Below are 72,089 nucleotides of genomic sequence, written 5' to 3'. Positions count from 1 at the left end.
ATATGTATTGCATATGCTCTGGTTATATATATGTATATTCCTTAACTTGTCTATGGCCTCATTAGTAGAGGTAAATAGTCAATAAGACTTTGCTAAATTAGCAATCTGATATTGAATGCTGTAGATACATTCAATTATAAAGGTACATATACTGTGCTCTGGGGCACAGAGTGGAGACAGATTTCATATTGGGTAATTTGTGGATATGGTGGTTCTTGCACCAGGCCTTATAAGGTAAAAAGGACTTTGGAAGGAGAAGATGCTGAGTGACGGGGAAGCAGGACCAGGGACTAGCATGAGCAGGAGGTAGTCAGTGAAGGTGGAGAGGGAAGACCTGGCCTGCATCACAGGGGCTCTTGACCTGATTGTTATTCTGTGGATGACATGAATTTTTTGAAGTTCTCAGATAATGTATCAGAGATACATAGGTTGAAATGGAGAAGGAAACCTTTGGGTTTAGGAAGATTAATCTGGATCTTCTACCAGTTCTTGACTCGAATAGTGTGAATTTAAATAGGGTGATAACCTTACATATTATTTAAGTGCTCAGATTTTGGAATATTGTAACCCACTTTCTTCATTTTTGGGGCATGATTGATTTTACTCATCCATATATTTATTTTTATGTAAAAGAATGTAATAAGGACTATGAATACCAAACCCAAACTAGAAAAAATGGTCCCCCCAAACACCTGGTACCCCCACTTTCCCTCCATTTCTCTGTTAGTCATTTCTTTCTTTCCTTTTTATATGGTTTTGTTGCATTTGTATGTATCCCTTAAAAAGCATTTTAAAGTTGTTTTTATTTAAAAAATTTTATTTTTTATTAAAGCATAGTTGATTTACAATGTTGTTGCAATTTCTTCTGTACAGCATAGTGACCCAATCATACATATATATACATTCTTTTTCTCAGTTTTTCTTCTATCATGTTCTATCTCAAGAGATTGGATATAGTTCCCTGTGCTATACAGTAGGACCTCATTGCTTATCCATTCTAAATGTAATATTTTGCATCTACTAACCCTAAACTCCTCATCCTTACTACTCCCTCCCTCCTCCCCCTTAGCAACCATAAGCCTGTTCTCCATGTCTATATGCCTGTTTCTGTTCTGTAGATATGTTCATCTGTGCCATTCTTTAGAGTCCCCATATAAGTGATATAATTTGGTATTTGTCTTTCTCTTTCTGACTTACTTCACTTAATATGAGAATCTCTAGTTGCATCCATGTTGCTGCAAATGGCATTATTTTGTTCTTTTTTATGGCTGAGTACTATTCCATTGCATATATGTGCCATATCTTCTCAATCCATTCATCTGTCGATGGACATTTAGGTTGTTTCCATGTCTTGGCTATTGCTAAAAGTGCTGCAATGAACATGCATGTATCTTTTTTTGTTTGTTTGTTTGTTTTTGTTTTTTTGCCATTTCTCAGTCCGCTCCCGTGGCATATGGAGGTTCCCAGGCTAGGGGTCCAATCGGAGCTGTAGCAGCCAGCCTACACTAGAGCCACAGCAACGCAGGATCTGAACCACATCTGCGACCTACACCACAGCTCACGGCAATGCCGGATCGTTAACCCACTGAGCAAGGGCTGGGATTGAACCCACAACCTCATGATTCCTAGTCGGATTCGTTAACCACTGCGCCACGATGGGAACTCCAGCATGTATCTTTTTGAATGAAATTTTTTACAGATATATGCCTAGGAGTAGGATTCTGGACCATGTGGTAGTTCTATATTTAGTTTTCTGAGGAACCTCCATACTATTTTTCATAGTGGTTGTACCAATTTACAATCCCACCAACAGTGAAGGAGGATTCCCTGTTCTCCACATCCTCTTCAGCATTTGCTATTTGTAGAGTTGCTAATGATGGCCATTCTGACTGGTATGAGGTGGTACTTCACTGTAGTTTTGATTCGCTTTCTTCTAATAATTAGAGATGTTGAGCATCTTTTCATGTGCCTATTGGCTCTCTGTATGTCTTCTTTGGAGAAATGCCTATTTAGGTATTCTGCCCATGTATCAATTGGGCATTTTTTTGTTTTGTTTTGTTGTTGTTGAGTTATATGAGTTGTTTTTATATTTTGGAGATTAGACCCTTGTCGGTTGCATCATTTGTAAAGATTTCCTCCCATACTGTAGGTTGTCTTTTCATTTTTAAAATGGTTTCCTTTGCTGTGCAAAAGCTTTTGAATTTGATTAGGTCCTATTGGTTTATTTTAACTTTCTAGAAGGATATTATGCTGTATGTAATAATTTGGGATAATGTCTCTCATTAAATATTATTTTGCTAAGATTTATGAGTATTTAAAAAATGCAATTTCTTTTTTGCCCCTTTAATTATTTTTGTTCTAGTTGTGATGAATGTGATAATGATTCAGCTGTTTAAATTAATTAATTTGCCTTATTTAATTTATTGTAATTGTGACACATTTGTGAAAGGGCTAGTTCTAAACTTAGCTTTATTTGTCATGGCCATGAAATAGTGAAATTCACTCTTAAATACAACTTTAACTTAATCAAAATGTCTTTGCTACCACCCAGTTAATATCCTAGTAAAATATGAACATAGCCTTTTTGGCTATATACAGTAGGACATTTACTCAGATGTGAGACAATTTTGGCCAAACATCGTAGATTTCATGAATTTGTAGTTAACATCCATTAATCAAAAGGCTTATTAAATATGCATTCAAGTAGTAAATATTGGATATGTTAGTTGTAGCTGCATGTAACAATAACTTTGGGTGAAGTTGTATCTCTCAGATCAAGCAAAGGTGAGTAGAGTAATTCTGTCACATTTGACCATTCAAACCTTTTTGTTTTTAGTTGTTCTCTAGCTGTAGGAAAGTATTGGTACCGAATTAAGCAGAAAAAATTATAATTAGCCAGTTTCACAAGAAAGTATACCATTTTACATGTGTTTTTATAGCATTAAATCACATCATAAAGATCTTTTCTCAGATATTTATGTCTTTCCTGGACAGTGGCTTTCTTTGACACCTGATGCTCTTACAGAATTAAGATGCCCGACTTACCCCAGTTCGCCTGTCCCTCCCTTAGTTTTAACACTGAAGTGTTTCATTTCAGTTAGGGCCATGCCTAGAAAATCTTTCTGGAGCACCTAGAATTGTGTATAGTTGGGTCACATCATGTATCAATAATATATGCTCCTCTGGTGATGAATTTTAGATAGATTAGATTCTCATTTACATTTTAATATAACATTTGTACTATTTAAAATTCATATTTTATAGTATGTATGAAAAACCTAAAGTATGAATATTTAAAATCTATCTTTTTATCTAATCTGAATTGTAGAATATTTATACAGTCATTTTATTTCTTTTAAGAATATGTAGTAATTTAGAGTAGAAAGATGTTCTCATTATGCTTTAATGAAGAAATGAGAATGATTTATCATTAACATTTCATTTGTTTGTATGCAATGCATGAAATAATTTGTTCTAGCAATGCTTAGATTGAAAGAGCATCATCTTTTAATTTTATTTGTCTAATAGGTTTAGAAAAACTTTCTCTTAGGCAAGAGAGTATAATTGTTTCAAGCATGTCTTCTGGAATCAAAACTCATGGATACAAACCCAACTTATCCATATACTGACTGTGTGATCTTGGGCAAGTTGCTTAATCTCACAAAGAAGAGTTTCTTGATCTCGATCTGTAAAATGGTATAATAATTAGTTCCTTCCCAGTCGGTTGTTATAAGATTAAGTGAAATAATGTAAGGTAGTCAATGTGTTGTAATACTTGATCTATAGGAAGTTTTCAGTATTTGGGCTGAAAGATAAGGTGGACCCAGACTTGTGCTGGAGTAACATCTGCTTTATTTATTTATTTTTCTGTAATGGGAATCAAGATTTTAAAATTATCGTGTGTGTGTGTGTGTTTGCACATGCGCAGGCATGTGTATATGTGTGTGCATGTGTCTGTTTGACTTCTTTATCTTTGGGAAGTTCCAATACATATTTGGCAGTGGAATTCTACTGTCTTTGGCCAATTGTCCTTTCATTTGAGAACCCAGGTAGAAACACAGCTAAACTGAGGGAAACTATTCCATTAGTACATTGCACTGTGCCAAATTTTTCTCAGGGGTTAAGGTCACGAATTGACTACATTGGCTCATGTTTGCGCTCTTCTTGTAGATATATATTACTAAAGTAAATGTTGAGATTTTAATTGGTTTCAAAATGATTTAATCAGACAGTGTTTATGCTCTGGTCATAAAGAACACACTGTCATAGGTTTGCCATCTGTTCGAGATAGAAACGAAATCTTTGAAGAAGGGAGCAGCTGATGTAAATATTTTAATGAAAGTTTAATGTTGGTGTATCTGTTTGAGGGGCTTATGCTGACAGTAACACGAATATTATATAACCCTAAGGGCTCAATCTTAGTCTTTCCATTGTTATTAAGTCTCTGTTGGAGGATTGCATTGTGAATTTCTGAAGTTGTATACTAAAGTATGCAAAGTGACAAAAGTGTGGATTTGGTTCCATCTAGAAATGTTATAGTGAAGTTTTCTTTTGCATCTCTGCTCACTCCTGCCTGGTTCCTGCCTTCCAGCACAACGAATCTGTTCATCGCAAAGTGATTTTCTCCTTCAGGAACCAATCTTCCTTTCAATATTGTTTTTTTTTAAAAATTATGCTTTATGGATTTTAGACAACACTGTCATCTATTTGGAATCTAAACTGTTATCCTACTACTTTAATATATAGTAGTTTCCTCACTGAAATACATTCCAACAATATTTATTTCATATTTGAATAACCTTGCTTCTCCTTCCTGATGTTTGTTTCCAAAATGTGTATGGTCTTCTGTGATCATTGTTATCTCTTTAAATTGAAGTACACAGTCCTAGCAAACTCAGTAAGAGGTCCAACCAGGGAACAATTTTCTAATTTAAGATTGTCACTGCATATCGTTTCATTTCCCCTTGGGTTTCTGATTAAGGTTGTTAACCAGGGTGTTATAAAAGAAAAAGGAAGAGGCAACTTTTTCTCCAAATGCGATATCATGAAGTATACAAACTTGACCTACAGTGTGAAAATTTAGTGTATTTTCTTCAATATAAAAATGCAACTTGGCACTGTGTATGTTTCCTGCTGTCATGTTGCTATAGAATTGTTGCCTATTTGTCAGAAGCTATTTGTCACTTTTCTCAGTGTCTGCAGGTGGCAAGTATGCTTCAGAATTAAAAGGAGGAAAATTGTGTGCTCACAAGGATTCATGCACGTGCTTGACAAAAATATGACCTTATTTCTGTATATTCGCACAAACTGTGCGTAATCAGAACGTTTGCTAGATTTCTTCCCATTGGGCACAGTTTAATCCATCTTAATACATGATGATGGTCATCATTGCAATTTAGATGTCAGAATTTTTCCAAACATATATTTTATCTTCCAATGACTATATTTTCATTCAAATCAATATAATTTACATATGAAAGAAAGCAAAAAGATTCAGATACTTTCCTCATGAGTGAAATCTGCGTCATAAAACTTTTAAAATTTTCTATCTGTGTCATAACATTTTTAAAAATCCATGGCATAGATAGTCAGAAACATGCGTCACTTAGATTTTGTAGAGAGGGTGTATTAAACGTTGCATATTTTTTCTTTTAAATAAAATTTCAGAGTGGCAACATTGCATAGTCACTAACAGCATATACTTTGGCGCCAGACTGAGTTTGAATCCTAGTTCAACTACTTACTCATTATGACACTTTGAGGAAGTTGTGCTTCTGCTTTCTCATCCACAAAATGGAGACATGGGGTTATTATGAAGATTATGTTATCGTTTGTACATTCTTCAAATGGCATCTGACACACAGTACCTAATATTTAAGTGTCAAAAATACAGATAGGAGTTTCTGTCGTGGCGCAGTGGAAACAAATGTAACTGGGAACCATGAGGTTGCAGGTTCCATCCCTGGCCTTGCTCAATGGGTTAAGGATCCAGTGTTGCTGTGAGCTGCGGTGTAGGTCACAGATGTGGCTTGGATTCTGTGTTGCTGTGGCTATGGCATAGGCCAGTGGCTACAGCTCCAATTTGACCCCTAGCCTGGGAACCTCCATATGCCGTGAGTGCAGCTTTAAAAAGCAAAAAAAAAAAAAAAAAAGAAAAAAATACAGATAGACACGTATACACTTGTATACATGGTATACGCTTTTGTGTATTACATATATTTCAAAATTAGATATAAATTAAAATATTTTCAGTTAAAATTCATTCATTCTCCAAATACAGCATTCCGTTGGCCTGTAATATATTTTATTTTTTCACTTGTGCATGTGTCCATAGAAGCAATGATTCAATATGTTTTTAATGAACAACTATATTGTAGTATTCTTTTTAGATATGAGCTTATTAAGAGTAGCAATAATTTCTTAACAGGAAGATAATGTACCACTGTGTGATGCTGATGGTATGAAGTCATCACTAATGTTCTGCATGGAACAGTGTGTATTTGCAAATTTGTTGTCAACATTAACATGGGTAGACAAATGAGTTGTAGCTGGCAAAATTAGTGTCCAAAGGAACAAAATTAGTGACTAAAGGAACGAAGTGACCAAAGGACTAAAGGGACACGTATGCACTTCTACTGGGATATGATTTATATACCCTGTGTCATAAGGAGTTAAACGTGAAGCTCTTTTGATGATCATCCTGGTGCGGACATGAAATAAGGCTGCAGAGAGGTGGAGAGTCATGGGAAAGTGAGAGAGATGTATTATACTCACAGGTCCTAACGTGGGAGGCAGGACTCACCACACAGAAGTGACCGTCTGGGAGAAGCTCAAGTTGGTGGACTCAACCAAGAGCAGGCGGGGAGCTGGGAGAGACCCATAGGAAGGTGCCTTTCTGGGGTCAGTGTGCAGTATTATTGGTGCATTTCAGTATCACTAGGTCACAGTTGGGGGAAGGGGAGGAAAAAAGGGGAATTTGTGGTGAGGGGCAGCCTTATCACCCTGGGGCACCTGCTCCCCTGGGAGGGGTGCTCTCAGGCTGTCTATAGGAATGATCAGGAAAATTAGAAGTTTAAAAAATTTACTGTATCTATTGCAGTATTTTTGCTATAGCTTTGAAGGATTAAAAATGGTAAGCTTTGTCTTTCAGGGCTGTAGATCTTATGGCAGAAGTAAACAACAAAGTGATCTCAAACTAAATAAAACAACTGGAAGGGTCAAGTTGCCAACAACCGAGGAAGGCCACAAGAGGGGTATGTTTAGGGGGGAAATCATGAATTTGGTTTTAGAAGTACATTTGAGTTTGAAATGCCATTACATACCCCAAAATGGGAGATTTTTGAGAAGTCAGTTAGATATGTGAGTCTTGAATTTGGAGAGTGACCTAGACTGGAAATACACATTGGGCACTTGCCAGCATATTGATGGTACTTTATGCTAAAAGATTGGGTGCGAGTCCAAGGAAGGGAGAGGAGATAGAGAAGAGACCAAAGGCTGAGCACTGAAAAATTATGAGCTCAGGAGCAAAAGAGGAGACTGGGAATTCGTAATTGGTATGGTCGAAAGAAATTCAAGCAAGTGTGGTACTCAGAAGGCAAGGATATATTCAACCACTGGCCAAAGATTTGAATGAGTTAGGTACAACTAGCTCCTTGCTGTAATGTTGTCTTGACAGATATTTCCTTTTGTATTGCCTAATAAGCTTTGTGTATAAAACCCAAGACATTCCATGGAAAGTAGGAAATGGAAAATATATCTTTTAAAGAACTGTAACAATTTCCTTTAAAATGTAACGATAATTCCAGTGCAGTATTTACTTATGTTGCACTTTGTTCTATAAATTTTTAGAAAAGAATTTGGGTCGATTTTCAGGTGTACATGAGGTATGAAGGGAGAAGTAATAAGATAATAATATAAAGCCAAAAGAAAGATTAGGGGACAAAAGCATGACAGAAATTCATTCTCACTTGTAGGAAGGGATCAAAATTTTAGCTTGGTCCTTCCAGTAGCTAGAACAAACAGAAACGTTAAAGATTGAAAGAATCGTTTTTCCTGTTAAGATAAAAGTAAGAACTTTTTCTGGTACTAAAATCATAGAGGAATTTTCCCATGGGTACTCATAAAAGGGATCCGTATGTTTTAATGGATGATGAAATCAATAACACCCTATGCAATCCAGTGGATCATGTTTTCATATTTATTGCCCCATTTCTTGGTATTCTCCTTTTGAGATCATAATATCATAGATAAATTTCTTCAGATCATTCTGTGAGGTACCACATCAGTCCAGATTGATCCAAGAGTAACATTAAATGTCTGAATTATGGTCCCAGTCTCTCCTAACTATTCCTTTTTGATTCAATTTGTATATGTCTAAAAATTGTATATGACTTGGCTGCATATTTATGTTAATTGGGGATTATGTGAATTAAAGACAACTCTTTGGATTTTTGTTTATCTTTCTTCAGGAGGAAAAGGAAAATTGGCAATGTTAAGGCAAAACATTGCTAGGAAAGGAAGTGGTGGTTTTACGTACATGTAATGCATGTAAGTCACATGCTTCCTTCTAGACTTGATGAAACCTGTAATATGCCTCCAGCTTGATTTTTCCACCAACTGCTGGACCTTATGCTGAGAATAGCAGCAATTCTTGTGCCATGTGGAAGGAAGGAGATTAAATTCTTTTAGTCACTCAGCCATTAAATTATATTCTAATGTTCAGTGATGTTTTAAAAATAAGCCTTATTATTATGATATCAGTGCATTTTAATTTGATATTATACCACTTCTCTGCATTAGTCCTACTCCTAGAATAGAGAAAGTTAAGACTCCCAGGAAAATTTTCTATAGCTTGTTTTTTTGAGGGAAACGATATTACTGAGTGTTAAAAAGCAACTTTCCAAAATACCTTTTTTTTTTTTTTCAATCTCTCCTTAACTTAAGAGTGGGTTGAGTTAAAATGGCTTGGAGAAGTAGCAGGAATGTAAGGAAAGGCATTATGTGTAATTATGACAACTATGTGAGGTTAGTTCAATTTAGACAGAACATAAAATGCTAAATAGGTGATCACCGGAAACTAAGGATTCATTTTCTAGCTGCTGGGTAGTCAGCACGTTAGTGGAGTCATGATATAATTACTGCAAAATACACATTGAATAATAATAATAATATTTCAAATCAGTACACAGATAAAATGTAAAAAATAATGCATTTTCTCTCTGATCTCTTATCACACCAAACACAGAATATACCTTCAGATGTCATCTTCAGAGGGTGAGAGAATCATTTTTTTGAGAAGTGGCATATGACTTCTAACATGAGGAAAGAGATACATGCAATTTAAAAATTCCGTTAATAATGCATTTGCTGAAATGCACATTCTAGAAGGCAAACTTCCTAAAAAGAAATAAATTAAATTTGATACCATTTTACCAAGAGTCATGACATAATGTTGAAATGTATCAGTAGGATCAACTTGTGGGCTGACCACTTGGCATTTTGTGTATCAGGTGTAGTTATGCAAACAATAACAATTTATATACTTGCAGTGATAAAGCTAATCCAGTGAGAGAGAAGATAAAAGGAGATACCCATTTAGTTATTTATGAATTATGGATTCATGTATTTAGTTCATTGACTTGATACTTTCATTCCATTGCTAGTGTATTATGTACATTTGGAAAATGAACATTTCATCAGTATTTGATGGGAGAGTATTTTATTACTCTTTGCTTAGGGTGTCCTTGTCACCTTGTTGATTCCACATTTTCCATTTGCTCTTTTTCTCTCCTCTTTGACTACCCTTGTAGAGCATTTTGTCTCACTCTTAAATAGCTCCAGTTGTTCTAATAGACTTATTCAAGCCATGTTGATCAAGCATTAAGATTGTAAAACATTGCAAATGTCTGCATGTAAAAGTAGTATTTAGATGAGAAATATTCCTGAGTAGACACTGAGAAACATTAGATTACAATAGAGCTCGAATTTCATGTGATATCTATCAGTACAGCTAAAACTGGATTTATTTTTCAAGATGTTCCTTCTCAATATCGATCCCATTGGGTTTGCAATTAAATCTCCCATTTATTATTTTTCAGGTATATTTTGGCTGTGTTTCATATCTTCCCCTCTGTAGTTATGCAATTAATTTTTTGAACATAAATATAGGACTTTGAATTCATGTTTTGAGTTTGAGATTCAATCTCTCCTGGCGAATGATATTTAATCTTGGTTTTATTACACATCTCTGCTTTCCAACTCTGTGAAATCTATGTATTTGATGAGAATAAACTTTATATTTTAATTGTAGCTAAAATAATTATATTAATTGTTAAGCATATGTGTACTAGATATATAAAGTATATTACTTAATTTTCATAGCGTGAATAATGGACAAGATCAAAGCAGCTACTCCAAGAAAAAGATAACTTTGAAATTTAAACATTGGATCATGTAAAGACAGTTGAAGTACCTATAAAATATAAGAAGTCAGGATAAAACAAGTTGGATTGAAAAAGAATTTGAGCAATATCTTTCAAAGGGGCTCAAAAGCAACCTGTAGGCGGTCCTTAATAGTCAAGAAAGGAGGCTAGCTAGAGAATCAGTGGGTCCACTTATTTAGAGTCAATATTGTTTTTTTGGGGGGGTGTTGGGAGCCTGTACCACGGCATGTGGAAGTTCCTGGGCCAGGGATCGAACCTGAACCACAGCCAGTGACAACACTGAATCCCTAACTGCTAGGTCACCAGGGAACTCCTCAGAGTCAATTTTGGATTCAGAGATGAAAAGGAGTAGATAAATAGCAGATATGCTTTTTTGTCTATGTCTATAATGAAATGTTTGAGGAAGGGAATGTTACTTCTAAAATGTCCCTGAAAATGTTTATATTAGACACTTTCTATTACACTTTAGATTAGCCACTTCACACAATAGTACTTATTTTTACAGCTACAGTGAGCATGACCTATTAATCTGAAATGTCACTCAGTAATCATTAACGTACGCAGTGAAGTTACAAAGTGGTTTCTAAAACCTTCTGATTGAAAGTAATTTTCCTTGTTTCTGAGGAAGTGATTGTTAAGACTACATGATGCATTTCCTGAGAACCAATAAAGAGCACGAAGAAACATAACATGGTAGCTTTCACTATATGAGTCTATACATTTATTTATCCTTCTATTCCAGAGACATTTATTTAGTATCTTCTCTGTTGGGGGCACCTAGTACAATCCTCAAGCATTTCAGCATCTGGTAGCATTCACATTTCTTCTGAAGCTAGAGCTGAGTGTGATCTTTTGTTCTGACCTGGCTTCATCTTTCCAGCAAATGTGTCCAGTATTCCGTTGGTCTAACTGGAAATGCCATCTTGACATATATTGTGAAAAAAGACTGTATTGAACGTTATGATGTTCCCAAAGCACCGTAAATAGGCAAATAACTGGGCAATGCAATTGTTGGGTAAACCTAGCATCTATTTTGAGAAAATAGTTATTCAATTTACCACCACTGAGGAATTATGTCATAAGAATTACACCATTTGGTCAATCTATATTTTACTAAAATCTTTCAATGACTATTAAACTCTTTGACCTAGACTACAGTGTATGGAGGGAAAGATAGTGTGTTTAAAATGTTACATTAAAATTGAGAGATAAAGTTGAATATATTATTTTGGGAAATTGCCTCTTTACTAGAAAGTCTAATTTTTATTTATTTTATATTTTTGGAATTGGAATTTAAGCATCATAAAAATAAGGATGTTTGTTGGTGTGTTCATTGCTCTATCCCCAGGGTCTGATACAGAATGGGTGCTCTCAAAAATTTTTTTTCCCAGTGATTGAAATGGAAATTAAAATGCTCTTCAGCGGGAACTAAAGCAAATCAAAGCAACTTCTCATACATATGTTAAATGATTTAGAAGTCACATAAAGATGAGGAGGGGCAAGCTACTGCAGTGAACACTTGGGCATCAAAAGGCATTCTGAATTTCTATTTTGTGAAGGATAGGGGTATTTGGAAGACAGAGAGGACATCTTTTTTCTCACTACTAATTCCAGAGTCATTGGATGCAAAAACGAGGTCCAAGTACATGAGTTAAATCTCACCATTACATTTCCCAAACATTAAGGCCATGCTTTCCGTAAACTTAAGTATGGTCACATATGCTTGAGAAGTCAACATCTATTTGTTGAATTGAGACTGTCTCTTTTCTTTTAAATTGAAGTATAGTTAATTTACAATGTTGTGTTATTTTCAAATGTACAGCAAAATGATTCATATGTGTGTGTGTATGTGTGTATATATATGTGTGTGTATATATATATATATGTAATATATATATATATATATATATATATATATATATATAAACTTTTCAGATTCTTTTATGCTATAGTAGCTATAAAATATTGAGTCTAGGAGTTCCCATGATGGCTTAGTGGTAAGGAACCTGACTAGTATCTGTGAAGATGCAGGTTTGATCCCTGGCCTCTCTCAGTGGGTTAAGTATCTGGCATTGCTGCGAGCTGTGGTGTGGGTTGTAGACATGGTTCATATCTGGTGTTGCTGTGGCTGTGGTGTAGGCCGGCAGCTGCAGCTCTGATTCTACCCCTAGCCTATGAACTTCCATATGATGCAGGTGTGGCCCTAAAAAGACAAAAATAAAATAAAATAAAATAAAATAAAATAAAATAAAATACTGAGTCTATTTCCTGTGCTACATCCTTGTTTTTTTTTTTTTCTAATCTTTTTTTCTATATAGTGGTGTGTGTATTTTAATCCCAAGGCACTGTCTTTTAAAGGCAAACCTGGAACAGGAATTTGGGTGCCTGTGATTTATTGAGGACATGCATTTTGGGGAAAACCTTTAAGGAAGGAGGTGAAGCAGGAAAGGGGGAAGAGACAGGAAGGGCAGGAGAAAGACCCCATCATGATGGGGTCTGAACTTGGTCTACTATTTCGGGGTGGGGGTTGGAGAGTGGCGAACTTTGGAGTATTAGGTGCCGCAAAGGTGAGCTGATTGCCCTTTTGAACTCCAGAATCATTCAGTCATTAACTGGGCTATGGCTGGGGAGGTGGGGGAGGACAAGGCAATTCCTGCCAGCTGAGGGCAATTTCTGCAGAAGGGGACCACTGTGAGCTCTTAACTGCCCACACTGCAGGATTGGATCCTCAGGACCAGGGTAGGGTTAAGATGAAGTACTCTGAATGAGTAATGGTCTTTTCAAATCTCAGGACCCAAAGAGTTTGCTAAAGTCTGTTAAGAAAATAGACATTATAGGAATTCTAGAAGCAGATCCTAACTTTGCCTTTCTTTTGACGCAGGTTGTATTTCCTGTAAGACAATAAAGCTACAAATGATTTAACTGGATAGAGATGGAATTTCTCTATTGATTTATATCAAAACTCATGGCACCTCATACTTTATCACCAGTTGCTTTACCTCTGATTATAGCTTCTGTCAGGCCACAGCTCATCATGTGCCTGAGGTTGGAAGCCTGGAAGTGACAGTTCTATGATAAGAACCTATTCTAAATCAAAAGCAGGATCAAGTTCAATTTTGCTGACAATGGGCTTTTGAAATACTCTGAAGAATAATAGTTGCAGGAGTTAAGGTTCTCTGGCCTTGTGGATTTTCCTCCTAGCAAGGAACACCAAATGTTCATAGAAGTCTTTTTACCACATCTGAAAGGACTTCTATTTACTTGATTGCCTTAGATGGAATATAACTAATCTCTGGGTGACTCTGTCATCCTTGATTAGCATTAAAATTGGTTCATTGGAATGAATATTTGTCACATGCAAAATTCTGATGATGCCAACAGGTAATCAACCAATGGTTACTACTCCACTTGCTTAAAAAAGGGTGGGACCAGAGAGGCGGAGCAAGATGGCAGAGGAGTAAGAGGTCGCGCATGCCTTCTCCCACAAACACATCAAAAAAACACATCTACATGTAAAACTACTTGTACAGAACATCAACTGAATGCTGGCAGAAGAACTTAAACCTCCCAAAAGGGGAAGAAACTCTTGACATAACTGGGTAGAACAAGAGAAAAAAAGAGAGAGAAAAGGAATCAGTACGGGACAAGCATTCCCAAGAGGGAGCTGTGAGGAGAAAAGGAACCCACCTCCTGGGAATCCACCTGATGAAATATCAGCCGAGTCGCTGGGACCTCAAAGTCGCTGAGAAAAGTGCAGCAGCTTGACTAAGAACAGCAAAGCAGAGTGAGAGCTGCACAGACCATCTGAACCACCGGCCTGGACACCACAGCCTGAGATGCTTGGGTGGGAGCTTGGTGCTGAGACTCAGGATCCAGAGGTCAGTCCTGGGGAGAGAACTGGGGATGGCATGAAGGGCTAAGGAGCAGTGCACCATGGGCTAAGGAGGGGAATGCCATGACAGAGGGAACACAGGAGAAGGACCAGACTGGCAGGAGAGGCAAGGCACCACTCTTGAGGAGGGGAGAGGAGGAAAGGCAGGCCACCATAGGAAACTCCCTGCTCCTGAGCGTGTGTATGTCTGTGGGCTTAGTGAGAATGCTCTTGCTCCTTTAGGGGAGATTAGGTGCTTCTTGTGCCGGCTACCAGTGGCCAGGCACCTATTGTGTGGGCCAAGGGCATAAGGGGGCTAAGTGCGATGTGATGCATCTTGCATGATCTACAGGTGGCAGGGACAGACTGCAGCAGTTGTTTCAGAAGCCAGAGGGAGGCATGGCTTGCCACCACTGGAGGTCTGTGAGTGGGGTCCACCTGCGGCCCCAGTCACCTCAGGGTTTGGCAAAAAAGGAAAAAAGATGACACTGCAACCAAGGACCATACAATGTTGCTTTCACTCCCCTGGCAACACACCCACCATGCAGCTGCCACAGACAAATGCTCTGGGCAGCAGACAGACACTTGGTCACTGTCTGTTCCCAAGATCCTCCAACTAGGAGCAGCTGGCACAGCACCTCCTGTGTGGGCTAAGTGGCTCCGTGTGTTTCTTGTGTGGTCTGTAGGTGGCAGAAGCAAACTGCGGCAATTACCCTGATTCCAGAGGTGGGTGTGGCCCACTGCCGTTGGCGATACCTGAAAAAAAAATCACTCGCAGCCCCATACCTAAAGGGCACCACAGAGGAGGGCATTGTGAAAAAACACCACCTGTTGGTGCTCTCACACTCTCAGGAACACATCCGCCCTGCTGCTGCCACTGCCAAATATTCCAGGTAATACCCACATGCTGATCCCTGTCACTTCCTAGGATCCTGCAAATAGGAGCACTCTGTACAGCACCTCATATGAGGGCTAAGTGAGATGGGTTGCTTCATGCATGGTTTATAGGTGGCAGGGGCAAAGCACCACAGTATCACTGGCTCTAGAGATGGTCATGGCCCGCTCCCAATAGGGGTCCCTAAACAGGCACCACCTGAGGTTCCAATCACCTCAGAAGAGGGCATTGCAATCAAACACATGCTGTTGTTGCTCTCACTCCCCTGGGAACTCATGCACCCTTCTGTTGCTACTGCCAAATGCTCAGGTCACCTTGAAGATCTGCCAAGAGCTTATTACCACTTCCCAGGTCCCTGCAACTAGGAGTAGCCTGTGCCACCTTCCTACAGGTCCGTGCTGCTGTTAAGAGCCCAACAACCAGGCACTGACTGCTGGGCCTACCCACTGGCTCGGCACTGACTGCTGGCCCTACCCATTGCCTCATTCTCCTTGAAAACACACTGAGCATCCTCAGAATGATAGCCACTCACACCAAAGAAAGAGATAGCAAATATTCAAACTCCCACACCAAAAATAAATAGTAACCCTCCAAAAAAATACAAAGGGTTATTCTTGCATAGAAGTAGCCTTAAAAGACTACAGTTTGGCTTCTCCAAACTCACAGAAAAAGAAAAACATAAGCAAGATGAAGAAGCACAGAAACCATTCCCAGTTAAAGGAGAATTCACCTAAAGCAGTCAACAATGAAACAGATCTCTGCAGTCTGACAGACATTGAGTTCAAAAGGGAGAGAGTGAAAATACTGAAGAAATTGAGAGGAAATGAACAGTAATGCAGATTCCTTTAGAAAGGAACTAGAAAATATAAGGAGGAGTCAAGAAAAACTAGAACATTCATTTGCAGAGATACAAACTGAGCTAAAGGCAATAAAGAGCAGAATGAGTAATGCAGAGGAACAAATTAGTGACGTGGAAGATAGAATAATGGCAATCACCCAATCAGGACAGCAGACAGAAAACCAAATGAAAAAACATGAAAGCAATATAAGAGACCTACGGGATAATATAAAGTGGGCCAATCTATGCATAATAGGAATTTCAGAAGGAGAAGAAAAAGAAAAGGGGATTGAAAATATATTTGAAGAAATTATGGCTGAAAACTTCCAAATCTAAAGGATACTGACATCAGGATACAGAAAGCACAGAGGGCCCCAAACAAGTTGAACCCAAAAAGGCCCACACCAAGACATATTACAATAAAAATGTCAAAAGTTAAAGATAAAGAGAGGATCCTAAAGGCAGCAAGAGAAAAGCAAAGCATTAATTATAAGGAACCCTTATAAGGCTGTCAGATGATTTCTCTACAGAAACACTACAGGCCAGAAGGGAGTGGCAAGATATATTTAAAGTGCTGAATGGAAAAAATTTTCAACCTAGAATACTCTATCCAGCAAGAATATCATTTAAAACAGTAGGAGAAATAAAGAATTTCTCCAACAAACAAAAGCTGAAAGAGTACAGCAATACTAAACCCATTCTAAAAGAAATCCTGAAAGGGCTTCTCTAAATCAAAAAAGAGAGAGAGAGAGAAAAGAAAAAAAGAAGAATTTGGATGGAGGAAACCACAATTGGAAAGCAGTCACTCAAAGAAGCCAGCACACAGATCTAAACATGAAGATTAAAAAAAAAAAAAAAAAAAAAAGACATCAAAATCATACAATGTGGGGAAGGAAAGTAAGAAAAAATAGATTCTTTTTTTTATTTTAATGATGTGTTTGAGTACATATGACTATCAGGCAAAAGCAAGCAGATGTAGGAAGGGCTTAACGTGCTTAAAAAACAGAGCAACAACAAATAAAAACTGAACATTATACTCACAAAAACTGAAAAGTACTCAAGCATAAGATAAATGGAAACCATCCAGCCAAAAAAGATAAGAAGAAAAGAGAAACATAGAATCAACTGGAAAACAAGGTTTAAAAGGGCAATAAATATGGATCTATCAATAATCACGTTAAATGTCAATGGACTGAATGCTCCAATCAAAACACACAGAGTGGCAGATTGGATAAAAAAAGCAAAAACCTTCAATCTGTTGTCTACAAGCGACTCACTCATCTTAGGGCAAAGTACACATGGATTGAAAGAGGGGATGGGAAAAGATATTTCATGCCAATGGACAAGACATAAAAGCAGGAGTTGCAATAATCATATCAGACAAAATAAACTTTAAAACGAAGGCCTTAAAAAAAGGCAAAGAAGGACATTATTTAATAGTTAAATGATCCATTCAAGAAGAGGATATTACAATCGTCAATATATATGCCCCTAATGTAGGAGCACCCAGATACCTACAACAAATACTAACAGATATAAAAGGAGAAATTGATGGGAATACAATCACAGTAGGAGACTTTAACACTCCACTAACATCAATGATCAGATCCTCTAGACAGAAAATCAATAAGGCAACAGAGATCCTAAAGGACCCAATAGAAAAGTTAGACTTAATCAACATTTTCAGGACATTACATCCAAAAAAATCAGAATATACCTTCTCAAGTGCACATGGAACATTCTCAAGAATTGATCACATACTGTGGCACAAAACTAACCTCAACAAATTTAAGAGTATAGAAATAATTTCAAGTATCTTCTCTGACCACAATGGCATGAATTGAGAAATCAACCGCGGGAAAAGAAATGAGAAAAAACTTCCTACATGGAGATTAAAAAACATACTACTAAAAAACCAATGGGTCAATGAGGAAATCAAGAAGCAAATTAAAAAATACCTCGATACAAATGATAATGAAGACACAACCACTCCAAATCTATGGGGTGCCACAAAAGCAATGCTCAGAGAGAAGTTCATGGCAATAGAGGTCTTCCTCAAAAAACAAGAAAAATCTCAAATCAACAACTTAACCCACCACCTAAATGAATTAGAAAAAGAAGAACAAACAAAACCTATAAAGTCAGCAGATGGAAGGAAATAATTAAGTTCAAAGAGGAAATCAATAAAATAGAGATTAAAAAAGCAATAGAAGAAATCAACAAAACCAAGATCTGGCTCTTTGAAAAGGTAAAGAAAATGGACAAACCTTGGCCAGACTCACCAAGAACATGAGAGAAAAAACCCAAATTAACAAAATCAGAAATGAAAAAGGTCACAAGGGATACTCCAGAAATACAAAAAGCCATGAGAGAATACTATCAACAATTGTAGGCCAACATATTTGACAACCTAGAAGAAATGGATAACTTTCTAGAGACTTACAGTCTGCCAAACCTGAATCAAGAAGAAATAGATCAACTGAACAGACCAATCACTAGAAATGAAATTGAATATATCATCAAAACACTTCCTACAAATAAAAGTTGAGGACCAGATGGCTTCACAGGTGAATTCTACCAAACATACAAAGAGGAACTTATACCCATTCTCTTTCAACTTTTTCAAAAGGTTGAAGAAGGAACACTTCCAAAGACATTCTATGATGCCACCATCACCCTGCTTCCAAAACCAGACAAAGATACTACCGAAAAAGAAAACTATAGGCCAATATCTTTGATGAATATAGATGTAAAAATTCTCAACAAAATTTTAGCCAACCGAATCCAACAACATATAAAAAAGATCCTACACCACGACCAGATGGGATTCATCCCAGGTTCACAAGGATGGTTCGACATATGCAAATCAATCAATGTCATACATCACATTAACAAAAGAAAAGTCAAAAACCACATGATCATCTCAATAGATGCAGAAAAATCATTTGACAAAGTCCAACATCCATTTATGATCAAAACTCTTAACAAAGTGGATATAGAGGGAACATACCTTAACATAATAAAAGCTATTTACAACAACCCACAGTAAATATAATACTCAATGGAGAAAAGCTGAAAGCCTTCCCACTAAAATCTGGAACAAGACAGGGATGCCCACTCTCACCATTGCTATTCGACATGGTATTGGAAGTCCTAGACACAGCAATCAGACAAACAAAAGAAATAAAAGTCATCCAAATATAAAGAGAAGAGGTAAAACTGTCACTGTATGCATATGGCATGATACTGTATATAGAAACCCTAAGGATTCAACTCCAAACTATTTGAACTGATCAACAAATTCAGCAAAGTAGCAGGATATAAGATTAACATTCAGAAATCAGTTGCATTTCTGTATAGTAACAATGAAATATTAGAGAAGGAATACAAAAATAAAATACCTTTTAAAATTGCATCCCAATAAATCAAATACCTGGATATATAACTGACCAATAAGATAAAGGACTTATACTCCAAGAACTATAAAGTATTAACCAAGGAAATTAAAGAAGATGTAAAGAAATGGAAAGAGATTCCATTCTCCTTGGTGGGAAAAATTAATATTATAAAAATGGCCATACTACCCATAGCAATCTACAGATTCAGTGCAATCCCTATCAAATTACCCACGACACTTTTTACAGAACTAGAACAAACAATCCAAAAATTTATGTGGAACCACAGAAGACCCAGAATTGCCAAAGCAATCCTAAGGAACAAAAACCAAGCAGGAGGCATCTCTCTCCTAGACTTCAGGCAATATTACAAAGCCACAGTCAAGACAGTGTGGTCCTGGTACCAAAACAGACATACTGACCAATGGAACAGAATAGAGAACCCAGAAATACATCCAGACACCTATGGTCAATTAATCTTTAACAAAGTAGGCAAGATCATAAAATGGGAGAAAGACAGTCTTTTCAGCAAGTATTGCTGGGAAACCTGGACAGCTGCAAGCAAATCATGGAAACTAGAACACACTCTCATACCACACACAAAAATAAACTCAAAATGGCTTAAAGACTTAAATATACGGCAGGACACCATCAAACTCCTAGAAGAGAACATAGGCAAAACATTCTCTGACATCAACCTTATGAATATTTTCTCAGGTCAGTCTCCCAAAGCAACAGAAATAAAAGCAAAAATAAACCAATGAGACCTAATCAAACTGATGAGATTTTGCACAGCAAATGAAACAAAAAAGAAAACAAAAAGACAACTTACAGAATGGGAGAAAATAGTTTCAAATGATGCAACTGACAAGGGCTTAATCTCTAGAATATACAAGCAATTTATACAACTCAACAGCAAAGAAGCCAACCACCCAATGTAAAAATGGGCAAAAGACCTGAAGAGACATTTCTACAAGGAAGATATACAAATGGCCAACAAGCATTTGAAACAATGTTCAGCATCACCGATTATTAGAGAAATGCAAATCAAAACTACCATGAGATACCACCTCACACCAGTCAGAATAGCCATTATTAGTAAGTTCAAAAATAACAAATGCTGGAGGGGTGTGGAGAAAAGAGAGCCCCCCTGCACTGTTGGTGGGACTGTAAGCTGGTACAATCACTATGGAGAACAGTATGGAGGTACCTTAGAAATCTATACATAGATCTACCACATGACCCAGCAATCCCACTCTTGGGCATATATCCAGACAAAACTTTCCTTAAAAAAGACACATGCACCCACATGTTCATTGCAGCACTATTCACAATAGCCAATACATGGAAACAACCCAAATGTCCATCGACAGATGATTGGATTAGGAAGATGTGGTATATATACACAATGGAATACTACTCAGCCATCGAAAAGAATGAAATAACGCCATTTGCAGCAACATGGATGGAACTAGAGACTCTCATACTGAGTGAAGTCAGTCAGAAAGAGAAAGTCAAATACCAAATGATATCACTTATGTCTGGAATCTAATATATGGTACAAATGAACCTTCCCACAGAAAAGAAAATCATGGACTTGGAGAATAGACTTGTGGTTGCCAAGGGGAAGGGGGAGGGAGTGGGGTGGATTGGGAGCTTGGGGTTAATAGATGCAAACTATTGCCTTTGGAATGGATTAGCAATGATATCCTGCTATGTAGCACTGGGAACTATGTCTAGTCACTTATGTTAGAGCATGATAATGTGAGAAAATAGAATGTGTATATGTGTGTGTAACTGGGTCACCACTGCTATACATTAGAAAAAAAATTGTATTAAAAATTAAAAAAATTAAAAAAAAGAAAAAAAAAATGGGTGGGACCGGAAAAAAAATGTTCATTTGGAAATTATTTCCATTTTAAGTCCTCAGTTTTAAAAATTATTTTCTTTTTAAATTTTAGTTATTTTTAAATTTTATTTATTAAAAAATTTTAATTACAGTTGATTTACAATGTTCTTTCAATTTCTGCTATACAGCAAAGTGGCCCAGTCAGATGTACTATATACATACTTTTTTCTCATGTTACCATCCATCATGTTCCATCACAAGTGACTAGATGTATTCCTTTGTGCCGTACAGCAGGACCTCATTGCTTACCCACTCCAAATGCATCTACTTACCCCAGACTCCCAGTCTCTCCCTGTTCCTCCCCCTCCCTCTTGGCAACCACAAGTCTGTTCTCCATGTCCATGAGTTTGTTTCTTTTCTGCAGATAGGTTCATTTGTTCCTATGTTAGTTTCCAGATATAAGTGATATCAACCACATCTAATTCTTTACTTAGATTTTGTTCTAAGCATGTGGGAGGTAGGCATGTCTGCTTCCTTGTGGTACCACCGACCACTATGTAGGGGAAAGAATGTGCCATTGTTCTCATTTTTTCATGTGGCTGTATGTGCTTCTGAGTATAGTCCTTGTCAAAAAGGTGGTGAGGTATTTTCTATCTGTTCTATATTTGTCCCATGCTCTTGGAATTTGTATTTTAAATTTGATGTGTTCAGAGAATTTACTGTATCTTTGGGACTTCAAGTGGCACTTTCTCAAAGACTGTGGCATGGGAATGTCATCTTGCCTTTGTGTTCAGTGTTGCTGCCTTTTCCTCTTTTATTTTTCCTTATTTCAATAGGGATTTGAGGGAGTTGGTTAGATACCAGTGCCAATGTCATAGCCCAAAAGGACCTAATCACTATTTTTAGTAGCTACATACTGTTATCAGCTGATGTCAGCATTTAAAAGTTTTCGTACACTTAAATTGAGTTTACTATTTGTTCAAACCATTTTTTTCTAGCAATTTTTAAAAAAAATCTTTTTAGGGCCACACCTGTGGCATATGGAGTTTCCCAGGCTGGGGTTCCAATCAGAGCTGTAGCCGCCAGCCTACACCACAGCCGGATCCGAGCCACGTCTGGGACCTACACCACAGCTCACGGCAACACCAGATCCTTAACCTATTGAAGGAGGCCAGGAGTCGAACCGAACCTGCATCCTCATGGAAGCTAGTCAGGTTCATTAACCGCTGAGCCACGATGGGAACTCCAAATCATTTTTTTCTAATATGTGAGATTTTAACAATTTTTTTTTCGTTGAGCTTTTTTTCTTGTAGACACCTGGTAATTGCTCGTTTCTGGTTATCATCTTAGATGGAAAATTTTTGAGAAATGAGAGTTCATGATTTCTTAGTACAGTCTTACACACTCCAAAAGACAAACTATACACACTCACACACAGCTTATCTATCTATCTGTCTGTCTGTCTGTCTATCTATCTATCTATCTACCTAAGTATCTATAAAAGGCAGTGGGTCAACTTTCTTGGACTTATAGGTGACTGGCTAGAACACTGATCACTGACCTTTTATCTGAAATGTTTGTTATCAAACAGGTAACATAGAAATTTATCTTCTCCCTCTGGTATTCAAATCTGTATGACTTTAATAGTTCCACACAAGTGAACTGCTGTGAAAAAAATACTCTGACCTCTTGTGTTCATCAAACTTACAGAAGAAGCATATAAAATATATTTTCCCTAATTCCCTTAATGTAGAAAGCCAAAATTGCCTTCTAGCAAAAAATTCTTCATTCCCCCAGGGATTTGCAGAGCCTCAGAATGCCCCTATTTTTAACCTTTTCAGGGACTTGTGCTATTGTTTCAAGCAGCTCCAAAGGCTTATGGCATCCTGTGATGCACGGTATTCTTTCTTTTGATATTACCATGTTCCTGCGGCACATGTTTTCTGGGCCCAGAATTTTGCATGTGACAAATATTCATTCATATTCATGAAAAGATGAGAAAGGATGAAAGTTTCCCTAAGTTTGCTGATATTCACATGCCGTTTGTGGTGTGTATGCAACACTAACTATGCCCATTTTCTCCCTGGAGTTGTTTTACTATTTTCATGGATTTAGTCATTCAATTGTTTGTATCATAATATGTGAGAAACCTAAAGAATGGAAATTGTGGAACCAGGAAATATTTGGAAGGAAACTGAATAATTAGACTGTTGACCAAATTCACAAAAGTGATTAGGAATTGGGTTTATGATGTAAACCTTTTCTTTTAACTGACATCTAGATCCTCTTTCTTAGACGAAGTAACGCGGTTGACAGGGTTACTGGGAAGAAGACAGTATTCTGCCTCACACATTCTAAGATTGTACTTTTGTCCTCAAATACAGAAACCATTTTGAGTAGCACCGTAAGCTCACAGAACTATGTTTTTACGAGTTCATAGAGCAGAGATCTGTCTTCTTTATAGTGCCATTTGTTGTCCCCCCAATCCTTGTTCTTTTTTTTTTTTCTCTTGCACCATTGTAAGAACTATTTATCATAATGCATTAATACCCATTGGGACCATTGTGGGAATTTTTGATGTTTCTTTCTCATCATTTTTAGGGATATCTCTTCTTGTGCATCATCTTTCTCCCTAGATTACTTTTTTTCTCTCAGAGCTGCATGCAACTGATAGGGTGAAATGAGCCTGGAGCTCTGAGACAAGAATCCTTTCTCTGCAGAAGTCAAATGTTAGTCAAGGGCAGGGCTAGAAGAAATGATAGAATGAGAACCTTGGTGAGAAAACTGTTTTTACTGATTTATCTTTTGATGCCTCTATCACCCTCAGAATATTAAGAGCTCTAAGGACAGGATCAGAGGTGAGCCTGTGGAATAATATAAATGGTAGCATACATTTACAGTGTGCTTCCAGTAATTTTACTGTGTGCAGCCAGTAATTTTTAAAACCCTTCCCTCTTAGCAAAATATTCAATATTCACAAGATTTGCCTTATTCTCCTAATAAGAAAGCTCAAATGGCAAAGGATTCCTTGACTCATCTGGCCTAGACCTCTCTCAACAATAGGAGAGAAGATAAGAATTTGGAGTCCAATAATTATTAGTAATAAGAAATGTTTTGGAGTTCTCATTGTGGTGCAACAGAAATGAATCTGACTCTTGTCCATGAGAATGTGAATTTGATCCCTGACCTCGCTCAGTGGGTCAGACATCTGGCATCCCTGTGAGCTGTGGTATAGGTTGCAGACATGGCTCAGACCCTGCGTTGCTGTGGCTGTGGTGTAGGCAAGCAGCTGTAGCTCTGATTTGACCCCTAGCCTGGGAACTTCCATATGCCACGAGTGCAGCCCTAAAAAGCAAAAAGCAAAAAAAACAAAAACAAAACAAAACAGAAGTGTTCTTCTACCGGCTACTCTCCTCCATGCATTCACTCTTTGGTACTATTGGGATGATAATGTTAGTGTGAGGAGATTTGGGGATTCAAAACATTGGCCATCTCTATCAAAAAGATGTTCCTACTATGGCAGTTGAAAATATCTGCAATTCTGAGCATATATTCATTAAGTGTTCTATATGGAGGTCTTCCTTTTCACAAGTATTGCAAAAGAAAGACCTTGATTGCAATCTTTAGTACCTGGTACCTAGAGGTGAAAGATCGTATAATCAATTTTACCATAACTCAGAAGAAGGTAGGACCTTTTTTTTTTTTTTTTTTTTTTTTCTGTAGTCAAAGGTAGAGGGAAAATTGTGTTCCCTTTCTTTTGTAAGGGCTTTCTGAATCTACTTGGTGGTTGAAGTCGCTTAATGGCAATTTCAGCATCTCAGAATCTATAATTCATTTATGCCTTGAAATTTCTCTTAAAATACTATAAATAATAGATGCTGCAAATGAATATAAATATTTGAACATTTTCTCACAGACTCTTGCCCAGACTTCAGTGAACAAACTTGATATGTAGCATTTCAAATGGCATTCACTGACAAATTTGGGATTCAGAAGGATCTTTTTCTGTGCCATTGGACCAGCTGGATTATATAGTGAGCTACAAGTTTCTACTTCAGGAGTGAGGATTTGAACAAATACATGTATCTACACACATATGATGTGTGACCTACACTTTCTTGAAATGCCATGGAAACCCTCCTTTTCTCTTGGAAGTGGTATTTGTAACCAGTGAAATGGGCTTAATTATTAGTCTAAAGATATTTAGTGTTAGTAGCTTGGTGAGATGGCAAAAAACAGGAATTTATTTTTGCGCAGGACTCTTTTTGATTATATTGACTATGCTTTAACGTTCAATGTTCACTATTACAGTAAGCATGGTTGTAGTGGCATCAGCTGATGCCCAGTTTTCCCTGTTGCCTACAGTCTAGACTAGTATTGTTTTCCAGGACTGCCATTTTTCTTTGTTTGCCTATTTTTAGAGGAACAGTTTCATCACTTACTGGATAGACTTAGAAGAATACTTTTTGGGTGATATTAAGGCAGGTCTGCAGAAATTCTAAATGATTTAACATAAATACATGCATTTTCTGTGTTCAGGAAGTATTTAGTGGGCTTCTTTCCTGGAGATGCTAGGCCTTTAAGGTACAATATGGTCAAGAAGAGGGTAGTGGGTAATGTTAAGCATCTTCCTAGCAGCAGTTATCAGAATGGTCCCAAACTGGAGACAACACGAATGCTCAGTGGAATGGGTAACTAAAGTGTTACATAGTCATATGATGAGCTCTAGTTTAATAACAATAATAAAATGCAATGACATGAATAAAGCAGACAAATGTAGTGTTAAAAAAAGGACTAGTAAATGAAAGAATGTATATACAGTTTAATTCCATTTATATATAGTTCAAAAAGCAGGTAAAACCAATTGATTCCAGTAGAACTTAAAGACCATGGTTAGCATCAGGGCCTTCCGTCTGAAAGGGGTGCTGATGATGCTGGTGTTCTGGGAAGGCTCCTATTTCTAGGTGCTGATTTCATGGATGAATTCACTTTGTAAATGTTTGGAACATTTGGTACTGTCCGTATCTGTGTGTGTGCCTGTTACCTCAGCTGTTTCACAAAGTGTACCATGTAGCTTGCTTTGTGTATATAAAAGGGAGGGTTTAGGTTTTTTTTTAAATATATTCCAAGATTATCCTTGTAATAACACAAATCTGCAATAAAAGCCATTAATGCTATTTTTTTTTTTTTGGTCTTTTTGCTATTTCTTGGGCCACTCCTGCGGCATATGGAGGTTCCCAGGCTAGGGGTCGAATCGGAGCTGTAGCCACCGGCCTACGCCAGAGCCACAGCAACGCGGGATCCGAGCTGCATCTGCAACCTACACCACAGCTCACGGCAACACCGGCTCGTTAACCCACTGAGCAGGGGCAGGGACCGAACCCGCAACCACATGGTTCCTAGTCAGATTCGCTAACCACTGCGCCAAGACGGGAACTCCTTTTAGTGCTATTTTGATGTAAAAAAAATTGAGCTGAACTTTATTATTTGTATATTTTTGTGTGTTTTATATTTCCACAAAAAGTTTTACATTAAAAAAAAAAAAGGTAGTGATGAAGAGCTGGGGACAGTGTGCCTGGTTGCCATACCATCTTTTCTGACATGTGAAGTATGGTTACTTTAACAAATATCTCCTTATTTAAATGATACAGATTTCTACTTCAGTTTAGGTGTCATATGATTGACTTGCTAGTCAGATATTCTGCAGGATGCCAATGTTTAGAATTTGTCTTTCTTCTTAAGAGGGAAGTTGAGTTAGGCCCAAATGGCATAAAGGGAACAAACAGGACTAATTTTTTAGGAGTCCATCTGTGATTAGAACTAGTGTAATAGCACGAAACTACTAGAAGATTGCCCTATCAGCCCATAGTTCCTGATAATTCTAATTTTTGATATATCTTCCTCTAGCTAAATTGTCTTTTCTGAATATAATTAAAACATGTTTTAATTGTTAGTTTGTTAGAAAGAAGAAGAAAGAATCTATATGGATAAAGAATATCAATATTCTCTTTGCAAATGACCAAGGAAGACATACTCACTTATTAATAGCTAATGTTTGTGTGTGAATGGGTTTTATGCCTGTACTTGTATTTTTTTGTCCAAATGGAGTAATTTGAGAAATTTTAGAGTGGACTTTATTCTTTGGAGCAGTTTTAAAGAAAAGTTGAGACACTAGTTCAGAAGATTCTTATATATTCCACATCTATTTTTTTCCAGTTACTAATATCTTACAGTAGTATGCTCCATTTGTTACAGTTAATGAACCAATTATTATTATTATTAAGTAATATTTGGAGTTTATTCATTTTTTAAAAGTTTTTACTGGGAGCAAGTCTTTTTTTTTTTTTTTTTTCCTGTTCCAGGATGCCATCTATGAACACATTAAATTTAGTTGTCATGTCTCTTTAGGCTCCTCTTGGCTGAGGCAAATTCTCAGGCTTCCCTTTTTTTTGATGGCCTTGAGTTGAGGAGTACTAGTCAGATATTCTGCAGGATGCCAGTTTTAGAATTTGTCTGGTGTTATTCCCATGATAAGACCAGAGTTCTGGATTATTAGAAGAAAGACCACTGAGGTGCCATTTTCATCACAGCATATCAGGGATACAAACAATCAACGTGACTGTTGATGTTGACCTTGGTTGACTGGCAGAGGTAGTGCTTGTCAAGTTTTTCCAAAGTTTTTCTCCTCCTCTCCTTGCTCTTAATAGGAAGTAAAAGACAAAATAAATTACTTTACCCTGTGTAACTATGAACTCATTTTGTTTGAAGCACAAATCTTTCTTGCTTTTAAGAAGATAGAGATGATAGGGGTGTAAATGACATGATAATCAAAGTCTCTAACATAATGTTTTTGTTTCTTTGTTCCTTTTCTCCACGGTGTTTTTGCTTCTTCTTTTTTAGATTAGTGTGGGAAATGATTAGAGCAGGTAGTACCTGTCAGATAACTGGTTCTTTGAGAATGTGTAATTGACTTCTCTGTCAATGAATCTATTTGGATATGACTTTGAATCATTCACAAAACCTAATGTATAAATCTCTAAAAATAGTTGGTGGCACTAATATCTTGATGTCAGGTTATTGCATTTTATACAACAATAGGAAAAATGTATTACCTTTACAGGAGGACTTACAATTTTTGTGTAATATTAGGAGTTACATTTTGGGGTGATTTAACTAAAAAAGAGAGGACTGTTGTGCTAAGACAGAGAAAGCTCACTCACTCTCTGCTGAGTGTGAGGGGAACTTCTCTCCATGTTCCATATTCTTGGTAAAATTAGAATACTTGGGGAAAAAATTTCAAGTGTCATAAACTGCTGATGTGGAAAAACAGAAGTAATTATAGGTTTTCTCAGAAAAAAACTGATTATAAGATTTCCAGAGTCAAGCCAGAGGATTTCGAGTAAAACTTTATGAATCTTAGCCTTAGACAACAAAGCATCACTTTTTCATAGTAAGTTCTCAATAATTTCCAGTCTTGTGATTTAGTTTATGACACAAAAGATTTCTTGGTGCTAAATCTTTTAATTCCTTTAGAATAAATACTTTCCATTGCATTTAGAAATGTATGAAATATAGCTACATAATAAAGCAATTCTTTCAAAAATTATGTTTATTCAAAAAAGTCTATAAATGAAATTTATTCAGGCAAGATTAATGGATCGATCGATCCAATTGTGCAAAATAAAACTATGTAACAGAAGAATAAAATATCTAAGAAATAATGAATTGATTGATAATGAACAGGGTTAAAAATGAAACAATCTCCACTTTACACTAATGGTATATAATAAAATCATATTATTTCTGATAATGCTGATTTTAGCTGAGTTGACACTGCCTGAGTTAAATGCAGTACATTAAAGTCTGATGTAGTCAAGTTGCCGAGTTTAGTTATACTCTAATTTTCACCAGTAGAGTTAAGGGCACTTTATTCAGAGGTAGTAGCCTTACTTGCATAAGTCAAGTTGGCAGAGTTATGCATGCCCTACTTGCAGTTACCAAATTTAAAAGCCTTCAAGGTGATAGAGTGTTGGTTAAATGAGCCGCTGTCAAATTTCCGATTCTGGCTGCCTCCATCGAAGTTGACTGAACTTGTGGCCAGTGATGCCTCGGGCCTCCTTGCAACTGAAGAAAATTTAGTATCGGAAGAAAACATTCAGAAATAAGGATACTACAGTATAAGTAGGAGAAAGTAATGTTGAAAGGAAAGACAAAAACCAAATATATACATGGACACATATATATTATGTATATTTGTACACACAAAGTGGAATAAAGGATGATATAATCAAATGAAGATCTGAGGTTTGAAGTAAGCACACACATAGAATATCTATTTGCTTCTTGTTTTCCAGACTTAAAATAAGTCATTCCCTTGACTGAGATTCATTAACATTTATAACATTGAGAACTGAAAGAAAAAAAAAAGCAGTATTTTTACACCCCTGAAAGCACAAAATGGTATATTGGAAAGTATTCTAGATTTAGGAAAACCTGTATTTATTTCAGATTTTTTACTCTTAGCTCTTGTGCCATGAGTAAGTCATTCAAATCTTTAGAGTGTCAATTTGTTTATTAAAAAAAGAAAAATAGTTTTGGACTAGATCATAAGTCCTCTGTAAGTGCTTGGTATTATGTGTTCATATTCATTTAAAAAATGGCATATGTTGCCAAAGTTTGCCTCATAAGAATTCTGTGAGATGGGCTTCTATGTTAGGGCCCAGAGTAGGCCACCCCCAAATGTGTCTCAATGACATATTGATTATTTTGAATAAAAGTTTCTTAAGAAATGACCAATGCAAAAGGGACACTGATTCTCCTTTCTGTCTCCCTGAAAGCAGGAAATAATCTCTCATGTGACAGATGCCCTCCGTGTATCTGGAGGCAGAAAGGCACTTATCAATAAAGATGGGAATTCAGGCTCAGAAGCCTATATAAACAAACTGTGTCACCTCTTTAATTGACCACCCCAAGCCTAAACTCTATTTAGATTCTTCACTAACTGAGCACTCCAAACCTAGGTTTCTTTGTCCTGTCAATTCCTCACAAATTTATTTTTTAAAAAGTATAGAAGCTCCCTGCTTTGGTCACATCTTAGGTCCCCAGTCCTGTGAAACCTCCTTGTGCATGAATTTAAAATGTGTTTCTTTTTCTCCGGTTAATCTGTCTTGTGTCAATTTGATGATTAGTTCAGTCACAAGAAATCAAGTAGGTTGGGGGGAAATTTCCCCTTCCTGACATCTGCAGATGGTAAAATGAGGCTGAACAAGCCTGAGGCCTTTACTCAAGGTCACGTGGACAAACGCAGGTGAGAGTAGAGGTCTGTCTTCCGAAACTGTGCTCTTTACGGTAAGGATAGCCTTCCATCTGCCAGGTACCATTTTGGGCCTGAGGGTACAGCAGAAAATAAGAGAGTCAAAGATCCCATCTCCACAGGAGGCATCAGCTAGCAAGGGCTTCCCGCACTGCTGAGGAAGGTGCTCCAGAAACAATCATCAAGTTAGTGGCCCACGGGAAAGAGCAACTTTTTGAGGAAAGAACAGCGACATCTGTCGGACCCCAGGGGAACTACTCTTTGGAGCCGATTACTCTGTTCCTGGAACTCTATAGGTATTTCTTTTGCGAGTGAGGGTGATGTAACTGGATAAGCTGGAACACTTCTGTTTTGGTGGTTTTTGGTAAAGGGGGTGAGGATGAGGGGTCTAGGATACTGAGACATGTATATCAAAGAAAAGACACTTTCAAGCTGTGCTATTCCATAATAAATTAACATTGTGATGTGATTGAGCATGAGATATGTTTAAGGGAGTCTAGCGGATGAAGTCTCTCAGTCATTTAAGAGTAAGAGAGAGAGAGTGAGAGAGCGAGCGAGCTGGGTCTTGCTGAGCCAGAAGGACATGCTGGAGAGTTTTATCCTGAGCGCAGTAGGAAACCCAACTTCCTTCCAGCTCCGTAATTCTGTCAGTCGGCGTTATTTGTCATAATTATTCTAGTTCATATATAAAATGTAAATCCCAAATGTCTAGGTTTGTGTTTTCATGACTATCTGTACACTTAAAGTATGTTATTCCCAGTCTTTCTATGTTCTCAGCCACAGATTATATAAAATAATAGATTGATACTCAGTGAAACATCTGCAGATGTTCTAGTTCTTCTGATTTGAGTGGGGCTGAACTAAGGAAAGTAAGTGGATTGTTGTTATTTCACTTGAATGCAAAGTTAGCCAGTTTAGGGGGGGAACTATGTAACTAATGAAAGACTGTGTTGTTGATTAAATTGTGTCCCCCCAAAAGATATGAAGGAGTCTTAAACCTTCATATCTGTGTATGTGACCTTATTTGGAAATAATGGTTTTTGCAGCAAGTTCCTGTGTGGTTCTGCTGGGTGAGGGTGAGCTCTAGATCCTGTGACTGGTATTTTTGTTTGTTTGTTTGTTTGTTTAATAAGAAACAATGTGAAGTCACAGAGAAGCACACAAGGAGAATGCCCTGTGAAGATGAAGGCAAAGTTTGCAGTGATGCATCTGCAAGTCAAGAAACATGGAGAGCGGCCAGGAACTGCCGAAAGTTTGGAGAGGCATGGAACAAGTTCTGCTTCAGAACCTCTAGAAGAAGGCTTAATTGCCGATGCCTTAATTTTGGACTTCTGGCTTCTAGAACTATGAGAGATTAAATTTCTGTTGTCTTAAAACACCCAGTTTGTGGCACTTTGTGACTGCAACCCTACCTAGGACACAAACAAAGAAGGTTTAAATTTTATTTTAAGTTATATACTTATTACTTTGCAAAGGCTAGATTATTATCTGTGGGAAGACAAAAATGTTTTCAGGCTATTGACTCCTTTTCTTCAAATATATCATTACTTGGATGTTAGAATTTCAGAAAGTTGATTTTTGGATGTTGGTGAACATTCTTACAGATTATGATGATTAAGAAGAAACCAAATCTGTTCGAAGTTGTGTCTGATAAGCCCCCTAATCTGCCTTAAGTTTGTAGAATATTAGAGAATAGACTCTAGTCATTCTCTTCTAAGTGATATCTGCCTGTTGTATCAGGTCAGATTTTAATTCTGTTATCTGAAAAGTTTCTTATTAAGTGTCCCATTGTTTTAGAAATTTGATGAGTTAATTTGTTTTTTGTTTGTTTGGTTTTGATAGTTAAGTACAGAGAAAATGAATATGTTTCAACTATCCTTACTCTGAGGTAAGATAAATGATATCCCTCTCTAGATGCCTTGTAAGTGTTAATTAAGTAAAATAAAATAGTGGCTTTTCAGTCTGTTGGGTAGTATAGTCTCTGAGGGAAATTGATATTTCTTAATGTACTCATAGAAAATACTGTTTTCAGCTGAAGGTATAGGAAAAACAGTTCATTTAAAACAAGACAGCAATAACACCAGAAATGGCACTTTAAAACACTGTCAAATCTGACATAAGGCAGAGTTAATGACACCGTAAGCCACATCAAAGTTCAGTTTGATAATAAGGCGGCAGTGACACGTAACAATTTGAAGTTTTCAGACTATTTTTTGCTGTGTCACATCAGAATCACCTGTGAATTTTTTATACTGTAAATAAATGCCTGAGCCTACCTCTGAGATGCCTGAGCCTACCTCTGAGATTTTTTATACTGTAAATAAATGCCTGAGCCTTCAAAAGTGTTGGGTGAGCCCTGGGTACGGGAAATTTTTAAAAGTGCTATGTATGATTCTGAGGTGCAGCCAAGGTCAAGAAGCAGGGATGCAATGGAGATGAGTACTGTTAATTAAAAAGAGGAATTTGTTTGTTTTTTTTTTTTTTTTTTTTTTTTGCTTTTTAGGGCTGCACCCATGGCATATGGAGGTTCCCAGGCCAGGGGTCCAATTGGAGCCATAGCTGCCGGCCTACGCCACAGCTCACAGCAATGCCGGATCCTTAACCCAATGAGCGAGGCCAGGGATCGCGCCCACAACCTCATGGATCCTAGTCAGATTTGTTTCCACTGCACCATGAGGGGAACTCCAAAAAGAGGTATTTTAAAAGAAAAAAATAAATGAAACAAAACAAAAAATAAAAAGAGGTATTTTGAGTGTGGCTATGCATGTAGCATAAGGTTCAGCAGCCAAAAATTATTTTAGTTTTGTAGTAGAATTTTTCACACTTATTCATTCTGAGTGTTCTTATTTAACCGGAGGTTAGAGGCCAGGTTTCGAAGTTAATTTTTTAACCCAAACTAGTTATCTTTTCAATAGACCATGAGGATTTATGTCCTTTAAGTTAAATGATCGACTCATAAAATGTAACATCTAGAGAACCATGGTAAGGAACTGTGACAAGCCTACTGTTAATACAAGCAGGGCTTGGGCCACCAGTCTCTTTCCAATTTTGAGAGGAATTGCATATATCTCACTCTTTAAAATATATCCATATCACAAAATCTATATAATTTATGCACGACTAATCATTGACTTGCAGCTCAAGGGATGACAATGTTATGTCTGTAGAAATTATATAACTATTTTTTTTAGTTTTAATTATTTTCATGTTTCAATTTTTTTCTGGATAATATTTTTTTTCAACTACCGTGCAACTAGTAGTTGGTAATCCTAGGCCAGTAGGGCGTCATGGCAAGATGATTCTCGGCTCATCAAAACCATCTCTGGGATGTGGTCTAAGATGTTTCCTGTCTTGTAAAACCACGTTAAAACTCCTCACTCAATCTGTGTAAAATGAAATTAGCTTTCAGTCAAACTCTAAATAGAATATAAAGAATATATAAAGACTTCTGAGAACCTGAAGCTGTGGCACTTGAAGAAATGGTCTTGCGACACCAAAAGCTTGAGAAATAACTGTATTTTGGGTTCCTTGCCATTAAAGAGAAGTCACAGGCATTTGCACAGATGACTAGTCATAGTGACGAGAAATGGCTGTATGCAGTGACTAAGTCAAGAGCATCACAGGTTATGATAGCTGGATTGTCATTGTTAGACCAACCAGCAGCAGGTGTGCACATGCATGCACACACACACACACATACACAGCTTTACGGAGACCTGTCACTTTGGATATGTCACTCTGTGAGTCTGAAAGAGCATTTATTTCACTTGAACAAATGTCATTTATGTAAGTGCAATTGTTTCATTGCTCTGGTACATTTGATGTTTTTTGAGAATCATAAAAGCTGCTTGTGGTGCAGCTGAATGATTTTATGGACACTTCACTGAATATCCTATCTTTTTATTCTGTATTGTGCTCCTATATCTGAAATACTGGGCCATGCACGGAAAATGTGCTATTAGTACAATAACAAACAGATCCATTGAAAGGACACCCTTTGCCTAGAGCATCTTTGCAGGTGTGTATGTGAAGTTGGATGATGAATTGAAGAAGATACCTCAAAGGAGAGATACACAGCATCTCAGCACACACACACAGTCTTATTAATGTACATCGTGATGTTATAGAGTACCTATGACTCAAGGTGATAAAGTGTGATATTATTGTTCTTGCCACTGACCAACTGTGTCAATTCCGAATCTCATATTCCCTCTGTCATTCCCTTTATTGGATTCTGGCCGAGTTATCTAAAGTACCACACAGCAGATCCCCTAAAAGTATAAACACTAAAAACTCTCTCTGATGTTACCAATATGTAAGCTATTTATTTTCTTTAGCTCTAATAAGGAAGGATGAACTTTCTTTTGTTAGAGAAGGCTGAGTTGTCGAAAACTGAAGAGTGATTCTGCCATTGTTCTTGATGAGATAAGTCAGCGGGGGATCATGGACAAATGTGCAGACACTTGGGCAGAATTATCTCAGACTGAGTCTCAAGATGCCATTTCTGACTGCTGAGCAAACCTAGGCAAGTATGTAAAGTCTCTGTGCTTCAGATTCCTCACCCAAGCAGTGACGCTAATCATCATATCTATTTCAGAGGGTAGAATGAGGACTCAATAGGCTCACGACTACTAAGCTTTTAGAGGAGTAACAGGCACAATCAGGAATGAAAACTTTCGTTCTCCTGTAATTGCTTAAAATATACCTTCCTCACCGATTAAAACAATCTTTTGCTTTAACTTTCTTCCGCATGATTCAGTTGGTAAAATCAAAATTTTAAGCTACTGACTTATTTCATTTATTATAAAAATTAATATAAATGTAAAAAATTAACTTCAGGTTATTTGAACTCAAAGAGAAGATAATGAGTAGGCTGCCATGCATGTGGGCAGCATTTTGGACTGAATTAAAAAAAACTTTATCAACCAAAGGAAGCTTAGGGTGAGTAAGCATATTTTCTTTAACATAAAACTCATTTTTCAAATATTTATAGTGATATTGAGTTAAAAACTTGTTCAGTAAAAAGAGAGGTGTGACAAAATAGTAACAACCAAGAAGCTATTAGAGATCAGTTATGATTTGAGAGTATGAAGACTCCACTTCCTGACCATCTGCTGAGTTTTAAAGTTTTACATTTTGGGGAAAATAGTAATCTTTTAAAAATTTTTATTAGAGTATAGTTTATTTACAATGTTATACCAATTTCTCCTGTACAGCAAAGTGATCCCATCACACATGTATATACATCCCCTTTCTTATATTATCTTTCCTCATGATCTATTTTAGGAGACTGGCTATCATTCCCTGTGTTATGCAATAGGACCTTATTGCTTATCCATTCTAAATGTAATAGTTTGTATCTACTAACCCCAGATTCTCCATCCATCCCACTTCCTTTCCCTCCCCTTGGCAACCACATATCTGCTCTCCATGTCTGTGAGTCTGTTTCGGTTTTGCAGATAGGTTCATTTGTGTCATATTTTAGATTTCCACATATAAATGATGTCATGTGGTTTTTGTCTTTCCCTTTCTTTTTTCTTTTTTTTTTTTTGTCTTTTTGCTATTTCTTTGGGCCGCTCCTGCGGCATATGGAGGTTCCCAGGCTAGGGGTCGAATCAGAGCTGTAGCCACTGGCCTACACCAGAACCACAGCAATGCAGGATCTGAGCCGCGTCTGCAACCTACACCACAGCTCACGGCAACGCCGGATCCTTAACCCACTGAGCAAGGGCAGGGACCGAACCCGCCACCTCATGGTTCCTAGTCGGATTCGTTAACCACTGCACCACGACGGGAACTCCTCGTCTTTCTCTTTCTAACTTACATTACTTAGAGCAATAATCCAGTTGCGTCTGTGTTGCTGGAAAGGGCATTACTTTGTTCTTTTTTTATGGCTGAATAATATTCCATGGTATATAGGTACCACATCATCTTAATCCATTCATCTGTCAATGGACATTTGAAAATAGTAATCTTAATCTTAATTTTGAATTTATCATTGATTTTCTGATTTTTAAATTAAAAAAATGTACCTTGTGGAAAACAAGGAAATGCAAGACATATTATGAAGAATAAATTGCCTTATGGTTTTATCACTCTGGGATAAATACTGTTAAAGTTTTGAAATCTTTTCAAGTAAAATGTAAGAATTTTTAAATTTTTATTTAGGGAGTTTCTCTAGAGAAGTTTGTCAAATATTCTACATAAAAATTACTTTTAACAACTGATTACTATTCTAATATTTTTCTCTGTTATAATTGTTTTTTATTATTTCTCTTTTGATGGACATTTAGACATTTTTATTTTTGCCATTGTAAATACAATTACAGTGAGCATTTTTTTATAAAAATATTTTTTCTTATTTATTGTTGTTGCCTTTTGATTTCTAGAAATGGAATTGCTGCAAAAAAAAAAAAAAAAAGACTGCGTATGTTAACACATTAGAGAGAGATGACCAGCCTCCTTTTCTATAGCATGTTCTAGTTTACACACCTTACCAACAATTTGTGGGAATGCACATCTCACTGAAATCATGAAGACAGCAGGTATGATCATTTTTAGACTGTTGATATCTAATCCCCATTGTAATGGTGTTTGAAGAGCCTCTGGGAGGTAATGAGGTTATGAAGGCGGAGCCCTTATGAGTGGGACTAGTGCCCTTACAATAGGAGTCCAGAGAGCTCACTTGCTCTTTTACCCAGGTGAGGTGTGTCTGCAATTCTGAAAAGGGTCCTCATCAGAATTCCGGATCATGGCACACTTCCAGCCTCCAGAATAGTGAGACATCATTTCTGCTGTTTATTAAACAACCCAGTCTATGGTTTGTTGCTATAGCAGCCTGGGCTAAGGCTTACCTGGTTAGTGTTTCAATTTTCATTTCTTGGATTAGAGGTAGGTTTAATTTTTGAATGTCTTTTGATAACTTTTCTTTCTCCTTTTTAGAAATTTTTGCTTATATCTGCCAATTTTTTAGGGGAGATTCATCATTTTTATTACTTATATGTACTTATATATGTACATATATATATATGTAATACAAAGTACTAGTTTTTGCTCACTCTCAATTCACCTCTTTTCCTAAATAAAAAGCTTTTTGACTTGGCGTAGCTAAGGATTATGTTTTCTAGCCTCCCATATAGCTAGGTGTAATCATGTGGCTAAACTGACCAGTGAGGTCTGAATGAAATTGAGATAAGAAATTTGGGATTCAGCTTTACAGGGGAGTAATATTGCCTTTTCTTCCTTTCCCAGGGTGGAAACTCTTACTTGGGTTACTTTTATTTTTAGTTAATTCTCTTGGGTTTTAGTTTAAAAATGCATATGCAAATAAGAACACTATTCTCTTTGCTTCCAAAATTAGTGGAATTTAAGACAATGGCCACTGTGCTTGCCTCAGCAGTTGTGGTGATAACTGGAGGCCCTATCAGTTACTTGCATAAGAAAAGAACCAAAGTGTTAAATCACTAATTGCATTTTCACATAAAGTGGTTGATGTAAACGAAATAGGCAAAAATTTAATTATCTGTGTCTATCTTGTTTCATTGAATAATCTAGAAAATTCAGGCAATGTGAAAGATTTTGATAATGGACAAATCTCTCTTATCCTTGAAAATATGCTGCTTTTTCAGTTTACTTTCTCTCTAGTTTGTTTAAAAAATTTTGTGTGTCATGTTATGGATGTGTGTTTTTATTATATTTCAGTTTTATTGTACATTACTTAAGTAATCAGGTATATTTGTTGAATTATGACAAATGTCTCTTCAGCATCTTGCATTCCTTGGTAAGCAATTCTTTTATGTCCTTTGTCATAGCCCCTCAGGAAAGGAGGAAACCCTCATTAACATCATGGTGGTTTTTACCTTGCTTATTGTAAATTCCTTTCCTTGGATGCTCCCAGCTTTCTGAAATAGAGGATGTTGGAGTCTTATCCTAGGGTTTTCTGACACAGGATTGGGTAGGACCCTTGGGTGGTTAGCTGTCTTATTGTCTCATTCATTCCTACCCTGTATGAGCTCTCTGTAGCAATAACTCTTCAAAATTTGTGAGCACATAAGAACCTTGCTGGTTTTCAGTGCTGATGCAGATTTTACTTATTTTTATATTTGCTGTTACTTTTCATTATACATCAGTGTTGGTGGTGAGGAGTTGATACTGTAGCCAGATGTTTGGTGAAGAGTGTTAGATGCTTTGCCTACCTAACCAATTTTATTAGAATTTCTACATGTAACTTTTCAAAACAATTCAATTTTGGGATATAGAGTCAAATTCAATGATTTCCAAGCACAATTTTTTTTCCAGCACAACTTCCTCAGTAATCTGATACATTTTGAACTGGGTGGTTATGCTTCTTATATCAATTACTAATTTAATATATCATAGGTTCCATTCAGAATTTTTTTCCATTCAGAATTTTTCCCCATATGAGTTAGTTTGGTACCCAGTATGTAATAACTTTATAAGATTTTACATTGCATTTTCATCTGATTTTAAATGACAGACTTTTCTGCATTTTTATAACACTTTTTATCCTGTCTGGTTCTCAACATGGTTCTCTCCATTAGACTGTTAAGCCCCTGGATGGTTTATTCAGTCTAGACTTCCCTGTGCCTTTTAGGTCACGGTGCAGTGACAGTCAGTTGTATGTGTCAACTTGGCAAGGCTATAGTGCCCAGCTATTCTATGAAACGCTTGTTTCTGTGAAGGTATGTGGTTAGCATCTACGATCAGTTGACTTTTAGTAAAGATGCTCCTTGACAATCTGGCTGATATAAGCAATTGAAAGGCTTTAAGAGGAAAACCAAAGCTTCCATCAGGGGTCCCCAGTGGTGTGTACTGCCCTCAGCTCCAGCTAGAGGTGTCTAATCTACCCTACCTGGCAGCCCCACAAACAAGTAAGCCAATTCCTTCATCTTCCTCCCCTCTTTTACTGGTAGAATGCTGCCTCATCTAGGTGCCTGTAAATCTTATTTTTTTTCAGTGACAGAGAAAGTTTTCTCCCTAAACATTTTAAATCTCAGTGGTGTAATCTACTGCATAAAATTCCAAGTACTGTTCTTCTATCATCTTATGTATTGTGAAAATAACTTTTTTTTTACATATAATGATTTTTATTTTTTTCCATTATAGCTGGATTACAGTGTTCTGTCAATTTTCTACTGTACGGCATGGTGACCCAGTTACACAATAGTACTAGTCCTAGGATTTAAGCAGGGGGAAAAAGGTATTTTTTCCCCCACTCACTGTGATGCTAAGTTAACACATCAACACTTCTCTGCCAGCCAACATCAGGACAAAAAGTGCATTATGTCCTCCCGAAGCGAGATGACAATCATCCAAAAAATAAATGAAAGGGAAGAGTTTATTTTATATAACTTCTATTGAGATTGTGCTACAAGTGCAAATGCTCTCTTACAATAGTGGATTGCTGAATAAAAAAGGGTGATAGTCACTTTAGCATAAATTCCTCTCCAGTGGTGTCATCTCTCACTAGCCAGCCGGGAAACTCAGAGAAGAGTGGTGTTTACATCTTTTATGATGAGAAGATAAAGTGTATGCTTTACTGATTCATAGCAATAGATTCCCAAAAATGATTTTCATTACTTTCTAGGGAACACAATTTTATGTGAGAAACAGTTCTCAGAATTGAGATACCATTTGCTTCTCTTTTTAGATTAAACACCAGGCTCCCATGGATGTGCTGTGTTTGCTCTTCCAGCATAGATTCACATTGACGCACATCCATTCTGAAAGGCATTGGTACAGCCTTCTTTGTAACTAAGAAACTATTCCAGCCATGCTGCAAAGCAAATGACTGCTCTATAAATGTAGGCACATTATCAGAAATTGTTACCGCTAGTACTACACAAATGGGTACACAGAGCATTAAACTTGTTCTCGCTGTTTTCCTGGGGTTCTAATGACATTCTGAAATACTGCGTGAGAGATGATTATTAGAGGATAAAATCAATATCTCTACGTTTTTCTCAATCCTCAAAAGAAATCAGTGAAAGAGTAAGGAAAGAGTTATTAGCTATACTCTGCATTTTTTTCCAAGCTTGACAGTAAAGTATCTTGCTTCAGGAAAAAAATACATTAGCATCAGCCCAGTTAGTGACTCCACGATGACACATTTCTTTAACTACATGGATGCAGTTTACTGTTTGTCTTTGTAATGAATCTTTTTACCTTCTGCTTGTAGATTTTTTTTGGGGGGGTGTTTTTGAAACTTGCTGTATACTAAATGTTCTGTTAATTGAATATAGCATGTAAAAATAATGCATTAGTCCTTAATTTGAAAAGATAGGTTTCTTTTTTCTTCCTTTGCAAGTTATTTTCTTTCTTTCTTTTTTTTTTGGCTTTTACATTTTTAAATTTGCTTTTTAATTGTTATTTCCCCAATGCAATTTTCTTTCTGCTGTATAGCATGATGACCCAGTTACACATACAGGTACACATTCTATTTTCTCACATTATTATGCTCCATCAAAAGTGACTAGACATAGTTCCCTGGGCTACACAGCAGGATTTCATTGCTAATCCATTCCAAAGGCAATAGTTTGCATCTATTAACCCCAAGCTCCCAATCCACCCTACTCCCTCCTCCTCCCCCTTGGCAACCACAAGTCTATTCTCCAAGTCCATGAGTTTCTTTTTGTGGAAAGGTTCCTTTGTGCCATATATTAGATTCCAGATATGTGATATCATTTGGTATTTGTCTTTCTCTTTATGACTTCACTCAGTATGAGAGTTTCTAGTTCTATCCATGTTGCTGCAAATGGCATTATTTTGTTCTTTTTTATGGCTGTGTAGTATTCCATTGTGTATATATACCACATCTTCCTAATCCAATCATCTGTTGATGGACATTTGGGTTGTTTCCATGTCTTGGCTATTGTGAATAGTGCTGCAATGAACATGTGGATGTATGTGTCTTTTTCAAGGAAAGTTTTGTCTGGATATATGTGCAAGAGTGGGATTGCGGGGTCATATGGTATTTCTATGTATAGATTTCTAAGGTACCATCATACTGTTCTCCATAGTGGTTGTACTAGTTTATATTCCCTGTAAATCTTTACTCTGTGTTATTCCTATATAGAGTAATTAGACTTGATAAAGATGGAAGAATTTAAAGGTGTGTGTGTATGTGTATGTGTGTGTGCGTGTGTGTGTGTGTGTGCGTGTGGGTATTTTTTGGAGAAAATTTGTAAAACACACAGAGTATTAATTATATTGTAAATGTTACATTGTGGAGATTTTATTGGTCAGATGCTCTGCGTTTTTAATGTCGTTTTGGAAATGCCTCAAGGGTAAGAGGGTCATTTTATTTTGTCTAATTTTCAATAATGATCAAAGATGACATCATCCTTTGGAAGCCTGAAATACCAAAATACCAGATTTACATTTGATCAGACATACCCACACTACAGAAACATGTTTAGGCATACATGCACACAATCACCCTGCTGTTCAGTCAAGATTCAAAAAATTTAATTTTATTCATTTCTTAGCTTTGGTAATCCTTCAGTTTTGTCTCCAATGAGCTTTGCTTCCATGCTTCACCCAGAAACATTTCCTTGAATGATACAATAATTCCAGAATTTCCTCTTTAATAAGTCCAATAATTAATATTAAGGTCTCAGTGTATTGCATTTGTCAATAACATTTGACAGTCAATTATTCTCCCCTTTTTAATCATCTGGCTTCCAGAACAACTCTTGCTCATAATTTCTCCCTACTCATTGATTACTCCCTCTATTATCATTGTGCTGCTACATAACAAATTCCCACAAATTTAATAGCTTAAAATAACACCTACTTATTATGTTACAATTTGTGTAGATTAGAAATCTTGCTCAGGGTCCCACAGGCTGAAACACATGCTGGTTAGGCTGCATTCTCATCTGGAGGTTTGACTAGGGAAGAACCCATTCCATGCTGATTTATGTTGTCAGGACTCATGCCTTGGGGCCATGCGACTGAGGTCCTTGTTCTCTTGCTGGCCATCCGTGTGGGATTACTACATTCCTAGGGTTTTTTCAGGTCCTTGCAGTCTGGCGCTCTCACAAACTTTCTCCAGAAATGAAAGGAATCCACAGGAATAATTGTGGATTCCTTCCAAGCCAACAAGAGACTCATACTTTGAATCTCTCCTTCATGAACTTCCTTCAGAGTTGGCCTGGACCCCAAAGTAAAGCCCTTCGTTGATTAGGTTGGACCCACAAGAGATAGTCTCCCTTTTGACTACTGCTCAGTCTACTGATCAGACCATAATTACACCTATAAAATCGTTTTGCCTTTGCCTTATGATGTAACCTAACTATGGGAGTGAAATTTCATCACATCCAAAGGTCTCACCCCTAGTCAAAGCTGTATACAGGGCATTTGGGGCCCCCTCTTAGAATTCCACATACCATACTCCTTTTTTTTTTTAAATGTCTTTTTAGGGCAGTACCTGCAGCATATGGAAGTTCCCAGGCTAAATGAAAATTGGAACTGTAGCCACTGGCCTATGCCACAGCCACAGCAACACTAGATCTTTAACTCACTGAGCAAGGCCAGGGATTGAACCCACATCCTCATTGATACTAGTCAGGTTCATTACCACTGAGCCACAACAGGAACTCCTGTACTTCTTCTAAGTCTCCTCCCCTGAGTCTTTCTCATCCCTCCAAATTCTTGGTGCTCCAGGACTCCAGGGTTCAGCCTTTGGCTATCTTTGTTCACTCTCTAAATGATCACAGCATTCTGATATATTTTAATACCATTTAGTGCTGATGAATCCAAATTTATACCCAAGCCCTGACTACTTCCTAGAAGTCAGACTTAGGTACCCCCAAAATGTATTTGATGTGGATGTATGCTAGACATCTCAATATCAGCCAATCCCAAATTGGCCTTTATCCTCCCTCACAAAGCTGCTTGTTTCATGGTTTACCTTCTGTCTTTATAAAAACAGCATTCTCTGCATCTCCTTTCTCATATTACTTTCCTACATCTGCCTTTCTGGCTTGCAACCTGAGCCAAATCTTTTCATCTCTCTGTCTTACCATTTACCTCAGGGACTGAGCAGTGAGAATGCACATCACTGATCTGCATTGCTTATGCCGTTTTGTGGTGTCACAAATAAAAGGTCTCAAACTTCAAGGGGCGCTGTGCTTCTGAGAAATAAGTTCACCTGACTATGATAAGTCCTTCTCTCTTGCTGATATAAATTCTTTTAAACCTTTATCATAAAAACATTTCTGTGCATCACTGCAAGTCCCCCACACAGGAGGTGCCTCTGCTTCTCACCTCATATCTCATGCCCCCTGCACGTGTGCATCTCCTCATGAGCACTCTTTCCTCTCTCCTCAAGGTCTCAGATAAGTAATCTTTCAGTTTTCCCCTATTTCCTTTATACTTTCAATGTTTTCCTCACCAGCAACACTTTCCCTTATCTGATAGACGTGTGCAAATCTATTGCATCTTAAAAAAAAAGCCAAAGAGCACACCTTCTTGTCCTTGAGTTCCTTTCTGCTTGCTGCCTTGATTTTCTTATTCACTACACAATCAATCATCTTGAAAGAGTGGTTTTATTTACCCTTTTTATTTTCTGACCTTCCCTTTATTGCATGACTCTCTAAACTCAGCCTTCTGCTCCCACAATGCCATTTAATGATTCACTTTCTGAAGTCACTAAGAACGGTTAAATTATAAAACCTAATGGCCATTTTTCAGATCTCTCCTACTCCCATCTGACTTCATTAGTTACTTCTCTTCTCAAAGCAGTGTAATTCCTTGGCTGTAGTTCTACTTTTACTTCTCTGATTACTTTTCATATTTTCAGAAATTTATTTCATTTTGTGTCTCAGTTTTTCATTTCTTTATTATTACATCTGGTTGTTTCCTCATCTAGTTCCATAGTTTTAACTGTGTCAAATAGGTGATGATTCCAGTATCTGAATTTGCTTTTTAGATCTGTCTTATTAATTCTAGATGCTTATTCCAAATCTAGATATTAGATAGACCCCTCCAAATTCAGACCCCTGTGTAACTCCTTGTTCTTTTTATTTTTTCCCACAGCATATTTGTCCTTCTATAATGCTGATCATAGCTTATCTGCTCAGTCACAAAGCTCCAAACTTGCTGGGTAGCTCTGCTTTTCTTTTTTTCAGTTTTTTTTTTCATTTTAAAAAATTTAATTGAAGTTGATTTACAAGGTTGTGATAATTTCTGATGTACAACAGAATGATTCAGTTATAAATATACATATATGCATCCTTTTTCAGATTCTTTTCCCTCATAGATTATCATAGAATATTGGGTAGAGTTCTCTTGCTATACTGCAGGTCTCTGTTGGCTAATCATTCTATATACCTCAGTGTGCATATGCCAGTCCCCAACCCTCAGCCCCAATCTATCCCTCCTCCCACTACCCTTTGGTAACCATACGTTTTTCAAAGTCTGTGAGTTGGCTTCTCTTTTGCAAATAAGTTCATTTGTATCCTTTTTTTTCTTCAGATTTCACATATAAATGATATCGTATGGTATTTGTCTTTGTCTTACTTACTTCACTTAGTATGATATTTTCTAGGTCCATCCATGTTGCTGCAAATGGCATTATTTCATTCTTTTTTATGGCCGAGAAATATTCCATTATATATATGTACCACATCTTTATTATCCAGTCCTCTGTCGATGGACGTTTAGGTTGCTTCCATGTCTTAACTATTTTAAGCAGTGCTGCATTGAACATTGGGGTGCATGCGTCTTTTTGAATTATGGTTTTCCCTGGATAGATGCCCAGGATTAGGATTGCTGGATCAAATGGTAGTTCTATTTTTAGTTTTTTTTGCTATTTCTTGGGCCGCTCCCGCGGCATATGGAGTTTCCCAGGCTAGGGGTCTAATCAGAGCTGTAGCTGCCAGCCTATGCCAGAGCCACAGCAACGCAGGATCCGAGCCGCGTCTGCAACCTACACCACAGCTCACGGCAACGCCGGATCCTTAACCCACTGAGCAAGGGCAGGGACCAAACCCGCAACCCCATGGTTCCTAGTCGGATTCGTTAACCACTGCGCCACGACGGGAACTCCCTATTTTTAGTTTTTTGAGGAACTTTCCTACTATTTTCCATAGTGCTTGCACCAATTTACATTCCCACAAACAGTGTACGAATGTTCCCTTTTCTCATTTTTTAAATTTATTAATTCATCAAACAAATGTTTACGAGTATATATCCTAGGTATGTACTAAGTGCTGGCGGTACACTAATGAGTCAAAGAGATGGAGATTATATTCTAGAGGGAGAGACCAAAACAGGTAAACATGCAAGCCAGTAATTACAGCTTTGGTAACAATTCTAAAGGAAATAACACTAGGTTGTCAGAGGATAATAGTGAAAAGACTACTCTCGACCTGAGTGATGAGGAAAGGCCTTTCTGGGAAGATGAAAGTGAGACGTATGATAAAGTCCTTCTCAGCAGATAGGACAGCACATGCAAAGGCCCAGGGCATGAAACTTCTTGGCCTGTTTCAAGACCTGACAGGTCCTAAGAAGTAGACTGTATTTAGTCTATCCAGGAGATTACCCAGCCAAACTCCAGCCTGCCTTTCATGCTTATGTAAATTAAATCTTAAAGGAAGCTTAAGATTCCTTCCTCCCCCCATCCCACATCACCCTGAAGTTCATCCCTATGTTTCTCATCAAATCTCCCTCAGTGCCCTAATCTCTCAAATTCTTACCTGTGCTTCTGAAACTCAAGATTAGTAATTAGCCAAACACCGTGTATCTTAAACCTCTTCTCCCAGTATTTCTTATACCTTCTTGCTCAAATTGGAACTGAGTCATATTCTGATTCTTACATTCCCCCCACCCCTGAGGCCTTAAAAATGATGGCTCTTTTCCTCTAACATCTTGAGTACAGAAAAGGATGGAGGTGGTGTGTGGTGTTGAGCCTAATCCTCACACTTCTTTCCAGTGTTTCTATCTTTTCCTAACCACAATACTGGCCCCTTTGAAAATCATACAATGAGCCTGCATAGCTCTTGATTCTTTTTGGCTTGAGTTATTTCTACACTGTTGGAACACACTTTTCCAAATTATCAGTCTCTGGGCTATCCCACCTCCCATTGTCCTAGCCATATTGGTGGGGTCATAGATCTGGCTTGAACCACCTTGCAAGAGTGGATTGTCACATTTTCAGGAATTTTGTAAGCTGCTTTCTAAAAGAGGCACTGTTAAAACATAAATTGGATACATTTAAAAATAAAGTTGTATTAGAAACAAATGAAATAGATATTTAAGATTTTTAAAAACTCATCATGTCTTATCATTTTACTATTACCTATCCTTTTGAGGTTACTTCTGTTTGTTGTGCCTAGATGTTGGCAATACTCCATAAAGGTCGGCATATCTTCCTGATATCTCTTCCTAGCACTGCATTCAGTGGGGACACATTGGTAGCTTAAAATTGGCCTAGAGAAAGTATGCCCATGACAGAAATTGGCAAGCTGTAAAAATCAAGACTTGGTTTATTTTGCTGATTGATTAGATGTAGGTAATTGATAGAGTAAATGTTAATAATGAAATTCAAAGCTGAGAGTGTGTTGGGTTATAGCTGTTGCATTGTGAGTTGTATTGAAAATGAGGAAATGTTCTTTTGGTGTTCAAAGACCCTTATCTGATTCAACAATGAGTGTGCTTACATCATTGATTAATGACTAACTGGCAACATATATGTCTTTATTTCTATCGTGCACATTAACATAAATAAAAATGACAACTGAAATTCATATAAGGAATACACTTATTTATCAATTACAACCACAGTTTGGTGTTAGATACAAGAGTTTAGCAAAAATCATCAAAAGCATTGTATGGAATCAATTGGGTCGAATAAGATTATAATACAGTATTATACTTTGTGTTATTATTTAGTATCTGGATGCTACAATCTCTTATATTAGTAAAATTTATGATAAAATAATATATATAGGCATATATATGCATATTTTTTTCTCCAGAGAGCCGATTGTTAAAAATTTACTCATACACCATTGCTATGTCATTACTATTTTTACTATCCTACACATTGCATTAATTTCAAGCTTTCCATTTTCTAAAAATCATCTCCTATTTTTGAGCTCATTCACTCATCTATTTAACTCTAGTATTTTGGGGATCTCTCCTGTATATTCTGCAGTTTAACCCTACTGATTTCTCATTTTCCATCACAATTTTGCATTCTCATTCTACTTATTATCTAGTTTATATTTTTCTGTTCCATCATTCTAACTATTCTTCTTTATATGGCCTTTGCTACTAGCTCCTCTCTCCATTTATTTCATTTGCCATAAAAACCTCTTTTCTGTTAAAATTCTGCTCTCCACTATCTTGATGCCAGTACCTAACCAGCTGCACATAAATAGAGATTTTCAAATGTCCAACCAGCCTTTTATACCTGGCATAAATCCCACATTTTGGGGTGTATAATTCTTTTTATATATTGTTGGATTTGAGATTTACTAATGTTTATTTAGACTTACTAATGTTGAGAATTTTGCATCTATTTTCATGAGAGATTTGTCTGTGCTTCTTGTCATCTCTTTTTCTGCTTTTGGCATTAGGATAATACTGGCTTCATAGAATAATTTAGGAATTATTCCTTCTGCTACTATCATTTGAAAGATATTATAGAAGATGGATATAATTTCTTCCTTAAACGTTTGGTAGAATTCACCAGTGAAGCCATTTGGGCTGAGTACTTTCTCTTTTGGAAGGTTATTTAATTATTGATTCAATTTTTAAAATAGATACAGTCTTACTCAGGTTGTTTGCTTTTTCTTGTGTGAGTTTTGGTAAATTGTGTCTTCTAAGGAACTGGTCCTTTTGATCTAGGTTATTAAATCTGTGGGCCTGGAGTCTGTCTTAGTCAACTTGGGCTATTATGACAAATACCATAAACTGGGTGGCTTATAATCAGATACCATCACCTTACAGAGTAGGGTTTCAACAAATATATTTTGGGAAGGACACAAATAATATTCTACCCCTAACCCCACAAAATTCATGTCCTTCTCACATGCAAAATAGATTCATTCTATACCAATAGCCACAAAAGTCTTAACTTGTTCTAGCATCAACTTTGTGAAATCTAAATTCCAAAGTCTTATCTAATACCATAATTCGGGTATGAGTGAGACTTGAGATGTGATACACTTTGGGAGAAAATTCCTTTCCAACTGTGAATCTGTGAAACCAAATAGTTATGTGCTTCCAAAATACAGGTTGAGGACAAGTATAGTCCCAAAGGGAGAAATTAGAAAGAAAGAAAGGATGATAGATCCCAAGCAAGTTCAAAGTCTAGCAGGGTAAACCACATTTGATGCTTGAGATTCAAAAATATTCCTCCTTGGTTTGATTCTCTTTGTCTTCTGGACTGATGGGGTGATGGTGCTATCTTACAGAGCCATTGTGGAGGTTGCCTGGCTTATTGAAGGGAAAGTACTGGTCCTGGCTTTGGAAGCTGAGAAGTCAGCCTTCAATAACCTTGGAGGTCTTTCTTCCTCCTTTTGAAGAATAGCACACATAGGCAGCAGGATTGTTCTATGGTCCTTTTCTGTAACATACAAAAAGTCTAACAGACATCCTTCATACCTCCCTATCTCCTTCCTCTTCTGTTTTAACTGTTAATTTTTCTGCTGGGGTGGATAATTCAATCCATGGTTCACACCGATTCTAATTTCTTTATTAAACTGGTTGCTCAGCCATGGAAAAGCTGAGAATGTTCCAAATATCTAATTTCTGTTTCCTTTTTGCTTAACAAGTTTATCTTTAAGCCGTATTTGTTTTATTGCATTTGATTATGAGCTGTCAGGAGGAGCCAAGCTGCACTTTGAACACTTTGCCTAGAAATAGCTTCAGTTAAAATTTAATTTCATCACTCACAAGTTCTACCATTTCCAAAACACTGAAACACAGGTAAAATTCAGCCAAGTTCTTTGTTGCTTTATAACAAGCATCACTTTTCTTCCAGTTTTCAATAACATGCAAAGAGGAACAGGAGGTTAGAAATGCAAGTTCTAATGTGTAGCCCCAGAACTGACCTTAAAAATCATTAGAGTAATTGAATGTTCCATTGGCCTGATTAAATTAAAATTTCTAAGGAATTTCAGAAAACACTAAATATGGGCAGCTCTGTTAAAGATGGTATGGTCTTTTGAACTGGGAGGCCAAGAGATCCTTTCAGAGTACCTAAAAGGTAAAAACTTGGAGTTCCTCTTGTGGCTCAGTGGGTTAAGAACCCAATTAGTATCCATGAGGATGCTGGTTTGATCTCTGGCCTTGCTCAATGGGTTAAGGATCCGGCATTGTCGTGAGCTATGGTGTAGGTCGCAGTCGTGGCCTGGGTTCCACATTACTATGGCTGTGGTGTAGGCTGGCAGGTGCAGCCCTCGTTCAGTCCTTAGCCCTGAAACTTCCATATGCTGCAGGTGTGGTCCTAAAAAGCCAAAAATTTTAAAAAAGGTAAAAATGAGTCGTAATGACACTATGATATTACTTGGCCCTTTTCACCATTCTCAAGCAAACTGGATTTTTTCTAACCACATAACTAAATGAATGGAAAGCAGAAGCCCGTGGTAACCTAGATATCTTTTATTGAAGACATCTATGCCAGTTAAAAAAAAAAAGAAATGTATTTTTTAATCTCCAAGTATTTTGGGATTTCCCAGTTATGGTATTGATTTCTACTTAATTCCAATGTAGTCTGATAGCAGATGATTTCTGTTTTCAAAAATTTATTAACGGGTGTTTTGTGGTTCAGAATGGGGTCTATCTTTTTGAATATTCCATGTGAGTTTGAGAAAAATGTGTATTCTGCTGTTGTTGGATAAACTAGTCAATACATGCCAATTATATCTAGTTGATTGATGGTGCTGTTGAGTTCAGCTGTGTCTTAACTGATTTCTGCCTGCTCAATTTGCCCATTTCTGATAGAGCAGTGTTTGCCTCACATAGTTTGATGCTCTGCTGTTAGGTGTATATGCATTAAGGGTCATTATGTCTTGGAGAATGGACTCCTTTGTCCTTATGTATTGCTTCTCATCTGTGATAATTTTCCTTGTTTTGAAGTCTGCTCTGTCTGATATTAATGTAACTACCTCTGCTTTTTTTTTTTTTATTAGAGTCAGCATGGTGTATCTTTATCCATCCATTTACTTACAAAATATTTTATTGGAGTGTAGTTGACTTACAATATTGTGTTAGTTTCAGGTGTAGAGCAAAGTAAATCCATTTCTTTTCAGATCCTTTCCCCATATACTTTATTACATGGTATTGAGTAGACTTCCCTGTGCTATACAGTAGGTCTTGTTACCTATTTATTTTATATATAGTAGTGTGTATACGTCCATCCCAACCTCCTGATTTATTCCTCCCCCGCACCTACATTTCTATTTTGGTTTTGAATCTTTGAATTTGTTTCTGTTTTATAAGTTCTTTTGTATCACTTTTTATTAGATAACAAATATTAGTGATCTCATATGATATTTGTCTTAAACTTACTTCACTTAATATGATAATTTCTAAATCCATTCATGTTGTTTCACATGATATTATTTAATTCCTTTTTATTTTTATTTATTTTTTTTGTCTTGTTAGGGCCTCACCTGTGGCATGTGGAAGTTTCGAGGCTAGAGGTTGAATTGGAGTTATAGCTGCTGGACTACACCACAGCCACAGCAACACCAGATCCAAGCCACATCTGTGACCTACACTGCGTCTTACCATAACACCAGATTCTTAACCCACTGATCAAGGCCAGGGATCAAACCCACATCCTGATGGATACTAGTCAGGTTCGTTACCACTGAACCACAACCGGAACTCCAAATAGTTTCTTCTGAAGGCAGGCCTTGTTGAGAAGAACAGAGTGCTCAATCATATTCAAAATGTTTCCTTTTCTCCTTCTCCTCGTGGAAGCTTAAAGGGATTTTTCTCTAATACTCACTGTGAGAACTTAATTATCCTTCCAAAGTAACACTTACAAAAGTACGTGGTACCACCTATTACTGGGTCCCTCAGGGGTCTTTAACTCTCAGATTTGTGTACACAGAGAATCCAGCAATCTTTCAGTCCAGTTTTAGCTTTTATTGGTTCCTGTGAAAGTTTCCATTCGTGGATTTTTCTTCTGGTAAGTTTTTATTCTCTATGTTTACCCATCAGTCTCGCCAATTTGGGGGACAGTGGTTTCCCCAGGGACCTTGCTTCTCTGGCTGGTAAAAGAAGAGATGGTGATATTCAGGTTTGTTCAACTTTTTACTGGTTGTTAGGATGGAGTGGTGACTTCCAAGCTTCTTATGTGCCATCTTTTAAAGTTTAATTTGAGTTTTTAAAATCATTCCTACTAGAAGTCATTTCAGCTCATTAATTAAGTTACATGTGATTTGTTATTTAATCTACATTTTAAGTATTAAATTTCAATTCCTCTTTATAAAAGTTAATTTATTCTTTCCTCAAATTTATTGGTTTTCTATAGGCTCTTGTTCTGTTTTCTTTCCTTTCTTTGGACATGTAAAATAGTATGATAATTTTGATATTTACATTCTTTATATATCTTCTGTCATGTATCATTTTTCTCATTCTCATTTATAATGCTTTGTTTCTTTTGTGATTTTTGACTGTAAAATGTTCATTTCCCTTGTAACGTTACATAGGAAGTTTTTGATTCCTGGGCTGATGTTGCACTTCTCTTGAGATGATTTTATTTTCTTCCATCAATCATCAGGGAGCACTACAAACCTAAGCACACTTTAAATTAAATTTTCTACTTGAAGTGTTACTGTTGAACACATGAGTAGCATCAATTCAAGCAAAAATCCATGTGACATCCAATTTATGATTAAAAATTCTCAAGGCATAATTCTTTTTCTTTCCAACCAGTTCTAAGTTTAAAATAGATAAATAATTTTATTGTCTCTTCTGCTTAATGGGTTTATCTTTCATTCATTTTTTTTGGCTAAAAGTTTAGCTCTTTGAGGTCCCCAATTCATCAGGCATGTATTATTGGACTCCTCATGATGCATTAGAATCTTTGTTTTGTTTCTTTCTAATCCATGCAGTCTGAAGGAGAAACTTCAAAGTCACTCAAAATTTGGCTTGAGTCTTCAGAATGAAAGCTGGTTTTAATACAGTCACTTTGCTTAGTTCCTACTTTCATTTTATTTTAGTCCTCTGCAGTTTCCTCACGATCTCTCTAGCTTAGTGATGCATTTAAATATATTTAAATTTTTTCCAGCATGTGTTTGTGTGTTTGTGCGTGTGTGTATGTATATATATATTTCTCCTCAGGTGGGGGTTATTCTACAAGCATAAAAGAGTTACTTTTTCCTTTGTTTTCACCAACAAAATTTGTATTAGATATTTATTTTTCTTATCTTTTCTCAGTAATGATTAAATTACACTTGAAGTTCATTCCATTAAATATATGCATTCAATCATGTAAATCAGTATAAGAATTTAATAAAATTATTCTGCAAGTAAATTTAATTAATGATTTAATTCATTACCCATTAATCAGCTTCATTACATTGATTATGGGCTACTTATTCTATAAATGTGTTTTAATTAAAATATTTATATCCATGTTAGAATAGAATTATATTATTCCTCAAAAAGCAACTTTCCTGAGAGTTGCTATGGATTTTCAAAATAGCAAGACGGTTTTTACGCTCACAGAAGGAACTTTTGCTGTAAGTCTCTATCAGGATTCTACAAAGTCATTTTTATATATGACTATAAAAATGTCATTTAATGTGCTGTGTTGTGATGATGTTTATTTGGTTTGCTCTGTTATTCTCTTCTCTCCTACCACTAAATAGGGTTTATTGCTGGAGTTATTTCTTTATGGTAAATTATGGGGCACTTCCCAGTGTTTCGTTCTGTCAGGACACTGGAGTGCAATTCAGTAAGTAATATAACTATGAGTACTCTCAAGGTCTCACCAGAACAATGCTGTATCTGAAGGGATCTGATTTATAACCAAAGAGGCAGCCAGACAGAATTTTGCTGGATGAAAAATTCAAAACTCTAAATAATATATAAAAGGGAAAATAAAATAGAATATATCTCACTGCATCCAATTATTAGTTGGGAATTTTTTTTTTTTAGTTAAATCTGCTAAAGTAAGAATACTTGATTTCTTTAGAGAAAAGGCACTAAATAAATCTAGGTGGTTGTGAAAACATTGAAAGATACAATATTTTTCTTAGAAAAAAATAGAAAAAATGTACTTAGAAAGATAAAAAAATGTCATTTCCTAGGAATTTGCTGTAGATATTTGGTGAAATATTTTCAAGTTTCCTTATTTTAATAGAGCTTTCCATCGCTAAATAACATACTTAAATTAGAAACAACCACACAATTAAGGAGTGAGCTTCAAGAAAATAATATTTAGGCTTTCTAATGATATGAAAGAAACTTTAAAATGAGCTCATATCTATGAAAGACAAGTTCACTGTACCTTGGTTTAGCCTATACTGTAGAAAATAATCTTTTCTATTCACACATTTAAAGATCATTCCTTATAACATGGCAGGAATCATTCTAAAAAGTATCAAGCTATTTTAGATTATACTACATATTTTGTTTAGAAATACATGAGGCTTTAGTTATTGAACTTCTGTTAAAATTAGAAAAATAAATTTAAAAATTAGAATCAAAGCAATCTTTCACATGTGTAGCCAGGGTTGGTTATTGTTCTTTGGGCATAAGAATTTTATACAGTGATAATCTTAGTAGTATGAATGAATATATTTTTGTCGTTAAAGTTATTTTGTCAGATTTTTATTTATGGCATGATAATGAGATAGTATATGCTAATATTCCCTTCCCTGAAGCAAACCTTCTGTGTGTCCCAAAGTGAGAGAGTGGCGGGTGGCTTTCTTAAACTAACATTAAAACAAAATACAACAGGAATTTCCTGGTGGTGTAGTGGGTTAAGGATCCAGCATTGTCATTTCAATGGCTTGAGTTGCTACTATGGCACGGGTTTGATCCTTAGCCCAGGAACTTCCACATGCCACTGTCATGGCCAAAGAAAAAAATAGAACACAACACATATACACAAACCTAGATCTACAAAGAGCTTAAGAGTCATCATTTTGGGGAAGAAATTAAAGTCCAGAGAGGAATAATGATAAAAATCATAAGTAAGGGAAAATCTATATATGTATATATATAGACACACACACACATAAAATAAATGGCTCATTGCTACTCTGTGTTCTCTATAAGATTAGAGGGGAAAAAAAAGAAGTCCCAAATACTAGTTAAGAAAGAGCTGCTCATTGGGGGAACCCCAGACCTACTTCAGATATTCACCTGAATATTATCAGTTCATGCATGAGAAAAAAAAAGATCAAACTGGACAGAAGATCTATCTGAAATAATTAGAGGGATCTATACTTATACTCACACAGAGCTGGGAATAGTGCCTGTTCATACCAGTTAGACTGGAAAGCTCATCTCAAAGATAGAGTACTCAGGAAGATTTTGACTCAGAAATGAGGAATAAATAACCCTGTATTGAGCACAGCTCTAGACCTACTAATAAATCATAAAAGGAACATTCAAGAGAATCTAATGGTTTCTACAAAACTTAAATTGTATGTCATAAAATAGCTTAAAATTGTTTATTAGAATTAAAGACAAAGCCTAGGAACCAACAAGGTAAACTTCATAATGTCTGGTATTCCTTCAAAGATTGCTAGATATAAGAACAAACAAACAAGCAAGCAAAACAAACAAACAAAAAACACAGAAAAAACAAAACCCATATGAGGAGGCGAATCATTTAAGTCAGAACTAATAGATTTCCTAGAATTAACCAATACATAAAATCAGTTATTATAAGTGTAGTTCATATGCTAAAGTTAAATTGAGACAATGTGACATTATTTCACATTGTCTAGAAGGCCTAAAATTAAAAAGATGGATAATGTCAAATGTTGCCAATAATATGGAGTAAAGTAATTTTATACTTTCCTATTGTGCATATAAAATGTCATAGAGTCCACATATTTTGGTGATTTTTTAATAACATTAAATATGTACCTTCCCTATGATCAGCAATTTCACTTCTAAATACTTATCCAAGAGATGTGAAATTACATTGTCACAAAAATATTTATATAAACATTTTCATAGGAACTTTACTTATAATATCCAAAACGTGGAAGGAACCCTGGTATCAGCAAGAAAAGAAACAAACAAATTGGATCTGATGAAAATGGTGGCGTGATGGAATGTGATCCTTCAGTGGAATATAACTTAAAAAGGAGGAAGTATTGCAAGTGATGGTGTGACATCAGCAGATGATGGAATAGTGGACCCTCCTTCCCCACATGACCAACAGTTCATGATCTGGTGAGAAATCCTGAAAGTAATTGAAAGGCTCCTGCATTCCAGACTAATGCAAAATCAGACTTCCCAAAGCCAGTAGAGAGTTTCAGGGCAAGCTCTTGCTGGAGTGCCTGACCCCAGAATAGTATCGGGGGATGAAGAAGAGACCTTTTAACTCCCAGATTCTCCCTGGAGAGGGAAGGGGTTTGTTCATATGTTGAGAACCCCAACTTTTCTCAGGGAGATTCCAAGAGGAAGTGGCTTTTGTCTTGCAAGTATTGATACTTTGCTGAATCCAGCACAGTCTGTCCAGCCAGGGGAGGACAGAGACAGCAGTTTTGACTCTTAGACACCTTGGATACTCTGCTTCTTCTCAGTGTAGAATGAAAGAATAAAAAAATCCCACTCTTAGCTCCCCCATGGGGAAGGAAAGAGTTGACATATGAATCCAATGATCCAGCTTTTTTGGAGCTGCCCAAAGAAATGGCATCTCTCCTGAGAGTCTTTCCATGGAGCTCTGATGGGTCCAGTGTAGTCTAGCTGCCCCAGGGACAATGGAGATGGTGATTGGACTGGCTAATGCCAAATCTCCCCACCTGGTTAAACACAGAGTCAGCAGACAAAAACTGCAGCTGCCTGATTCTCCCTGGGAAGGGAAAGGGTTGATAGAGGTCCTCAGAATCTTTGGTCTGATTGGTGGGAGTTATCTCTTGTATGAGGCCAGTTTTTAAAGGCTGGGAGAAGTGCCTACTTTGTCTCAAGCATAGACACCTACACAGAAATTCAAGCAAAATAAAGAATCAGGCAAAGATGATTTAAACAAAGGAACAGTATGAATATCCAGAAACTGACCCTACGGAAATGGAGCTATATGCTTTACCTGATAGGTAATTCAAAATTACTGTCATAAAGATGCTTACTGAGGCCAAGAGAATAATGCATTAATAAAATGAGATTTTTAGCAATGAGATACAAAATATAAAAAAGTTACAAAAAAGTCATGGACCTAGAGAGTACAATAACTGAACTGAAAAATTTACTAAAGGATTTCATCAGTACTATTTTAAATAAAATAAAAGATTAGAGAACTTGAAGATTGTTTATTGGAATTAGAGTAGCATATAGAAAAAGGAATAAAAAAGAGTTAAGAAAGCTTGAGGGGCTTATGGAATGCATCAAGTGGATAATTTTATGTTTTGATATCTAGAAAGGAGAGGAGAGAAAGGAAAGACCTGAAAGTATAATGAAGGAAATAATGGTTGAAAACTCCACAAATCTGAGGGAAAATGATCTAAGAAACCCCAAAGGAACTAGAGAAGAGGAATCCAAAGAATTCTGCACTGAGATACACTAAAATCAAATTGTCAAAAGTCAAAAACTGAGAGAATTTTGAAGGAAGCAAGAGAAAAGCAACTTGTAAAATACAAGAGAACTTCCATAAAAGTGTGAATAGAAATTTAAGCAAAACCCTTTAGGCCAAAAGGAGTGATTAATATATTCAAAGAGCTGAAGGAAAAAAAAAAAAAACCTGACAACCACAAATACTATAACTAGAACAACTGTCCAATAAAAAGATGAGAGAGAAAAACTTTTCCAGATAAACTAAAACTGAGTGAATTAATTACCACTAGATTTACCTTACAAGAAATGTTAACAAGAGTTCTACAAAGTTGTAATGAAAGGACACTAAACAGCAACACAATAACATACAGAAAGTATGAAACTCATTGCTAAAGGTACTTAGAAAAACAAATACAGAACACTGTATTACTGTAATAGTGATGGATAAATCAATTTTAGTGCTATTATAAAATTTAAGACAAAAATATTAAAAAAGACCATAAAATATGTTAAAAGGTACCCAGTATGAATATATTAAATTGTGATAACAATAACAAAAATTGTGCATGTGGGGAAATTGAAGTGTAGAGTTACTGTATGTAATTGAACTTAAGTTGTTACCAGCTTAAAATAGACTGTTATGACTACATAATATTCTGTGTAAGCTCTAAGGTAGCCAAAAAATATTATCTGAAGAAATTATACAAAGAGAAATACAAAGGATTCAAAGCATACGAATACAAAAAAATCAGCAAAACACAAAATATAAAGAGAGAAAAAAGAGAATTGCAAAAGTAACAAGATAACAACAAAATGACAACAGTAACTCTTCCATCAATGATTACTTTAAATTTTACATTTTAAGTTAATGGATTAAATTTGTCAGTCAAAAGATATAGACTAATGGAATAGGTAATTGTTTCCCAAAAACTCACTTTAGATTTAAGGACACTCATAGGCTGAAAGTGAGATAATGGAAAAATATATTCCACAGAAATGGTATTAAAAGGGAGGGAGTAGATATATCAGACAAAACAGACTTTAAGTCAAAAACTGCCACAAGAGACAAAGAAGGACATTATATAATGAAAAAAGGGTCAATTCACCAGGACGTTATAAGAATTGTAAAGTATATGCACCCAATACCAGAGCATAAAGCAAATATTGTGACAGAACTGACTGGAAAAATAGACACCAATACAATAATAATAGCAGACTTCAATATCTAACTTTCAGTAGTGGATAGATCATCTTGACAGGTCAGTGAGGAAACAGAACTTTAACAGCACTTTAGATCAAATAGATCTAATTGAAATATACAGAACACTGTAATTACAGCTCCAAAATACACGTTCTCAAGCGCACACAGACTTTCTCCAGGATAGATCACATGTCAGTTTATAAAACCGGTCATAACAAATTTAAGATGATAAGATCATACCAAGTATCTTAGAAGGAAACTAGAAATCAATAATAAAGTAAAACCCCAAAATTCATAGTTGTATGGAAATTAAATGACACACTCTTGCATAAACATTCGGTCAAAGCATAAAAAAAACCCCTGGAATTAGAAATATACTAAAACTAGCAAAAATAAAAGCACAACATATCAAAGCTGATGGGATGCAACAAAATCAGTCCTAAGTGTGAAGTTCATGATAACAAATGTATACCTTTAAAAAAACCCAAATATTTCAAATAAATAATCAAAAATTTCACTCTAAGGATCTAGAAAATTAAGAAAAAATCTAAGCCCAACATTAGCAGAAAGAAGAGTTAGCAGATTATAGTGGAAATTAACATAATAAAAAGTATAAAACTGGAAAAAATCAATGAAATTAAAAGCTTTTTTAAAATTTTTTAAATTTTTAATTAATTTTTTTTTTTTGCTTTTTAGGGCCACACCTGTGGCATATGGAGGTTCCCAAGCTAGGGATCAAACCAGAGCTATAGCTGCCAGCCTACACCACAGACACAGCAACATCAGATTCAAGGTGCGTCTGTGACCTACGCCACAGCTCACTGCAACCTTAACACACTGAGTCAGGCCAGGGATCAAACCTGCAACCTCATGGTTCCTAATTGGATTTGTTTCCACTGCATCATTATGGGAACTTCCTAAGAACTTTTTTTTAAAAAGTATAAAAATTATTGACAAATTTTTGGCTAAACTAAAGAAAAGAAATCGTAAAGGAAAAAGAAAATCATAAATGAAAAAGACATAACCGATGCCACATTACAAAAATCATGATAATAGTGAATGATTATACTCCAACCAACTAGATAATCTAAGTAATGCCCTTTAACATTCAACCTATAATTATTAAATCATGAAGAAATTAAAAAGTCTGAATAGACCTATAAATAGTGTGGCAATTGAATCTGTAATCAAAACATCCTAACAAAGAAAATCTCAGGGAAAGATAGTGTCAGGTAAACTCTCTTAACACTTAAAGAAAAATTAATGCTAATGCTTAATCGCCTGGAAAAAAAAATTGAAGAAGAGAGGATATTTCCAACTTGTTCTGTGTGGTCAGCATCACTTTGATACCAAAACTAGACAAGATACCATAAGAAAACTATAACCCAGTATCTCTGATGGCTGTAGATGCAAAATTCCTCAACAAAATATTAGCAAACCAAATCCAAGAGAATATTAAAAGGGTTAAACCATGACCAAGTGGTATTTCTCCCTGAGATTCAAGATTGGTTCAACCTATGCAAAACAATCAATATGATGTACTGTATTAGCCAAATAAAGAATTAAAATCATATGATTATCTTAACAGATGCATAAAAAAATCTGACAAAATTCAATACCCTTTCATGATAATTCTTAACACACTAACAATAGAATGACACTACAACCTAAAAAAGACCATGTTTGAAAAGGCTATAGCTAACATCATCCTCAATGGTGAAAATCAGAGAGCTTTCCTTTAAGACCAGGCATAAGAAAAAAATGCCCTTTCTCACCACTCCTATTCACCATTACACTGGAAGTTCTAACAGAGCAATTAGGCAAACAAAACAAACAAAGAAACACAAAAACCCCATCCAAATCAGAAAACCCCATCTAACTGTCCTGACTACAGTTGACATGATCATATATCAAAAACTAAAGACTTCTTAAAAACCCTGTTAGAACTAAAAAGTGAATTTGGGAAAATTATAGGTTATAAAATCAATATACAAAAATGACTTGTTTTGGGGTTCCTGTTATGGCTCAGTAGTTAACGAATCCGACTAGGAACCATGAGGTTGGGGGTTTGATCCCTGGCCGTGCTCAGTGGGTTAAGGATCCGGCATTGCTGTAAACTGTAGTGCAGGTCACAGACATGGCTCGGATCCCGTGTTGCTGTGGCTTTGGCTGTAGGCTGGCAGCTGTAGCTCTGATTAGACCCCTAGCCTGGGAACCTCCATGTGCCACAGGTGCGGCCCTAGAAAAGGCAAAAAGACAAAAACAAACAAAATGACTTTTTTTTATACACCAAACAATAAAATATCAGAAAAAGAAATAGAAACAAAACCCCCAATTAAATAGTACCAAAACAATAAAATACCAGGAAATAAACTTAATTAAGAAGATTAAATATTTGTACACTTAAATCTACAAGACGGTGATGAAAGAAATTAAACAAACATTGTGGCACAGTGGAAACAAATCTGACCAGGAACCATGAGGTTTCAGGTTCAATTCCTGGCCTCATTCAGTGGGCTAAGGATCTGGTGTTGCCATGAGCTATGGTGTAGGTTGCAGCTGTAGCTCTGATTAGACCCCTAGCCTGGGAACCTCCATGTGCTGCAAATGCAGCCCTAAAAATGTAAAAACAAAACAACAACAACAAAACAAAGAAATTAAACAAACAAAAAAGAAAAGGCATCCTGTGTTCATGGAGTAAAATTAATATTGTTAAAATGTTGCTATTATGTGAAGCAACCCACAGATTCAATGTAATCTCTAACAAAATTTCAATGGTATTTTTTATAGGAAGAAAAATAATCCTAAAATTTATATGGAAGTATAAGAGATCATTCCATTTATTAGATGTAGCACAATTGTCCATTTGCTGAAGAATATTTTGGTTGCTTCAAAGTTCTGTCAGTTTTGAATAAAATTTCTATAAATATCTGTGTGCAGATTTTTGTGTGGACAGAATTTTTTCAACTGTTTTTTGATAAATACCAAGGAGTGCCGTTGCTGGATTGTATGGTTATCCTATGTTTAGTTTTGTAAACAACTGCAAGACTGTTTTCCAAATTGGCCAAACCATTTTGCACTCCCATCAGCAATGACTGAGTTTTCTTATTGTCAGCATTTGCCAGCATTTGCCAGCATTTGGTGTTCTTAGTGCTTTAGATTTGGACACTCTACTAGTTGTGTAGTGGTATATTGTTGTCACTTAGCAATACATTTTAAATATTTTTTCATATGTTCCTAACAATCTGTAATGTTTCATAGACCTTTTCATTCCATATTTTATATTTCCAAAATAGTAGGTCAAACTATTTTTTCAAACTACATATATATAACCTTCCTTCCCATCACCTACTCCCCAGATGTATATCTGCCTCCCTTCCATATTAATAGAAATGAGCATTGAAAGAAAGTGTTAAAATAGATAAGAATTCTATATATATACCACATCTTCTGAATCCAATCATCTGTCGATCCTGGCTATTGTGAATAGTGCTGCAATGAACATGCGGGTGCACGTGTCTCTTTTAAGTAGAGTTTTGTCCGGATAGATGCCCAAGAATGGGATTGCGGGGTCATATGGAAGTTCTATGTATAGATTTCTAAGGTATCTCCAAACTGTTCTCCATAGTGGCTGTACCAGTTGACATTGCCACCAGCAGTGCAGGAGGGTTCCCTTTTCTCCACAGCCCCTCCAGTACTTGTTATTTGTGGATTTATTAATGATGGTCATTCTGACTGGTGTGAGGTGGTATCTCATGGTAGTTTTGATTTGCATTTCTCTTATAATACACAATGGAATACTACTCAGCCATAAAAAAGAATGACATAATGCCATTTGCAGCAAGATGGATGGAACTAGAGAATCTCATCCTGAGTGAAATGAGCCAGAAAGACAAAGACAAATACCATATGCTATCACTTATAACTGGAATCTAATATCCAGCACAAATGAACATCTCCTCAGAAAAGAAAATCATGGACTTGGAGAAGAGACTTGTGGCTGCCTGATGGGAGGGGGAGGGAGTGGGAGGGATCAGGAGTTTGGGCTTATCAGACACAACTTAGAATAGATTTACAAGGAGATCCTGCTGAATAGCATTGAGAACTATGTCTAGATACTCATGTTGCAACAGAACAAAGAGTGGGGAAAAAAATGTAATTGTAATGTATACATGTAAGGATAACTTGATCCCCTTGCTATACAGTAGGGAAATAAAAAAAAATATTAAAAAAAATAGATAAGAATTCTATAGTTCAATTAGTTATTTTATCACTAACAGAACTATTCAGATTTTCATAGTATAAGCTTGCTTGACTTTGACAACCTGTTGGCTTTTTCCTGGCACTTTTCATAGCTTTTTCTATCTACTATCCAGTTCCCAGACACTTGTTCTGAGCACCAAATACTCTACACTGCTCTTAATTGATCTTTGCTTAAGCCATTTATCTTACTGATAGGATGTCTAAGCTTCTACTTACTCTCATTTCTCTCCTAATTGTATCAAGTAGATCTGAATTATCTTTTAAAAGGGATAAATGTAATATCATTGCATTTCCCGATGGTTATTCCCATTGCACTCATTCTGCATCACTGCTTCTAAATGAATGAGCTCTATTTTAACACATGAATTTTAAAGGAGCCAATTTCTTCTGCTCACAATGAACTAAGCAACAACATACAGACCAACAAAGATAAAGGTGTAATAAAACAATGACGCAAATTTTTATCTTGCTTTTTCTAAGTCCCTGCATTAGACACCAAATTTGTATTACAATGTTGAGGAGCTAATTCTTACTGCTTAAATTTTTTCCCCATAACATTTTCTCTAAGTCTGATATTAGATTGGGTACCTAGACTTCATCCATATGAGGTAACCTCAGAATATGTTTAGTAGTCATATTTTCACTTCATTTTTAAAAAAGAATATATGACTGCAAAAATACCTTTGAAGAACATGGACCAGAAACACAGAAGGTTTACATGGATCTATGCTGCTTTCTTGTTCAACAAAGCAATGTGTGGTAAACATCTAAGGTGAATGAAATTCATAGCAGTAGGTTATGTGCTAAAGCTCAAAAATCAACTGGGTTTTCTCTACATGACCAAAGCAAAGATGGCCAGGGATTCAGCTCCTATAAAGAAAATCGAAACTAAAGTTCATGACCCTTGCCAGAAAATGAAGATAGTCTTAGCTATGTAAATAGTCCTGGTAACAGCTCCCCCCAAAAAATGGAAACTGAAAAAAAAGATTGAATTAGCTTTTAGGGGCTAAAGAAAGTTTTGCATTGATATTGCATAAATAGTCATAAGGTAATTAAACAGATACACTATTTTTTTTTAAGATGGTGGGTGTAAAGTGAGACAGCTGTACAATCACGACAGGTAGCACAGGAACTGGATCATATATGCCCCTTTAGGAATAGAGATTTGAAGTGTTCTACATAGCTGTTAAACTAAGGCTGTCAAAGAAAAGAAAGAAAACTCTAGCAAAGAAAACCCAAAGAAATTATAAGGAAAGAAATAATAAGCATTGGAAGTAAAAACCAACAAGCTAAAAAAAAAAAAAGAATAACAAAAAACAGTAGAATGAAGTTATTCTTCAAAGGACTAATAAAACTGATGAACCTTAGCAAGACTGACAAAGAACTAAAAAGAAGGACTAAATTACCAATACCAGAAGTAAAAATGGGGACATAATTAAAAATTTTTCAGAGTTCTCACTGTGGCCCAATGGAAACAAATTGGACCAGTATCCATGAGCATGTGGGTTTGATCCCCGACCTCACTCGGTGAGCTGTGAGCTGTGAGCTGTGGTGTAGGTTGCAGATGTGGCTTGGATCCCATGTTGCTGTGGCTATGGTGTAGGCCAGTAGATGTAGCTCCCATTCGACCCTTAGCCTGTAAACTTCCATATGCCACAGTTGTGGCCCTAAAAAGCAAATATAAATAAAATAATTTTTTTCTAGGCATTGAAAATTAAAACGTGTATTTTAAAATTTATACAGAAAGGCAAATGATGTAGAAAACTAAGACAATATTGAAAAAAAATATAGTGGGATCAAATATTCTACTGGAAGTTAAGGCTTACAATAGAGTTATGATAATCAAGAAAGCATGCTGTTGGCATGGGAATGAACACATATTTCACTGGAACAATGTAAAAGAGGTGTCTCACACAAATTTGCTTAACTGAATTTGACAAAGGTGCAAAAAAATTAAATGAAGAAAAGAAAGTCTTTTCAATAAATGCTGCCAGATCAGTTTAAAAACTATAGCCATCCCCTCTCCTCATATTGACTTATACCTTATAAAATGTGAACTGACAATGGATTGTGGACTTGTTAAACTTAACACTTTGGAAGAAAACATAGGAGAAAATCATTGAGACTTAGGACAAAATAGTTTCTAGATTTGTTACCAAAAGCACCATCCATGAAAGGAAAAGCTGATAAATTGGAAATGATCAAAGTAATAACTTTTTCACTGCAAAATATCCTCTTAAGAATATGAAAGTACAGTCTATAGACTTGGAGAAAATACTTGGAAGCCATATATCTGACAAAGGACTTCCTTCTAGATACATAGAAAACTTTCAAATTGTAAGAATAAGAAAAACAAACAATTCATTTAGAAATTGTGCAAAATAAATAAACAGTTTACCACAGGATAATCATGGCAAATAGGCAAACAAAGAGATGTTCACTATCATTGACCATGAGGGAAAAGCATACTAAAACAATTAGATGCCTTTACATACCTATTAGAATGGCTAAAATATCAAAAATTAAAATAGTGATAACACTATTTTATCATATTGGTGAGGGTAAAGAGAAATTAGATTATTTATAACTTTGTCTTCATATAAAATAGTTCAGCACCAAAAAATATTCTGACAGTTTAAGACTAAACATCAATTCATTATAATGATCCAGCCATTACACTCTTGGGCATTTACCTCAGAGAAATGAAAAATTATAAACACACGAATACCCCTATATGGATAGATCACTGTTCTTGAAGCCAACAAGACACTCCTGCCTAAGAGCTGGAATATACTATCATGTTCTGGTAATCTCTAAGGAAATGCATGAGTTTTTACAGTGATATTAGAAATAAGAGTTTGAGTATGTTGCAGTAAAGTTCATAAGTGGTGTCTTTTAAATAAAGAAGTGTTGAGAAGTCTCACCAAGAATGTGATATATTTAATACACACAATTTTTTTAGAAAGAGAAAAAAAAAAACTTAGAAGAGGGATACTTTGATGCAGATTTAGCTTACGGTATGAATATGCCAAAAAGAGGTGGAAGAGAAGACTGTAGAACTGTAGAGGCCAAAAATTTATAAAATCATAAGCCTACATTTCTTAATGTAGAAAGTGTGATCTTTAAACACACACAGAGGTAGACAGTGGAATAGAAGGACTGGAGCTCAACTTCTCTCATAAAAACAAAAAAAATTACAACGAAATGCTGAACAACCTTCAACCAAATGGACTGGAAACTTTCAAAAAGATATGCTACTCCAGAAGACAAAGAGGAGGACACAGAAAGAGGTAGGAGGGGGTAATTATGTGATATAGGCAATCCAATACCTCTTGGAAGCCCACCAACTGGAAAGTAACTGTATCACAGAGACTCACCTATAGGAGTGAGAGATATGAGCTCTGTGTCAAGTCCCCAGGCCTGGGGATCTGGCATCGGGAGAAAGAGCCCCCAGAGCATCTGGCATCAAAGGCCAGTGGAGCTTGTGTGCAGGAGCTCCATGGGACTAGGGGAAATGTATTCCCCATTCTTGAGAGATGCACACAGATTTACATGTGCACTGGGTCCCAGGGAAAAGCAGAGGCTCCATAGGAATCTGGGTTGGACCAGACTACAGTTCTTGGAGTATCTCCTGGGAAAACAGGGCATGACTGTGGCTTGTTGTGAGGGAAGGACACTGGAGGCAAAGCTCTTGGGAATATTCATCAGTGTGTGTTTCTCTGAAGGTGGCCATTTTGGGGAAATGTGGCCCCACCCATCATTTCCAAGAAGCCCCAGGCCAAGCAATAATCCAGGTGAGATCATAACCCCATCCATCAGTAAACAGGCTGCCTACCCCCCCCCCAGGCCCATAGTCATCTCTAATCCACCTCTAATCTCACCCAGAGACAAAGCCCACCCACCAGAGGAATAGGAATCAGCCCCACCTACCAGTGGGCAGACACCAGTCCCTCCCATCAGGAAGCCAACAGCAAGCCCTCCTGCACCAAATTCAGCCACAAGGGGGGCAGACATCACAAGTAAGAGAGGCTAGAACTCTATTGTCTGCAAAAAGGAAACCACACCAAAAACCTATAAAAATGAAAAGGCAGAGAACTATAAATCAGATAAGGGAGCAGGGGGAAAAAAACCCCAGAAAAAATGGCTAATTTATCTGGAGATTATCAGCCTCCAGGAAAAGACTTTAGACTGATGATGCTGAAGAGGATGCAAGGCATTGGAAGTAAACTAGAGGCAAAGATTGATAATTTAGAGCAGATACTGAGCAAAGAAATACAAGATTTAAAACTTAAGCAAGGAGAGATGCAAAATATAATAATTGAAATAAAAAAATTCATTAGAAGAAACCAATAGCAGAATACAGGAGGCAGGAGAATGAATAAGCGAGGTGGAGCAGATACTAGTGGAAAACATTGATGCAGAACAGAAAAGAGAAAAAATATTGAAAAGAAATGAAGAGCGTCTCAGAGAATTTTGGGACAATGTTAAATGCAACAACATCCATATAATAGGGGTGCCAGAAGGAGAAGAGAGAGAGAAAGGGAGAGAAAAAATACTCAAAGAGAAAATAGCCAAAAACTTCCCTACATGGGAAAGAGACCACTCACTCAAATCCAGGATGCACAAGGAGTACCATATAAAAGCAAACCCAAGGAGGAACACTTGCAGACGCATATTAATCAAACACCAAAATAAAAGACATAGAGAAAATATTGCACCTCCTAAGGAAAAGAAACAAATAACACGCAAGGGAACCCCAATAAGATTATCAGCAGATTTTTTTAGCAGAAACTCTGCAGGCCAGAAGGGAGTGACATGATATACTTAAAGAAAAAATCTTCCAACCAAGATTACTTTACCCAGCAAAGCTCTCATTCAGATTTGAAGGACAAATCAAACGTTTTACAGATAAGCAAAAGCTAAGAGAATTCAGCAACACCAAACCAGCTTTACAACAAATACTAAAGGAACCTCTCTAGGCAGAAAAGAAAAGGCCACAACTAGAAACAAAAGTACCACAAATGACAAGGTTCACCAGTAAAGGCACATATTCAGTAAAGACAGGAAATCATGCATACACAATGATGCTACCAATATCAGAAATCATGAGAAGGAGAGTACAAATGCAGGACACTGGAGATGCACTTGCAGTTAATACACCAACAACTTAAAACAATCACACACACACACACACACACACACACACACACACGCACTCTCCTATATCAAAACTTCAGGCAACTGTAAACCAAAAATCTAGAATTGATACACAAACAAATAAGAAAAATCAACTTAAATACAACACTAAAGATAGTCATCAAACCAAGAGAGGAGAGAACAAGAGAAGAAGGGAAGAAAAAAGAGCAACAAAAACAAATCCAAAACAGTGAATAAAATGGCAATAAGAACATACATGTCAATAATGACCTTAAATGTAAGTGAACTAAATGCCCCAACCAAAAGACATAGACTGGCTGAATGGATACAAAAACAAGATCCATATATATGCTGTCTTTAAGAGACTCACTTCACTTCTAGGCACATACACAAATTGAAAGTGAGAGGATGGAAGAAAATATTCGATGCAAATGGGCATCAAAAGAAAGCTGGAGTAGCAATACTCATATCAGACAAAATAGACCTTAAAATGAAGAATATTTTAAGAGACAAAGAAGCACATTACATAAAGATCAAAGGATCAATCTAAGAGGAAGATACAAAAATTTTAAATATCTATGCACCCAACATAGGATCACCACAATATGTAAGGCAACTGCTAACAACCTTAAAAGGAGAAATTAATAATAACACAATAATATTGGGGGATTTTAACACCCCATGTACAGCAAAGGACAGATCATACAGAAATAATATCAAAAAGGAAATACAGGCCCTAGATGAAGCATTAGACCAGATGGACTTAGTACATATGTATAGTACATTCCATCCAAAAGCAGCAGAATACATATTCCTCCCAAGTGCACATGGAACATTCTCTAAGATTGATCACATTCTAGGCCACAAATCAAGCCTCAGTAACTTTAAGAACATTGAAATAATATCATGCATCTTTTCTGAACACAATGCTATTTGGCTGGAAATCAACAAGAAGAAAAACACTGCAAAAAGCACAACGTGTGGAGACTAAACAACATGGTACTAATCAACCAATGGATCACTGAAGAAATCAAAGAGGAAATTAAAAAATGCCTAGAAGCAAATGACAACAGAGATACGACACTCCAACACCTATGGGAAGCAGCAAAAGCAGTTCTAAGAGGGAAGTTTATAGCAATAGAGGCCTACCTCAGGAAACAAGAAAATGATCAAATCAACAACTTAACTTTACATCTAAAGCAGCTCGAGAGAGAAGAAGAGACAAGACCTAAAGTTAGTAGAAGGAAAGAAATCATAAATATCAGAGCAGAAATAAATAGAATAGAAATGAAGCAAACCATAGAAAAGATCAGTGAAACAAAAAGCTAGTTCTTTGAAGAGATCAACAAAATTGATAAACCCATAGCCAGACTTATCAAGAAAAAAAGAAAGAAGACTCAATCAATAAAATTAGAAATGAGAAAGGAGAAGTTACAGTGGACATCACAGAAATACAAATGGGTCATAAGACTACTCCATGCAACTATATGCCAACAAAATGGACAACCTTGAAGAAATGGACAAATTTTTAGAAAAGTACAATCTATCAAGACTAAACAAAGATGAAATAGAAAAGATGTACGGACCAATCACAAGAACTGAAATTGAAACTGTGATTAGAAACTTGCAACAAACAAAAGTCCAGGACTAGATGGCTTCAGAGGTGAATTCTATCAAACATTTAGAGAAGAGCTAACACCTCTCCTTCTGAAGCTATTCCAAAAAAATTGCAGAGAAAGGAACACTCCCCAACTCATTCTATGAGGCCACCATCTCCCTGATACCAAAACCAAAGATACCACAAAAAAGAAAATTACAGGCCAATTTCACTGATGATCATAGATGCAAAAACCCTCAACAAAATAGTAGCAACCTAAATCCAACAATGTATTTAGAGGATTGTACATCATGATCAAGTGGGATTTATCCCAGAGATGCAAGAATTATTCAATATTTGCAAATCCATCAGTGTGATACACCACATTAATGAACTGAAAAGTAAAAGCCATATGATCCTCTCAATAGATGCAGAAAAAGCCTTTGACAAAATCCAACACCCATTTCTGATAAAATCACTTCAGAAAGCGGGCATAGAGGGAACCTATCTCAACATAATTAAGGCCATATATGACAAACCCAGAGCTAACATCATTCTCAATGGTGAAAAGCTGAAAGAATTCTCAGAGATCAGGAACAAGACAATGATTTCTGCTCTCATCACTACACTTCAACATAGTTTTGGAAGTCCTAACTATGGCAATCAGAGAAGTAAAAGAAATAAAAGGAATCCAAATTGGAAAGGAAGCAGTAAAACTATTACTATTTTGCAGATGACATAGTAGTCTCCGTAGAGAATCCTAAAGACTACCAGAAAACTGTTAGAGCTCATCAATGAATTTGGCAATGTCATAGGATACAAAATTAATACAAAGAAATCAATTGCAATTCTATATACCAACCATGAAAAATCAGAAAGAGAAATTAGGGAAACAATCCTATTTATAATCACATCAAAAAGAATAAAATACTTAGAAATAAACCTACCTAAAGAGACAAAAGACCTGTACTCTGAAAACTATATGACACTGATGAAAGAAATCAAAGATGACACAAACAGATGGAAAGACATATGATGCTCTTGGATTGGAAAAGTCACTATTATCAAAAGGACTATTCTACCCAAGGCAATCTATAGATTCAATGCAATCTCTATCAAATTACCAAGGACATTTTTCACAGAACTAGAACAAAATATCTTAAAATTAGTTTGGAGGCACAAAAGACCCAGAACAGCCAAAGACATCCTGAAAAAGAAAAATGAAGCTGGAGGCATCAGGTGCCCTGACTCTAGATTATACTACAAAGCAACAGTCATCAAAACCATATGGTAGTGGCACAAAGACAGAAATATAGATCAGTGGAACAGGATAGAAAGCCCAGAATTAAACCCACACACCTACAGCCAACTAATCTATGACAAAGGAGGCAGGAATATACAATGGAGGAAAACAGCCTATTCAATAACTTGTACTGGGAATACTGGACTGCCACAGGTAAAAGAATGAAATTAGAACACTCCCTAACACCATACACAAAAAGAAACTCAAAATGGATTAAAGACATAGATATAAGACCAAACACTATAAAACTCTTAGAGGAAAACATAGGCCAAACACTCTGACATAAACCACAGCAATATCTTCTTAGATTCACCTCTTAGAGTAATGACAGTAAAAACAAAACTAAACAAATGTGACTTAAAAGTTTCTGCACAGCAAAGGAAACCCTACACAAAATGAAAAAACAACCCATGTAGTGATAGAAAATCTTTGCAAGTGAATTGACTGACAAGGGATTAATCTCCAAAATTTATAGATACTTTTGGAACTCAATACCAAAAAACCAAATAACCCCATCAAAAAATGGACTGAAGATCTAAACAGACAATTCTCCAAAGAAGACATACAGATGCCCAAAAAACACATGTAGAGATGTTCAACATCACTAATTATTAAAGAAATGCAGATCAAAACCACCAGCCAGAATGGCCATCATCAAAAAGTCTAAAAACAATAAATGCTGGAGAGGGTGTGAAGAAAAGGGAACCCTATTACACTGTTGGCGGGAATGTAAATTCATGCAACCCCATGGAAAACAGTATGGAGATTCCTCATAAAATTAAAAATAGAGTTACCATTTGATCCAGCAATCCCACCCTCAGCATCTATCCAGAGAAAACTATGACTCAAGAAGATACATGTACTCCAATGTTTATTGCAACACTCTATGCAATAGCCAAGACATGGAAACAACCTAAATGTCCATCAACACAGGAGTGCATAAAGAAGATGTGGTACATATACACAATAGAATATTACTCAGCCATTAAAAAGAAGGAAATAATGGCATTTGCAGTGAGATGGATAGACCTAGAAATTATCATGCTAAGTGAAGTTAGGCAGACAGTGAGATACCAACATCAAATGTTATCACTTACATGGGGAATTTAAAAAACGGACAGAATGAACATCTTTGCAGAACAGATACTGACTCACAGACTTTGAAAAACTTATGGTTTCACAGTGAGACAGCTTGCAGGGTGTGGGGGGATGCACTGGGGGTTTGGGATGGAAAAGCTATCAAA

Source organism: Sus scrofa, chromosome 17 (assembly GCF_000003025.6).
Source record: "Sus scrofa isolate TJ Tabasco breed Duroc chromosome 17, Sscrofa11.1, whole genome shotgun sequence".
Taxonomy (NCBI): Eukaryota; Metazoa; Chordata; class Mammalia; order Artiodactyla; family Suidae; genus Sus; species Sus scrofa.
This window is presented reverse-complemented; position numbering follows the sequence as displayed.